Source organism: Hypomesus nipponensis, chromosome 14 (genome assembly GCF_054491055.1).
Source record: "Hypomesus nipponensis isolate SF chromosome 14, ASM5449105v1, whole genome shotgun sequence".
NCBI classification, from domain to species: Eukaryota; Metazoa; Chordata; class Actinopteri; order Osmeriformes; family Osmeridae; genus Hypomesus; species Hypomesus nipponensis.
In genome coordinates, this window is record NC_140374.1 from 6,009,991 (window position 1) to 6,061,766 (window position 51,776).

Here is a 51,776-nt window from a genome sequence, read left to right on the forward strand (position 1 = left end):
CTTGATATTAAATTGAGACATTGACATGGTAATATTTTGTCTTGATCGAGCGTTTATAATTACCATATGCCAACGCTAAATCCTTCAATTTCTCCCACATCATGAGCTTAAAAAAATGATGACACAGTGACACCTTTTTAACCTGTTTTACCCCTTCCTCAGGCATGAAAACTATTAAGTAAATCCTCTCACATGTTCAAGCAGGTTTCAAGGGAAAGTGGTGAATAGAAGCTTCATTGTTTTATTGTTTGAGGAGGAAGACACCTGTGCTTCGCCATTGTCGCTGGTGTGCCTCTGATATTCACCAGACTAAGATGCTTGGATCTTCTTTGAAGTCTGAGGTACTAACTGTAGAGTCACCAATGCTATCCTGCCAGGGATATTTCTTCAAGCACAGAATAGATATCCACCACCTTTCAAAGGGTTACAATTGAGGTGACATTGAGGTGAATTGCTTTTGAGAACAACTATTGAAAAAACGACTTCTAACAAAAGAAAACAATGTGTTACTTACATTACAAGGAACGACTTCAAGTCTTGACGTCTTTCTGGAAGGTCTCTGTGCCCACCTGAAAAAGATCAATCTGACTGAAGGAGACGTGAAGTCACTGTTTTTTCTGTCACACAAGGCTGCTAATATCTTGAACAAAGGCAATAAGACTCTGAATCATGAAAGAGCTGTCCACCTAAGTTTTTTTAGGGTTGGGATCTACCAGTTTTACAAAAATATCTTTACTCCTTATAGCTAGATATATATTATTATTATTATTACTATTGTTATTATATATAAGTATGGTAACTATATTAAACTATTTGAGCAACATAGGACCCTAAAGACCGAAATATACTCAATCCCTCGCAAAAGGCAGGTCAGCGACAAAACATTTTGTGACTAAATAAATTGACAACTAGTACAGATTTTGTACAGCAGCAATAACCATGGTGACACAGGAGAAGGTAGGCTATGTCTTTATGTTTACTTGTGAGCCAGCTCACATATTTGCTTTTTAAAATTCACTGTTGTGTAGGCTACTTAAACTTCTTCGCTGTTACCTTTTTAATTTTCTTGGTATACTGCCCACGACTTTTGTTGCTATTGCACCTTGCGTATGCGTATTTTAAGGGCCAGGGAGATGTGCACAAACTATGCACCGATCAAATGCTGGGAGCCTACGCGCGGCAACCATTCAGCACATCTAGCTGCCTTAAGTGAGTCCTGTACTGGTACAGCTAGAATATGGAGAGTCTCTTGTGTTTCCTTTGCATCTCAATCCCATCCTGAACTTCATCCAAACACACTTTGTAGAATTCAAAGATATAGAAACCAAACCAGATGTCACATACTTGACCTCTGCCCTGCCTCTTTCTCACAGTTCATTTGTAGCCAATTAGAGTAAACCCTTCTCATCAGGGAACTAGCAGTGATTTCTTTCCCAAGTTTTCTTTCTCTCTTGAACAAACAGTGTTGCAACTTCCTATTTGTGTTGTCACCATCCTCCTTATTGTCTGGCTGTGTTTACTCTCTTTCTACCTCCTAGCCGGCAGGGGTCTGTTGTGCTAGCAGTTAGCATGTTTGTTCCGGGTGTCTTTGTGGCTATGGAGATCAGGATTAGTATTGACAAGCGTTGGATTACAGGCCTCCTGTTGCCATGTCAAAGGTCCACCCTGGCTCCTTTCACCTCCGACCATGGAAGAGAAAAGCATCAATCGTGGGGGTTACCTACCGTCCATGATTCGCTTAAGATGATCATAAAGCTTTTTGAATGATCTGGGTCACTATTCACCCCCCTCCTTTCTCATGAATTATTTTATGGTTTGTGTCCAGTCCTTAGCATGGACGCACCCACAAAATGAGCCCTCAAGATGTTGGCTCTTCACATTGGTTGTTATAAACTAAACCTTCAGATCCATTTCCCTGGACTTAATCCTTGCTGGAGTGTGTGTGTGTGTGTGTGTGTGGGGAGGGGGGTACTTGTATTGTTCTCCTGACAATGGTAAAAAAACGTAATCTGCTGAATTCTTTTTTTTTTATCACTTTGTGTCTATATTGCAGACTTTCTGGCATTTTGAGGAGTTGATAGTGAACTGAGTCCTGAGTTAAAGGGATCTGCTTCATTGGGAAGATCATTTGGGATCCTGGCCATGTTTCTGTGGAAATCTGAGAGGCCAACTGCCTGCGACCATGCAGTGTTGGTCACCACTCTACTACATCCCACCAACGAGCTGCCAGTCAAACTGCGGCCAGACCATTCCTGGGACAGCTGCTCTGATGAGGTGTGTGTGGGTGCGTGTGTGTGTGCATGTGTGTGTGTGTTTGTGTGCATATGTGTGTGTGGTTGAGGGGAAGGGGGGCACAGGAGGAGGCACATCCACCGAAACAGCTGCTCCAGATGTTTCCTCTGGACATGCTCAAGAGAGAGGAATGGGCTGAGGCAAGGAGCATACTGGGCCTAGCCCTAACAGCAAGACTGGGCCCAGCCCAAACAGCAAGACTGGTCCTAACCTTAACAGCAAGACTGGGCGTAGCTGTAACAGCAAGACTGGGCCTAGCTGTAACAGCAAGACTGGTCCTAACCTTAACAGCAAGACTGGGCCTAACCTTAACAGCAAGACTGGGCCTAGCCGTAACAGCAAGACTGGTCCTAACCTTAACAGCAAGACTGGGCCTAGCCCTGACAGCAAGACTGTTCCTAACCTTAACAGCAAGACTGGGCCTAGCTGTAACAGCTAGACTGGTCCTAACCTTAACAGCCAGACTGGGCCTAGCTGTAACAGCAAGACTAGTCCTAACCTTAACAGCAAGACTGGGCCTAACCTTAACAGCAAGACTGGGCCTAGCCCTGACAGCAAGACTGTTCCTAACCTTAACAGCAAGACTGGGCCTAGACCTAACAGCAAGACTGGTCCAAACCTTAACAGCAAGACTGGGCCTAACCTTAACAGCAAAACTGGGCCTAGCTGTAACAGCAAGACTGTTCCTAACCTTAACAGCAAGACTGGGCTTAGCTGTAATAGCAGACTGTTCACTAACCTTAACAGCAAGACTGGGTCTAGCTGTAACAGCAGACTGGGCCTAACCTTAACAGCAAGACTGGTTCTAACCTTAACAGCAAGACTGGTCCTAACCCAAACAGCAAGACTAGGCCTAGCCCTAACTGCAAGACTGAGCCTAACCAAGACAGCACTGCCCTCTTCTGGGGTCACATGAGCCCAGTATTTGATGTCACAGGTCATCAACGAGTACTCAGTTCCAGAGGACAATGGTATAGTGAGCTGTTTAATTTCCAGCTCAGATAGTCTCACAGCAAGTTTATTTACTGAAGTTCTGAAGTGTGGGGCTGATTTACAGACTGTTTTGGTCACTGTCCTGGTAAAAAAAAAAAAACAGGACACTACTGCCCTCTATGTCTGTGCCTGGTAAGAACAATGCACTTGTCCAATTAAAATCCGCTCTATAAGGGTGTGTATGATGTTAGCACTCAATTCTGAAAACAACCCCTTTGAAATTTTTAATGAAACCATTTCTGAAAAACATTTGACGTCATTCGTGACTTTCCGGCACTACAATATTCAATAGTCATGGAGTTGAAACGCAAGACTAGGTATTACAGGTAGTTCATAGATGGGAGAGGGAACAACAGGGAGAGAAAACGTCTGAAAGCGAGAGACGAAGAAAGCAGAGAGATGGAAGACCCCCAACTGAGAGCCCACAATGCCCATCGGGACAGTGCTGCCAAGGCCCTGGTGTGGACCATGCTCTGTGGCTCCTATGGATCTGATGCCATGCTCAATCCCTCCCCCGGTGTTCCTTACTCTGTGCTAGTGGGTCATGCCATTCACAAGGCTAATTGTCATTCTGCCATAGAGGACCTCTAATCATTGGGCTGTTTAACAGTGTTGCGACCTGAGCAGACTACTGATGTTCTCATGGATGCTAGCCTCTAACATACTGTACGGCGCATGCATAGCTACATCATGCAGAAGTTGGCATGCACCTGTTCAAGCACTCAGGGACAACATGTACGGATTTAATCACAAATAAGTGATTGAAGAGTATAAATCCAACGAACTTGAAGTTCCTAGTTTTATGATCCAATGTGTTCTAGCTTTAATGGTCAACAACAAAAGGACTATCATAAGGCATGCAACGTTTGTTTCCTAAGATGAACTAAGATAGAGAACTCTCGGCCCCCCCATCCCCCCACACACACACACATGCCCCCAGACCCTCCTTGTTGCTTATGAAGGTCATGCCATCATCACATGACTTGTTACGACGACTTCCTCCGCCCACAGGGCCTCTCCTTGGTGATCTAACCTGCTCTGGCACTTCTTTACCCCGACCCTTGTTCCTGAGCAGCAGGGGGCTTCCTGGTCTCTCTTCTCTGCCCTCCCTCTCCCCCCCCCCCCCCGTGTCTCTCTCTCTCTGTTCTCTCCCTCTCCCCTTCTCCCTCTCCCTCGAGGGCTCAGACTCTGCCTCCCTTCTCTGGCACATGGTCACTGCAAATCAGAACCTGCCTGGAGTCTCTCTCTCTTTCTTTCTTTCTTTCTTTTTTTCTTTCACTCCCTCTCATTCCCTGACTCGATCTCTTTCTCTACTCTGACACTTTGCTCCGTGCGGAGCAGGAGACTGAAGCTGGCCTTGCTCCCTATCTGTGCGTGTGAACTGTGTGCAGTGCATGGGGGATCCTCCCGGCGTGGTTCAGGGAAGCACGCAGGAGACAATTAGGGACTTCAAAGGCACCCCTCGTGCAGGTGTGAGGGCAGTCTGACACTGCTCTAATCTGAGGGTGGCTTGTCAGTTGCACGCCCCCGTCAAACATGGAACTCCTTTGAAGGTTCTAAGGCACAATAGCAACATCTTCACATGACAAACATCACACCTCGCCCGTCGCAACCCCTGGGCATGTGTACACAGACACGAAGACAGCTACATGCCAACGCACACAACACACACACTTGCGAGAAGGCAAGCATGCAGCCATGCATGAACACACGCGTACTCGGAAACATACGGTGTTTCTACCAGCCAATGCAATAAGATCATAGATGTGCTGTATTTGTGGAGGCTTGCTAAACCCGGGGATTGTGAGAGGTCATGTTTGGCCAGCGTCATGCTGTTAGTGGTTTTAATTATGTTGTTTCATTCAAAACAAGTTTTAATTTTATCCTTATGCCTGTCATTTTCAGAAGTTGTAATTGTTGATTAAGTATTTGGATACAAATTGCCCCCCTGAGAAGATAACTCGTGTCTCATAGGTACACAAACATGGTTTGTGGAGTATTAGTCCCCTGAAGCAGGTGGTATAATGCTTTATTATAGTCTCATAGTAATTAATAATGTTCACCAAGTAATGTCTTACAGGACTGGAGCAACACACACTGTACACAAATTCTCTCTTTCTCTCTCTCTCTCTTTCAATCTCTCTCTCTTTCAATCTCTCTCTCTCTCTTACACGCAAACACACACGCACACACAGTGTGTCCTCATCCCTACAGCCAGACCACGCACAAGGAACTGATCATCCAAACTGAACACGCCCAGTACAAATAGCAACTAGAAGACCATAAACAGAGTGGGGTCTGTGCGGCTAATAAAGAAATGAAGAATGATTGATGAGTCTCGAATACTTCCAAAGAGCAATTAATTCCGGGCTGCTTGTACGTGTGCTGTGTTGAGCATTTACAACCCCCTATTTTACCAATTTAATCATAACAGCACACATTCCCTAAGCCAGACCGAATGATGCTTTTACTTTGTCTAAATATGTGTACTTCGACCAACTTTAGTTTTCGAAGTACTTAAAGGTCGGTTAGACCCTATTTTAAAATGTAGGTTGAACCAGAGCTAGATTTCTCGAGTCTCACAGCTCTGGGCTGAACAAGTTAGTTGTTGCTCTGCTCACATTGACCACCATAGGGCGATATTGAGAAAGAAAGCAACACGCAACACTGTGATGAATTTCCAATTGGGCTTCCCACTAAATTATTGGACAAGTGTACAGTTTGCATTGTTTATAAAGTTCTACTTGGTTGTTCTGCATAGGAATTATGAAATTATGTGGAATCAACGTTGAACACACACACAATGTGGGTCCAAAACTGAAAGCAGTTGAATCGAGGACCTTGAAAATGAAAGCGCACATCCGTGTTGTCGAGAAATTAAAGGGGACGCCAAACTGGGCTCCCATTAAAATATCTGAGCCGACAATTATTGTATGCGTAACTTTTAAGGAAGTTACTCAATCGGGGAAAACACGTTTTAAATGTGTACTTTCATGAAAAAATTAGACAACGAGCACTCCACGAGTCTTTTTCAGGTAAGATTTTGGAACTTATCGGTTGACCATTTCAAATTGACAAACTAATGTTTCGTGACAATCTTCATGAAACTGAACTTCATAATTAGTCTACATTTGACATTTTCAGAATGAATAACACGATGACATCTTCCACGTTAATCCGAAACCTGAACTACAGCATCCGCCGCTCTCTTTCCGACTTTTTGGATCCTCAAGACAGCTGGAAAGAGATACTTGTATCCATAGACAAACCCACAGGCGAACCTAGATACTCACAGCATCATGTAAGGTACAGTAGACTAGGCATGTAGACAGACCATCTCTAAATAGATCTGTTAAAAATGAAACCAAATCATGTTTCTCTCTCTCTCTCTCTCTCTCTCTCTCTCTCTCTCTCTCTCTCTCTCTCTCTCTCTCTCTCTCTCTCTCTCTCTCTGTCTGTCTGTCTGTCTGTCTGTCTGTCTGTCTGTCTTCACTGATCCTTCTTACAGGAGATTTGAAGCATTAATTGCACAGGGGAAAAGTCCAACGATGGAGCTACTGAACGACTGGGGCACATCCAACAGCACAGTTGGAGACCTTGTGGACATTTTACTTAGCCACAAGTTAATGGCTCCAGCCAGTATTCTGTTGCCGGGTAGGATATTAGAGAAAGATAATACGGTCTTCTTCAACTTCACTTTAATATTAGTGTGGGATTGAAGAGAAACGAAATCCCCATTCTCGTTATGTATAAAGTAGCATAACTAACCCAGAATTTTTTTTTTGATTACTTTCCAATATTTCTGTATTTTACACCTGTGTATTTATTATTTACTCTGTCTCTTTTTATTTTTCCTGGCTGGGTCACTAGACAGAGTACAAGCGCAGCCTTCAGCATCTGCTGTTCAGCCAGCCATCTTTGCCAGTGCTACAGAGGAGATCAACAACACTCCAACAACAGCCATGGGAGAGAGTACACAGGTGTCTTTCACCCGAAACACACCTGTGCAGGTTCAGGACGCTGGTGAGTGGAGACAGGTGGACTAACACACAGTTCAACCTTTGTACTCATAATAAGTGTTTGTTTAGCAGATGTTTTTATCCAAAGCAACTTGCAAGGGATATTTGAACCTACAAAGTTCAAATGCTCTATTACTCAGCCATACTTATCCCCCAAACATATACACACAGCACAGAGCATGGTCATTTATTACAAAATACATTTTTCTTTGTTGGTTAACATTCAAAAACCTGTGAAAGGTTTAAAAGTTTGAGACAAAATAGTTTTAGTATGTTCCAGTTTGTGTGAAGACAGCGGCACACAGCAGTCAGTAGATGGCAGTAGATGGTGTGAAATGAAACATTGTCTGAATGAGATGAAGAACAAGCCACAACTGTTAAATATGTCCACCTTTTAGGCTTTTTTAGGTTCTCATTCCATGAGCTGGAGAGGATAACTAAGAAGTTTGATAACCGGACAATGTCAGAAGGTGGTAGAAGGCTTGGTGAAGGCGGCTTCGGGACTGTGTACCAAGGGATCATTGATGAGAAACCTGTGGCAGTTAAGAAACTCCATTCAGTAAGCAGCACATATCTATTACAAAATGTATACACTGTCTGCTAGGTGAACATCCTATTAGCCAATGGCTATCAGGGAGTCAGATGGCTGAGCGGTGAGGGAGTTGGGCTAGTAATCAGAAGGTAGCCGGATCAATTCCCCGCCGTGCCAAATGTTATTGCAAGGCACTTCACCCTACTTGCCTTGCCTAGTCCCTGTACTTACTGTAAATTGCTCTAGAGCGTCTGCTAAATGACTAAATGGAAATGTATGAGACATTCAAGGTATTTTGTTTTAGATGGAGGACATCTCAATGGAAGAATTGAGAGTTCAGTTCAATCAGGAGGTCCAAACTCTGATGACGTGAGTGTCTCTTCTCTACCTGCTGTGTGTGTGACTGGTCTGCTCTGTGGAGACTCACAGGAAGTCCCCGCTTGCTGACTTCCTGCCTATTAATAACCATCACACCTTGTCATAATGCCCAACTGACAAATACATCTATTTAATGAAGCTCTTCCCTTATTCATTTGATTAGGCCGTGTCTCCACCAAAAATGGGTTTGACAAGTTGCTGCACTTAATAGGGAGCCTTCTGGTCATTCTATGGAATGCATAGAATGGTCGTTTTGAAAATGCATGTGTTTCACAACCTCACTGTTGTTTTGTGCAGAGGGTACTGACTGATGACATAATTCTTGTTGCATGCTGAGGGCACTGGTTGATGACATCATTGTTGTTTCCCAGGTTGAGGCACGAGAACTTGGTGGACATGGTTGGGTATTCCTGTGATGATCACTGCCCTTGTTTAGTGTATGCGTACATGTCTAACGGCTCGTTGCTGGACCGACTGGCTTGCTTGGTAAGCTTGGTGCACACATACCATCCCCCCATGCATGCTCTGTAGCACATACACATATATATATGTGTGTGTGTTGTGTTACTACTGTATGTGGTGTTGGAATGTCGTTGTAGGACGGGACCCCCTCTCTCTCCTGGCACAGGAGGTGTCTGATAGCTGTAGGAACAGCCAGGGGTTTGGATTACCTGCACAGAAACCACCATGTTCACAGGGATGTGAAAAGGTAGTATATCTCTACAGATGTTCAATTAGATGATCAATTATATCAACAACATCGAATACAATCGGTTAGCCTATTGACCCAAATCTTTTTTTTTTTTTCCAGTGGAAATATTTTGTTGGATGATAAACTGGTGGCGAAGATCTCCGACTTTGGGCTGACACGGGCTTCGACCACGCGGTCATCATCCACGATGATGACAGAGAGGATTGTGGGTACTACAGCGTACATGGCACCAGAGGCCCTCAGGGGTGAGATCACCCCCAAATCAGACGTCTTCAGCTTTGGAGTGGTGTGTCCTTTTCCCTCTATACATCTCTCAAAACCTAGTACAGTGAACAGATATTATACAGCAACATTTTAACACAAACATAACATAAAATGTAATCTACATACATTCAATCTGCAGTAGCTATAACAAACTACCACACTAAGCTAAAAACCAGTGTTTGCTTTTTAGACCATTACTTAACAATTTGAAGACATCTTAGAAAGACTATGGTAAGAATATTAATGGATACTGAACTGCTGCACAAGCAAAAAGTTGAAAACAAGTGTTAACTCAGCAATTTATCTCTCAGCCAGACTCTTCCAAAACTACTGACACAACATAATTGCTGGACCCTCAAATTGGGGAAAATCATATACACATGTTTAAATCCATGCATGTGGACCAGCCAGTGACATTATCTTCCCTATCTCATCAGTATTTAAAGGTTTAAAGAACGCATTGTGTGACACCACTATAAAGTAGACCAATATGGCGCTTGTCAGCTGTGAGAACCGTAGAGTGGCTGAAATGTGCAGCAGTACAGAACAGATAGATCAGTGGAGTAATAGAGGCCTGGTGTTGTGAAGACAGGTGATTAACCTCAGGTCTCTCTCTGTCATCTCCAGGTGCTTTTAGAAATACTGTCTGGACTCCCGCCAGTCGATGAAAACCGTGACCCGCAGTTTCTAGTAAGCGTCACAATAGCGGCATTCTCCATCGGTCCATGAAGTACATCGTCCTTATTTGCTAATGACGACAAGCGCACTAGTGTAAAAACACCAAAGACTGTTCAGTACCTCTGTCTGCCACTAAATGTTCTGCTGTTGACGACGTGGTTGTTCTTGGTCTCCGCCGTTCTAGATGGAGATGATGGCCGAGATTCAGGAGGAGGAACACACGCTTGAGGACTTTGTAGATAAAAAGATGAGCGACGTGGAGATGCCACAGGTGGAGTGGATCTTCACCCTCGCCGGCAACTGTCTCTGCGACAGGAAGAACAAACGGCCGGTGATCAAACAGGTGGGGGACTTTGCGTGTTCATAGAAAACACTAGTAGATTTCAGTCGGCGGTAATGTGGTTCGTTTACTGCAGAAGAAGCATGCACGACGCCCATCACTGCAAAGCGTAGATCCCTAAAAGCTATGCTGAGAACAGTGAAACAGACAATGCCTTTGATGTCAAGCAGCTATGAATAAACTAAGATATTTCTGGAGGGTTAGAATCCCCATCTGTATAGAGCACATGGATTCTGCTTGAATCTAGTCCTTGTGCTTCCTGTTTTCTAGAGTTAGAGTGCCCCCCCCCCCCCCCCACTGTGTGTAATAAGACACGAAGGCATGTCTGTGTGCATATGTGTCTGTACAAACACTTGATGTTATTTCCCTCCTTTCTGGACAGGTTATGGAAGAGCTTGAAGATCTCATCAAAGGCCTTTCCCCCGAGGAGCAGGAGGGTGAGGCTTAGCAGAAACTGCACAGCTGGGGAGGAGTTTCCCTGGTGCAGTCCCACCTGCAATATGCTGCGATTCTTCACGTGTCTTGTTAAGCTGAATGGTTTTAACAGGGCAATTGTGCTCATGAACTGTGACCAATAAGGTAGCGAAGAAAAATTTATTGAGTATGTATTTGAACTTAAACGTGATTGTTTGCAACAGCGTAATATTGTATAACTAGTGTGAAGGTGATCACAAAAGCGATTCAAGTCATGATTTAAATATTTTATTTACCTTTTAAAAAAATCAACCATTTGAATTAAGAAAAAAAAAAATTAAGACCAAACATGACAGATTTCACTACTATAACCATGACGTCATAGAGAGTGTAAAGGGAATTCCCTTGTCAATGAGGTGAGCGTTTTAACAAGAGTGGTTCATCTAATGTTCATCAGTAGACATGTGACCTTTGTGGCAAAGAAGTCAACATAGGAGCTGCCATCCCTGTTCTTTGACTTCCACATCACTAAAGCTGGATGGCACTGCAGTGCCTCAGTAACTGGAGATTGCTGCTGGAAACTGCTGGAAGCCTCTGTTCTCCAAGTCACATGACCCCAACGGACAACATAGACGGATAAGTACAGACAGACGAGACCTTTAATTACAGAGCACCACAGACATACAGCACTTGCATAGAAAAATAAGTTGTTTCTCAGCAGATGTGTTTTATATAAACCACAGTTTCATAAACAAAAAAAAAGTCACTTGTTTCCTATATATTTAAAAAAAACACTGTATTAAAATTATGAATGACAAGGAATTTCTTTTTTTCTATTTGGACCTCTTCAAAGCTGTGCAGAGACAATCTGTCTCAATTCCCAATGAAACACTTAATTTGACACTGACACAAGGAATGCAGGGACAGATTGCAAGCATGTGAACTGATGGATGGGTTTGGCACAAATTCACATTAGTCGCACTAACATTAACATACTTCTGAAGCCTTTTTTTGTATCTGCAACTACAGTGTAAAAACTCAGACCGTCTCAAATCTAGCCTCCATGACTTTGTCAAATATTTGCGAATGCAGTTAATACATATATACTCCTACAGCTTCCATTTGACAGGCTTACAAATGGAAGTTCTCAAGTGTGTGTTACTCTGCTCGGTTGTCCTTGATGTGCATAGTAGAGTCTCTGGGTGGTGGTGGTGGTGGTGGGTTGAAGGAGATTTCTGAAGGTTGTGTCAAATAAGATTTCTCTCCATCACTTGGTATGTTCCACTGTGGAACACGTGTGTGTTTTGGGGGGAGGGGGCGGTATTCAGTCATCCTCCTCTCCATCTCCAGGGTGTCTGGTTATGCGGCGTCCACCCCTCTTCCCAGCGGGGCCCTTGGGCTTGGCGAAGGCCTGTTTATGGGCATGCTGCTTGGGATGGACCTCTTCGTACAGGAAGTCACCAGTCAGCTCTTCCCCATTTTCTATCTCCAGCTGGGAAGCGACACAGAAACGGCAGTGATCACACCGAGGTCGACCCCCTTAGTGTGCAAAGCTACGGGACTCGGAACAGGAAAACGTCAAAACACGTGTATTGTTCTACTGCTGGAGTGTGTGTGTGTGCTGTGAAGGGCTCCTACCTTCTTTTCAATCTCCACCTGAAGATTGTTTTCCACCATGTCTACAAGGGGGTTCTTGCAACTGGAGTACAGCATCCTCTCCTTGATGCTGCACTTGTACCCAGGCATGGAGTAGATGAACACTGGCAACACGACACAGGCACATTTCCACAAAGCATGAAGAACAAGGGGGTTTGGAGAGTGGCCATCTCTGTCCACCTACTTCATAACCCCCAGACACCCCTGCCTTCACTTTCACCCAGGGTACCGACACTGGGATGTACTTTAATTGTTCTAGAGGTCGTTCGGCAAGTAGCCATGCTAGATTTGAGGCAAGTGTAAAAGCTCTGGGTTGAAAACCATGGCCAAACTTTACAATAAGGTGACACTAAATACCCTGTAACTAAAGGGAAATACATTTTGTAAAAAAGGAAGAGCTATGTAATGAAATGGCATAAACTGTTATCAGTATGTTATTAGAAAGGAAGGCGTAGTATGGGGGGGAGGTGTGAGGGCTGAGTGGATGTTGTGTTACCAAATCAAGATCAATGATAATACACTTGGTTGAGGTTGAGAAAGCCCAACCTCACCCAAACCAAGTTTCACTTGTGTAATAACTTTACGAAACTTTTCAAGTTTACCTGTAGATTCCAGGTAGTCCCCCTCGTGGGAATGTTTATACAGAAAGAAGTGGTAGCGGGCGGTGTCTTTGGGAATGCGCTTCGGCAAGTCTTTCAACTCTGTCGGGTCAGTGTTGGTCAGTCGAATTAGCTCCTTTTCAAAATCTATTTCCTGTTGACAAACAATATTATAATCATAATGTGTGAATGTAACACTTATGCCTGGAGAATATAATTTAGTCAAATGCAGAATCTTTGTTTTATTTTTGAGTCATGAAATACTAAGGGCCTTTTTATGTTCTGATAATTACATTATTCTGGTACAAAAAGGCTGATTGGACAGGGCAGTGCCGGCTGTCCGTCACAGTTATCCCTTTGTCACCAAAATCTGACCCTGTGACACAACCTCTTGAATTTCAATGAGAACAAATGACACAATGTCACACAGACAAAATGCACTGTTGTGTCTGCTAAATAACCCCTTGGCCGAAAATCTCAAGGGGGATTTGTCACGTCAGACAAAAGATGATAGAAAAAGGAAAAACCAACATGGCCGATTCAGCGGACTCGTCAGGCTGAAGCCGGGGGAATCGCACAAGAGATCAAAGAAAGACGAACTAAAGGGAGCTCACAAGTTGTACATAGTTGACTTTCTTGTCCCTGAATCGTTCCAGTGCCTCGACAGCATCTCCGTGCATGGGGAAGGCAACCCCCTGCAGTGTCTGCTGCTTGGTGTCAACGCTGATGTCTGTCTGCACCTGAACACACACACACAATACACACACCAAACACTTACAAAAATGGAATAACAAGACTTTGCAAATACCTTTAGTCGTGTTCATCACACGGGTTGTGCATTGTGGAGTGGAAACCGCTATTTCACTTGAGCACAACTCCCTTGAGATTGGCATTTAAACCTCTCGGTCCCGCAACACTGGAGATGTTACTGGCGCTCTTTTATTGAGCCTGATGAGGCGATGCTTACATCCCCAGCTCGGTTTGGAAAGGGAGGGAGATTATGCTGATAGATTGCACCTATTTTTAGAGCCTTGTTCCCCACTCAGAAGCCAGCCGTGCCTGTGCACACCTATGGCCCTCTGATGGGCCAACCGCATTCTACCAGAGGATTGTGTTTTTTTATTATTTAATTCTATCTACTTAGGAAGAAGACACAGTCTCTCTCACCCGCATGAATGACTGATAAATATTTCAAAGCCTCTTTTGTTCCCACTCACCGCTTAGTTTGTATTATCTTCATAAAACAGCTGGTCAACAGACAGGAATGCAATTCTGACTTCCTGATTTGCTTTCTGCTACTGATTGGCTGCTCTGGAGGGGAGAAGCCTCTAAAAAGACTTCCTTTTATGGTGTGTTAGCTGACAGATCTGGTTTACTTGATCGACTGGGCTCAGGAAGACAATGCAGTTTTCCCTGTAGCAAAGAGTCCTGTTTTGTTTTTTTCCGAAGCACGGCACTGCTTTTCAATGGAGACGGTGAAAGAGTAGAAGCACACTTCTTTGTTTGGTTAAGAAAACCCAAACAATGGAATATATCTAAACAAAAGTGAAATAGTATTGTATCCACTATACCCTGTTTAGCACAGGCCATCACTTTCCAGAGTTCCCTTAATCTTATCAGTGGAGTCAGGTACCAGACAAGGGTGTGACCTTTCCTAAACTTGCACACTCATGAAGAATCAATAGAAAGTATTGAATGACCACACCTCATCAGACTTGGAATAACGGGGCCTATATATGGGCTCATGAACACTTTAGAACAACATGTTTTTGTTCACCAAGCACAACATTCATAAAGCAAAGTTCTGTTACCTTTTCTGAGCTTGTTGTCGACAGGAAGAAACATTGCTAGCCCTCAGTAATAAAAATGTGTCTTCCGCAGTCGACACAAAATTCAAAGCAGATGTATTTTTGGACATCTTGCTGAAACAAACCACTATTATTTTAGTGCTGAAACGGCCCGCTACAACTACTGCGTCTGAGACCACATCTAAAGCCATTACCACACCCTCCACACAGGTTCACATGAATTCAAAACACAACGGAATGACCACTCAAAAAACACGAGCCCCCCCAAATAATAATCTGTGACAACAAATTCAACTACACAAAGAAAGGGCTGCAACTGGGCAAATTCTAAGAAACATCACTCGTATCCACAGGGGAGAGGGAACTACTTAATCTACCTCGCACAGGAAGTGATGATCAGTGTTGTCCTAAAGGTTCCCCTTTGTTCTTTTGGTGAGAAGTCTCAGGAGCTAGCTACTTACCCAGCGTTGTTTGTTGTTGATTTTGTGAAGGTGTGAATCATTTTGGATTCATATTTAATATAATAAAGTTCTGTGTAACGAATTATTGACAAAGGAATTATTTTGAACCCCCCCCCCCCCAAATAGCTTTCTAATCTGTGGGAAACACTGAAGATGGTAGGTGTCAGGAGGCGAGGTGTTTGTGTGTTTAGTACCTGATTTAGTTTAATCTTCCTCATTTCCTCCTCAGCGACCGTGAGGGGCAGAGGAGCCGCCTGGGACATCAGGTACTTCTGATAGCCTTTAAGACACACTTCATCCTAACAGAGAGCAATGCACAATATTAGCCACTCGTTAACCTCAGTCACTGTCACTGACTGAAAAGGTGTGAGAATGGGTTACCAAACATGGGTTTGTTGTATAGCCTCGACTAACCCTTGTGTTGCCAAAGATTTCATCCTTGATGTGTCCACCACCAAACTCTTTCTTCAGTGTGGCCCTGGTAGCAGCATATAACATTTTTGGTCGCACCTGTTTGGAACATAAAATGTGTTTTCTTAATTTACATCATTAGCTGTCTTCCTTTAAATATTGCACGACCATACAATCTGCGGTCTTAACAACTGCCTGCCTCGAATGGGTAGTATTAGTATGTGTAAAATAGTCCTAACCATTTTACGCACCAATTTAATAAGGAATATCTCAGCTCCAGCAGAAATGGGATATCACACAGCTACAGGACACGTGCAACAGTTTTGAAATCTCTGGGGCGTCCAGACAAGCCTGAACCGGTGTCCCTCTCTGCCTTGCATTCTGAGTAGGAATGCCTAATCCTGCCTGCCTGCCTGTCTGTCTGGTGAAGGAGCCTCTCCACCCATGCACACCTCTGCCACGCAACTCTCTCCCCTCTGCTGCTACAGTCTTCATTACTGCACACGCCTTGCACTCTCTTGTCACTTAATTCACTGTGAAGTGTGTTCTGAGATTCACTTTTGGCGAGAGCAGCGTTCGCCTCTGCACGGCGAACAACGCAGCACGCCACACAAGGAGTCGGAATCTGACAAGGGTCTGCATGTGGAGGAAGGAGGGCGTCGCTGACACAACTGTGCTACCTCATCTGCACGAAGAAGCTATGCTTAGAGAAACAGAGGTAGGTCTAGCTCAGTGGTTAGAGCACCAGACTGCAGATCAAGAGCTCACAGGTTCAAATCCTCTGTCACATTTGGATTAAAAACGGCTGCTAAAATGAACACATTGAAATGAACATTCTAGAAGCTGGGATGGGCAGCTTACAGGAGCGTGGTCAGGAGACCAGGCCAAGAAGATCCACTCGTAGCCCTGGTTGTTGGTGGAGTCGAGGCGGTATAAGATGTAACATGGCATATCATCCTCCAGCAGAGGCAGAACTAACGAGTCATACCCATGGTCCCATGTCGTTGATGCTTGCCTGGTTTCACCCAGCGCTAACTGCTCTGAAACATACAACATATTTGGATTTTTATGTAACAGACAGACATATGTTTTGTTGGTTTTTATTTTACAGGATAGGTTAGAATGAAGGATATTCTGTACCATTTTTTTAAAAGAACATTATATTTAATTGACTTACCATCCTCGATCACAATTTTGAGGACTCGATATTGGTCTCCACTTTTTGCATTAGCAAATATGTTCTTTACGTCCTCACCAGCTGTGCAACATAATTGAATGTGTTAGTGTATTTCAATCAATGGCAACCAATCAGCGCAAACATATGAACTAGTATCAACAGACTGCATCTACCATTTATTCTTCAATGTTCTGAATAATTTTATTGTCTAAGATTTTTACATTTGGTTGGTTTCACTCAAAATAATGCTTCCAAAATTGTGTTTGCAGTGTGGAGTTCATTTCAAACGCCAATTCAAATAAAATGTTAAACTTCACAAACCGTGCACTTATTTTGCCATTTAGCTGGTATACAAAGGCAATGTCTATCACTGTTTTTTTTCAGATTAATTCCTCAATCTAGTCAAGGTAGAGCATAGTCAAGGCAGAGCATATGAAGAAGTATTTAGGCCTTTCTCTGGCCACAGCCAAACGAAATACCTCTTTCATTCAATCATCCATAAATGTAATGTAATTAGTGACTTCAAACTTCTTTCTTTCCAATGGAAGTTAACTATAAAACGGTGAGTACTGTTGATCAAACAGTAACGACAACATGCAGTGAAGATCACTATGTTGATAAACAGATTAACTTGTTTCGCGCTCGGCATTCTAATTAGCAATCTCCTCGCGCAGCAACCTGTCAAAAGTCCCCTTCTCACACAATGCCACTACTTGCTAAGACATTGCACTGATCATGTATTTCACTTAACTCATTAATAATATTCAATGTATCTCACAATGCACGGCATTAGGGTTAGATGAAATAGCTAGGAAGCAGCAATATCCATGTACAGGTAACTCGTCCAGCTCTCGTGTTTAACATTTTCGATTTAGTGTGGGCCAACTCAGCTGTTTGAATGAAGGCGTTGCCCAACCATTTCTGTCAACGATACTTTTCACGCGTATAGCTAGCTACTAACATGAACTAGGAATACATTACAATAGCCAAATGTGTCAACCGAATACATTCGCTTTCAGGCAAACCAAGACAGTCCACTGAATCAATGCTAATCGAAATCACTGCTAACAGCAAGCTAGCTAGCAAGCTAGCTAGACATCGTCTGCAATAGGGTAAAATTGAATCCGTGCACACTCGTCCACACAGCTCAGTCGGTTGCAGTGAGCTGTCTGTTGCAGTTAATAGTACACCGACCATAAAGTTCAAATGTGCCAAGGAAACTATTATTAATATTCGTAACATAGCTACCTTGTATTCCCGTTTGATGTGACATAGTGCCTTTTGGTTTTTATCGAAAGAGTGGATGAAGCTGATGAGGAAAAGCAGAGTGAGGAAGTAGGAAATGGACTACAGTAACACGATCCGTACTCTAAATGTCGTCATCAGTCTTCTGGTCACATGGCGATGAAGCGTTTATGAATGATAGTTTCAAATGTCTTTAAATTAAAACCATATAAGTCATATTGGTCCTGCCAGTTTAGAGTGAGTTATTAATCATGTGTCATAAAATTTTTCTTGCTCTACACTATTGAATGCATTAAAATCACCTGCCGTATTCCCACTCTTGGCCCAAGACCCAATTACTCTTCGTTTTTATTCCTCGATTATGTAAAATTCATGAATGTCATATGATCTGATTTCTTTCTAAATATGCTGTATTGAATCAGATGCCGTGTTAACCTATTTGATTTGGTGTTGACTGATGGACAGTCTGTCATTTGGGTCAGAACTAATTTAGTAATCATTTGGGCCATAACTAAAATCCTATATTGAATATTTGACATTAAATGTAAAATTAATCCTGTTGTAGAATTGTGTTCACCCTAATAGACATGCCTATATTAACTCGACATTTGAGACGAAATATCTGTGGTAAAGATTAGGGAACAGGTTTATTTAATGCTTCCTGTTTCCTTCCTCTCCTCCACTCAATATAAATAAATATATCTGCCCTAACAAAATATCCCCGCTGCCCGTGGGAAGCTCCATGGATTTGTTACATTGCATTGAGCTGATGGTATGCAGTCGCCGCGGGAATAGCATCCATCAAGGGATCTCCAGCATCCTAGACACAGACCAGCGAGCCGCTCCAGCCGTGCTGACCAAGCACCTCGTCACTGCTCGTAGCTGCATGGCCGGCCAGCACAATAGAAGAGGATTTGGGGGTGTCACTGATTTAACAACAACAGGTCGTATGGATAATCCTGTCACAGTCGAGCCAGACGAGTTTCCCTCTGTCGTCGGTGAAGATGATTAGAGCGCCGCTGTCTGCTCACGGGGCTTGATGAAGATGCAAAGAGAGCCGTGTGGGAGCGGGGCTTCTCGTCCCAAAAACAACGATTGACAGGGAAGCGTTAACCAGCGCGGAGCAGGTAAGTGTATGTGGTTGTGTGTCAGTATTTGTATCTAGATCAAATACGGACGCTGACATTTTTCATGAAATCTACAGTAATTGTAGGCTAGTATACACCGCGGATTGGATTGTTCAGTTGTGTAATCACATAAATCTAGTCGGGTTTGAAAACCCCATGGATCAAGTGTTAGAGGAGAGCCAGATTTGCTGTGGTTTCACAAAACATAGTCTAGCCGTGGCAACAAAGGGGAGAATGATGCATGTCTTATTATTATTATTTTTTTTTTTGATTGAGCTTGTAAGGCACTGTGAAGGCAGACTTAAAAATAAGAGAGCTATAGCACAGTGTTTCCTGTAGTGTTTTGATTATCTTCTTTCTTATTGGTCACTACATGGCCAGATGCAATTCTTAAGGTGGTCCAGATAAAAACACTGTTAGAGCAAGGGCATGGAGTTTCAGTGAATGACCATATCCCACATTATTTCCATGCAGATGGGCAATGATGATGAATTGTCCCAATTTAAATGAAAAGGGGTCCTTGAGAATTACACTTAAACACGTGTGACAGCATGTTGGTGTGTATCTACTGGGAGCTATAACACCAACAACTAAGGTAGCACATTATACCAAGACTAACAGGATGCCTGTGGGATTCAATACCCCCAGAGAAGTTGGAAGAAGGTCTATTTCTAGGGCATGACATCATACCAAATTCACACTGTGGCTATTTTGGGAATCGGTGTCGGAGGAGGTAGCCGGAATGGGAAGGCCAGAGATGGTAGGGCCGTTTGTGGTGTTGAGGGAGGTGGACTTCTTGGATGAATACTTGTGGATTTAAAAATACTGAGGCCTGGCTGTTGGAAGTTATTTAAGACTGCACTGCCTGGCAGCCCCAGAACCCATAAACATCATGGCACCAGTCATTAGAGGAAGGAAAACAGGCAGGTACTTAATGCTAGCAGCAGCCATTTGGTACAAGGAGTCTTAGGCTACAAAAGGCTGCTTTGTTCAGGTAGGACAGTTTATCCCACTGTTTGATTGATTATATATAGCCTAACAGGCTACAAATATAAATAATTAGTAAGTATTTGATCTTTTGGATTTTGATAATTTAACTTTTGATAGGTTCTTCATAGTTAGTAAACTGAAAAAATATTGAACTTCCACATGTGGGCTACTACTGTGTTGATTGTTGGGTGCCTATGAACACTAAGTCTTATTGTGATTTCACTCTGAATACTTGTGTTAAAAACCCATGAACAGTATGAACAGTCTGCATTTAGAATAATCCTAGCCTGAACGGAACTCATGAAATTTGCACAGTAATCTGCTGCAGATTTGGTGATAATCTCTCTGCAAAAACCATTCTCCTCTCATGGCCTCTTCTCTGTCCTTCTCTTCTCTTCCCTCCTATCCTATCCTATCCCCTCCTCTTCTGTTCTGTTCTGTTCTCTCCTCTCTTCTCTGTCCTCTTCTCTCGTTCCCATCTCAGGTAGACTGTGGCTGGCTCCCTCAGGATGGAAATTGATGCACGTTTCCGCTACTATTTCCAGCACCCCTGGTCTCGTTTGTTCGTGGCGTACCTCGTGACGTTCTGCAACTTCCTCATCTTCGCAGAGGACCCCATCTCCCACAGTCAGACTGAGGCCCACATGGTCGTGGTGGGCCACTGTTTCTCCTTTGTGGTGAGCAAGTACCCAGGCGGAGGATGGAATGTCTTCAAAGTGCTGTTATGGATTCTGGCCATCATCACTGGCCTGTTTGCTGGAAAGTTTATATTCCACCGGCGGCTCTTTGGTAAGTCATGTGTGGCCCGATGTGGAATGCAGAGTCATACAGAAAGGTTCTCATAAGGGGTTCTGCTACTGTACTGTGAAAGGAAGCACTCTGGTAATGAAGGCAAAGCACAAACCCACGTACTCATTCCTTCAGCCTAATCATTTTGTTTCATTGCGATTTGCTTTCCCCTTCCATGATTCCCCTCATTGCACCCACATGCTACTGTGCCTACCTCACTCCTCTCCCTTCACCCTCCTGCCACCCCTCTCCGCCCAGCACAGCTCTCTCCTTCCACGTCCAACTCCACCCTTCTCCCCAGCTCATTCTCTCCAACTTGCCGCAACCCTGACAACCCTCACCCCACTCCCTGATGTCGGGAAGAGGCTTCCTTGACTTCTTGTGACTCACTCCTTCCATTATTTCAGCCTAGATATAAGCATGCTGAGCTATCTGCGCCCAGTCTGTTCCTCGGATGAGCTGTTAATGACTATAATTAGTTGGGGTCACAGAGTGAGGGATTTTTTTCCGTCATCTCTGAGTGACTGGCGGTCTCCACTGACCGTAAATAGAAGGTGGAGATCATGGCTCTCTGTAAATGTAAAATGGTGCAGTGTTGTGGCCCGGGTGTCAATGCTTTGGTAGATTGATGGGAAACTTGTAAAGTTTGTGCGCTTTTAGAAGGATTTTAATAGAACGTTCAACAAAACAGAGACTCTCGAGCCTTGTTGCATACTTACACTTTGCTTAGTAGAAGGACTCATGCACTGAGTATCATCTAAGATTCATTTTCCAAACAATGGCCACTTTGACAAACCTCTTTGACATAGATGTTTTTTTACAATTCTTCTGACCACGACATGGATTTCAGTGGAGCCAAGCTTTCAGTTTGGATGTGCTCCGAGGGCATAATGCTAGGGAGGAGAGAGGACAGAGAGCAGACCTCAGGCTGTAGCCAGGTAAAGACTAATGCAATTCGTGAGCCCTGGTATTGCAAAGGGTGGGGATTGAGAGCAGGAGGAACAGATGGTGTGTGTGTGTATGTGTGTGTGTGTGTGTGTGTGGATGTACATGCGTGTGTGTGTGAAAAAGAGAGTTTGTACAGGCACATTTGAGTGTTTGTATGAGTGCTTGTATGATTAAGCAAGGCTGTAAGAGAGTGAGGCATGGCAGCATGGACAGGGAGAGAGAGAGAGATGGACGGCACTGTTGGAAAAGAGCTTTTCAGTTCAACATTATTTCAAGGCTGTTACGTAATCCCTAAAATGCAAGATGAGCAGACCACAGGCCTCAGTGAGTGACTGTACTGTACATCGAGATACCATCCATTATGGATCATTGAAACAAGCAAAGAGCCACTCCCCAGACTACTGCACACCCCGGTGCTCCCACTTCCCAATAGCAAGCACTCTGCAGTCTTCCCTTCTTATCCATTGTGTAGGCACACTTAGCTATGTGTAATATCTCACTGACCAAAATGAAGAAATGTGAAAGATTCTAAATTGATGGTGGTTTAGGGTCATCATTCTTGCTGAAGTCAAGTTTCATATAGTGGGTATTTGTCGTGTTTGTGTGTTTTTGAACAAATGAAGGATTCTTGCGTAACGCCGAATGGATTAACCAAGCTGTTGTTTGCAGGCATGTTATTTAAACAATTTGTAACCAAACAGAGATCTACACATTGTTTGTTTCGCTGACACATTCACTGAATCATTTATCATTCATGTTGGCCTAGAAAAATCTGCATTTCATCCACTCATTTTACGGCAAATTACACCACCTCCTCCCACTGGCCATGTTGCTGTTTTCACAGAGCACTAAGCGCAATATGTGATTTCACCAGAGGGCACTCAAACATGAAGCTCATTTATGACAAAATGCATTCCAAATAAACACTCTTTTGTGGAATGAGCTGTGGCTCGGCTGGCTTCATCCTGAACAAGAACAGAAGGTGATGAATGCTAACTGACAGACTATGTGGGTTAAGACCAGCCCGAGGCACACGGACACCCTGGAATGCTTCTCAGAGACACCCCTGGCTGTGTGTCACTCTGTTGAGTGGCATGTCTCCTTGTATGTCTCCTTGTCCCCTTAGCAGGATGGCTGTGTCTGTCCCTTTGTCCTAACAAGAGCAGTACATTGGGGTTTGTTGGTTCTCGTAAACTGTAGCTTGTATGTTTTATGGAATCACCCTTCAGATGCCAAACTATGTATCTTAATTTATGTCTCGTTTTTTTGCTTCTCCCAATCAGAGGATTGCCTCTAAGTGAGTGTACTGTTTTGGTCCACAAAGCCAACTCATTGCTTCTAGTCTGTTATACTGGTCCATTACAGTTGGCCAACAAGATTTTTGGCCTGACATTACTTGCGCACTAGATAATGAAAAGCAGTCAATTTTATTTTGTGCTGCATTGACTTTAGCATAAACATAATGTTTGCATCTCCCTTTTTGCCAGGCTTTGTGCTTCTCTTCCAACATGACTAAATGTAAGTTGTTCATGAGCAAACATCAGCATTCGTTTTTTGAATTTTTTACGACGTTGATGAAAAAGTCTCCAGACATCTATTTCCCTCTGATCACTGAAGTGGTTCTCCTGATGAATCCAAACCCCTGGGACCTGTGATCCTCATGCAGGAGGTGACAGTAACCACGACCCCCCTGCCGCGTTCCAGTGTGCTGAGAACATGGAGCCTGTTGTGTCGTGCTGAACGCAGCTCTCCTCTGTGGAAGTCCGCTCCCCTTGATCCTTAACCGTAGCCCCAGGGATGCCATCTGGGCCCTGTCACATCACATGTCGTTACAGTGGTACGTTGTGGCTGAGAACACTATGTGGCATTATGACTGGGGGTTGGAGTGTGTGTGTGTGTGAAAGAGTGTTTGTGTGTGTGTGTGTGTATGTGCTATATGCACTTGGATGAGAGGAAGGTGTGTATTTGTTTGCACTGCATACATGGACATTGTCTGCATACAATATGCGTTCATTACATATTAATGTGCGTGGGGAAAGTCTGGTAACAGTGAATATCAGGCTTAACACAGTGACATGACCTTTTCACCACCCCTGTCATTAGCTTTCTTTAATAAAACGACCTCAGTGCAAGCCTCTGTTAGTTTGACTGGAGAGGTTTCCCTCTCACAGTAAATAATAGAGGGCTGCTGGTGCCAGGGAAAGACAGCGCCCCTGTGGCTTAATGCTTAATTTACACTGCTGCACTTTCACACATGCACCAGTAGACTGAGGCTGGATTTAGACTGATGTTTCTCAATGCAGTATTGATGTGTGCGCAGCGGAGCGTCAAACCTTCTGGAACCCACTCGAACCTGAGAAATGTGTACTCACCTCTGCCCACATTGCCATGTTGCCGTTCTGATGCTTTTCGCCCTCTCAACTATATATGTTAGGTTTGTAGAGAGCTTCAATTATATGTCGACTTCAAAATCGATGTCCTCAGTGTGTCCATTACCCTTAAAGTATCCTGCTTCCTGTTTTAGTCATGTCTCCTCCAGTCAATGGCAGAAGCTGAGGAGGTTTGTCTTCATCGCTCGTCTACTCAAACCCCTTTTCTCCCCGTGGACAATAGTCTCTTTGGTAGCTTTCATCATCTTTCATCATCATCTTGGGATCCCTTCTTTGTTTATCTTATGTTGAAGCAATCAATGTCATTGTTAAATTGAATACTTCATTCCAAAAGTAAACATACTGAACTGTCATTCAGCTTTGAATGATTAAAGAAAAGAAAAAAAAAATGATTAAAGGCTGAAGCAAACATGTAGCTGTTTGCCAAAAGTAAAGATGGAGAGAGTGGGCGAGAGGGAAAGATAAGAGAGGGGAGAAAAGAGAGATGACACTGAATGGATTTGGCAAAGGAAATTAAGCTTGTTTGCTTAAGATGAAAAGAATCCTGAGTATACAGCTCTTGTCCTTGCCCTAAAGAACTGAGGCTCATAATTGAACAGGGGAAGTGCCTGTGGATGGTCCCAGTCATCCCTGTGTAAACACCCCCAGTACTAGAAGCTTCCATCCTCTCCCAGAGGATGCAGGCCTGTTATCACTTCTCAGGTGATTTATTGGCCAGACTCAAAGTCACCGTCGGCTATAGCTTTTGGGACCCCGGAGACCGTTGTCATGGTTATTCCCATGCCGACTGTAATGCTGTAGCTCGGCAACACAGCTGGCGATGTGATGGATGACGGACTTCAGTTTTAGTAGGCTGATATTCAGATTAAGGGGCTCCCTAGAAAATATGTCTCTGTGTATGCCTGTGTGTGTGTGTGTGTGTGTGTGGGTGCGTGTGCATGTGTGTGTGTGTATGTGTGGATCCCATAAGGGAATGGGAGTCTTGGTCTGCTGCAAGTGTGTTTGTGGGCTAACACATTTGATGGCGCTCTAATAAAAATAAGGGACCCACATATCTAGACGCATGGAAAGTGGGTCATGCACAGCTTCGGATCAAATCCCATTTTATTTGGATCGCATTTTTATAAGCAATGTCACACAGGTCTCCACATGTGCCCATAGAACTGCACCTAAAACCCTCCAAGAGAACAAGGAAAGAGTGTGGGATTACAGAATGCGGAGGGTCAAAAAACAGAAATAGTAAGGGTGAGGTACCCACCGGCTAAGCTTAAACTAGAGCATCAGCTCAATCGTAAGGCTGATGAAAAAAGGATATTGCCTCCAAACACAAGACAATGTCAGCCTCCCTGATTGGGCCAGAAAGTCTGTTCCAGAGGAGAGACGCTCTACATAGAAAGGCCCTCCCACCGTTTCCGTCTTCCAACGCACAGTAACTCACCTTAACATCCATGCTGCACACACGGTCCCACACAAGTTGAGGTCCACTTTATTTGTCATTTCAAATCATTTCATCATTGTCATTTCATTTCAAAGTGCTACAATACAGACATACGGTGCAATGACATGTCATACCCCACAGGCACTCGATGCTACCCAATTATGGGTTTGCTACATTTCCACCTCTTAACAGAGGTAAAGTAACTGTTGGTGATGATGTCAGGTGACATCATCCCCAACAGTTACTTTACCTCTGTTAAGCCTCAGTATATTCAATGCTGTTATGGTTTGATTACCGTTTCCATATCCATGTTTGTCGTATGGATGGTATGGCTTGTAACATGTCAGTACAGTAGGTGATAGTTAGTCTATGATGGTGTATTCACAGTTGGGGGGCTGGGGTTACCCCTCCAATGCTCTACCACTGGGCTACACCCATCCCTCACCCTCATCCATCCACCCCCACTCTCCGTCTGGCTCTGCAGCACAGCCCTTTATAGCAGCCTCTCTTGCAGTCCAGCAGCCTGCTCAGGAACTTCTCACTGGCCAGGATATAGAGCACAGGGTCCAGACAGCAGCCCACAACACTCAGGGCCTCCGAAAACTGAAAGGAGGCGTACAGCTCGCTGATGTTAGCTGCTGTGATTAGGTCGTGGGTCCTCATGTAGACCAGGGTCATGATCATGATGTGGTACGGTGCGTAGGACACCATGAACACCAGCAGGGCGCCGGTGAGGAGCAGCATGGGTTTGCCTACACCCTGCTTGCCCATGCCCCTGCGTTTCCCCCTGGCGAGACCCCGTAGCACCCTCAGCATCAGCACGTAGAGCACGACCATGACGACCAATGGCAAGGCGAAGCCCAGCAAGGTCCTGAGGACGGAGGCAGTTGCGACGTAGACGAAGGGACCCTGGAGGTGGTCCATGCACACCGTCACATTCCCCGGACGTTTGATGGCGAAGGTCACCAACAAGTCCGGGACGGAGGTGAGGATGATGGCCACCCAGGTGCAAGCAGAGCAGAGCTTGGCTTTACCCACTCCCCACCACCGGAGGGAGCCGACGGGGTGGGCAGTGCGGGCGTAGCGGTCGAAGCTTGTGAAGGTGAGGAAGAAGACGCTCCCGTAGATGTTGACGTTGAAGAGGATCTTTTTGAGCTGGCAGAAGATGTGGATGTCCCTCCGGTAGGGCTTTTCCAGGTGGAAGTACAGGGTGAACGGCAGCATGAGGATCCAGGCCAGGTCACACAAGGCCAGGTTGAGCAGGAAGATGTTACTGGTACTGCTGGTCCTCCAGAAGCAGGTGTAGTGGAACAGTGCTGCTATATTACCCACAATCCCCACGGGCAGGGCGAAGGAGAACAGTACCAGGAGGATGTAGCAGTACCACCTGCCGTTCTCCAACTGGCTGCAAAACTCTGTGGACTGGTTGAGGTACTGCAGGACCGGCACTGTGGTTTGTGATGGAAACAAAGCAGATGAGTCAGTTACCGTCTGAGTAATACTGTTTACTGGTTCTGGCTGTGGAACAGACACATTGAATTCAAATTGCACAGCTTGTATTTACTCAGAAATGACCACAAGATATGGTATTTCTCAAGATCACATGACAGTGCAGCTCATACGAAGTGCTTAAGGTATTTCTTACCATATGCCGCAATCTGGAACAAACTTATATCAACATCCAAGCGCCAGTTTCATACAGAGTGCAAGACATAGTTGGCTGAATTGATTTATGTAAATAATCTTAACGTAAGAACATTCTTTTGATCCAATGAAGATGGATCATTTGAATAAAATATGATGTGCGGCCTAGTTCTGGAACAATCTCAGTTTCCAGGTGTCCCAGCTATGTCAACAGGGGGTGACAGCTTGACGATTTGCTTAGAATAATACAACTGAGACTTCACTGTTGATCTATTGCCTTCAATATGGACACCCTTTTTTCACAGGCGGATCAAGGAACAGAAGGTACCACATTAAAACATGACACTATGAAACACTGACAGGATCTGCTGACTTGTTAACAGAGAACAGTTTTAGACTTTTGCTCCAGAATGTCGAGTGCGTTTTCGATTGATTAATATTCTTGTTTATATTTTTCATCTTGGGGTTATTTTTTTGTTCAGAATAGTGTTTTACAGTAAGCACACTGAATATATGTGACCAAGACCAGATTCAATTTCTTTCCACAGTACATTTGATTTGAATACACATAGTGTGTCAATTAAATGTTCATTACAACAACTTGACATTATATGTAACCTGCACAGCAAATTTCAGGAATGTTCTATTTACATATAGATCCACCCTTACAATCAAGAGCACTCCTGATGTTTAATGTACACCTTCAAATGTGCTGTGTATATCAAGTGTTCCAAGCGAGCGGGCCTTACCCTGTGTGTCGATAACGAGCGTGCTGTTCAAGAGCAGGAGTGGGATCATGATGACAGGAAACGTCTCCCTCCATCTGCTGCCCTTGCGTCTCTCCCTCCGTCCACCCCTGGTGTGTGTCTCTCCTCCGTCTGGAGCCGTCTGCCCCTCTGGGCTGATGACGTGGTGTTTCCTGTTTGTTTGTTTGTTGGTGTGTGTCTGTGGGTGTGTTTGCGTGTGTTTTTCGAGGTGTTTCTTTGTGCGGACGCCTCTCTGTGTGTGTGTGTCCCTGTTTGGGTTTCTGTGTGTTTGACCTTTGACCTTTGTGCTGCTCCAGTTTGTCAGGATCTGTTTGTTTTGCTGTGTGGCACCGAAGCCTCCTGTCTGTCTGTGAGAAGGACTCAGGTGTTTCATTGTCCTTGAGATAAAAGACGTGTTCCTTTTTAGACTCGGTTGTATGAAAAACCCACTGGCAACCTGTAATCACCAAAGACCTGGTGCTGTTGACTCACATTACATTATAATGTTACCATGAAGTGGCAGTAGCATGCCTCGGGCCTGTGGTACTTATCTATCCAGTTAGAACGTACTTACATTGTACTACCACTAGATGGAGACTAGGCTGCATGTTTGAGTTCAAATTGTTGCCTCATGAGTCATGATGACAGGGAAAATCGAAGATATTATCAGTTAATATATCAACATTTACATTTTATTCATTCAGCAGACAATTTAATCAAAAGGGACATATAAATAGTGCATATATCTACTTATGCAAGTATAGATATATTATATAATAATAACTGAACCGAAACGCTGCCACGGATATACCTGGCACTTTAGTCTCCTTACGCAACTGACTGTAAAATTGTAGTTAAAACGTTTTGTGTTTGTTTGCGTGCCGTGTGTGCGCGTGGTGAATGTGATTCTGTTTGAGTGTGTGTGTGTGTGTCCCATCGGGTGAAGGGCGCTCATGAATCACTCCTTATCTGAGCTCAGTGCTTGGTGGGTATGATGACTCAAACTGTTTGGCTGAAGAATCTTGAATCACCTCTTAGTTAAATCTAATTTCAGATTGGCTGTGAGAAGTCCACCATGCTCACTGGCGGGGCTAGCCGCTTTAAAAGTCAGATCTGCTGATACACACAGCGCGCCTGCATCAGAGCTGTGGCTTCATCTGCACTGAAGGCAATTAAGTTCACTCATGCAGACCAATTCAATTATGCAGCCGAGGTGAACCCCGAAATACCACAAACCGAGCAAGACGTACAGTTCTCCTCCAGGCATCTGCACAACAAATCACACCTTCAGGAGCGTTTGAAGTGTAATCTCCGCATGTGGATACAGTAATGTCGCTGTTTACTGTATCTCTGCAAGGATATTCATGTGTATGTGTGGGCATTTATTAGGGGTGGGAATCTTTTGGTACCTCACGATTCAATTTACATTTTGATTCAATATATGCTTACATTTGATTCCAGTTTGCTGTTTAGTGTTACTTGTTTCTATTTGACTGTGTTAGGCAGTTAAGTGTTGAAGAAAACATTTAAAAATGAAATAATAAAAATTAATATTGTTTTTTGAAATTTGTGAATCGATGTGAATCGCTAAAAGACTGAATCGCGATTCATATGTCAATCAATCTTTTCCCCCACCCCTAGCATTCATGCGAACGGGTGTGTGCGTGTGTTTGTTTGTATGGGTGCATCCTCCTCATTGGGGTTTGTTTGTCAAATATGTATTTGACTTCTTGAATTCCGAACTAAAACGGGGTGTCACTAAAATGACGGTTTGTTCCTGCTAATCTGAATATCCCCATGCTACCGTATCAGTGTAGGATCATGTAGGAGCCTGGAGAGGAATAGTATTTTCAGTGGTCATCATTTTGCCCTGGACTGTGACCCTCTGAGGGAAGGTCAGTAGATTTTATTTACAGAAATTAGATTTACAGTGTGCAGCGAGGATGGGGAGGTGACTGGGGTGAACCAGCATGCAAACCAACCACCCAAGCAGCCAGCCTTGTGGTTAAAGTGACTGGAGCATAATGTCATAATTAGGGTTTGTGCAGCAGATGCTTTCATCCAAAATGATACGGCGGGGTGGGGGGTGAACCCACAACCTCTCGCTCTGCGGTTAATCGCTCCGCCACTGAACCCTGCCCATCCCAATCTGAGCATTGTGTGTCGGCATGGAGACACAACGATGTTGTCTCTCCCAGGAGCTGTCTGTCACAGTGAGGCCTCTCTGGCTGGGGGACGTCTGGTCTTTGCAGCATGATCCTGCTGTGGGTTCTCGGCTCGGGATTTACAGGAAGGAAGAGAGAAAACTGTCTTGTTTTGCTGGGATGGGGAATGCACTGTAGGAGAGGGCGAGTTGCCTGTGGTGTCGTGAGAGACTGGATATTTCCAGGTTTGCATCAACAGTAATACTAATATGACAGTGCTGTTACAGTTTTTGATAATGACACAAGTAGTTCTGTTAATACTGTATCTAGTAGCATACTAATACTGCAACCATTTTAATGTGTTGTGCCTCTCTTCCTGGCCTTAATTCAGGCCAGAAGAGATGTTTTTATTATTACATGTACTAGAGATATTTTGCTATATTGGATACATCAACTGATATATCACTGCTGAACCCAAGAATAATATCACTGCTGAACCCAAGAATAGAGCTTCATGTCTTCATGAACATTCCTCTGGCTGTTCGGGGAGGGTTATAATTTACTATTCAGAGCAGAGGGCCGAGTTTCTGAATCAATCTCATGCTCTACCAGAGATATTTCCCCGTAATTTGATTCTCAGCCAAAAAGCTTGGAAAAAAACAGCACAGGTCACAAATGTTTGAATAATCTGCCTAATCATGCTGATCCTACCTCATCAGAACACACGCCAACATCAATGCCTGCAGCGGCATCCCCCCCATGATTGCCGAAGATCATCCACTTCATTTTCTTTTCTTTCTTAATTGCTTCAGACCAAATAGCATTTCAATATATATGTTGACCTTAAGCTTCAACTAAAACGTTTATTTCACACAGTCTGGTCTATACACTCAGTCAGTTCACCCACCAAAGAAAATGACTTCAGGGTAGGGAAGCAGTGCTTCAAAAACGATCTTTAATCATCGTTCCACTGTTCAAAGGACAAATGTCAGACATGGCGGGGACGTGATTGATGTGTGCGAGCATAAACATTATCATTCATACTTCTCTCTTTCATTTGTGTCCATGAGTGGTATGTAGGGTGACAAGACTGAGCAACACAATGCCCTTTGAGCAGAGCCACTGAACGGCTGTCTTCCCCCTCATCTAGGTCGATATCTGCGTCTGAAAATGTTTCGCGAGGATCACGGCTCCTGGATGACCATGTTCTTCAGCACCATCCTCTTCCTCTTCATCTTCTCACACATCTACAACCTGGTCCTGCTGGTGGCGGGCAGCATGGGGTAAGACACCACTCCATCCCAGGGCTCCTCCTTCTGCCCTCCCACCCTCTCGTTTGTTAGAGTCCCGCTGCGCCCTCTCTCTCCCTCCCTCTTTTCCAGGCTGAGGGAGACATTGATCCGCACGTTTCGCCCGAGCTGCGGCTCAATCGCACTCCGGTCGATCGGAATCCCGACATTGCAAGTCAGGGTTAAAGGGGGAGGGGGATGAACGGATGGGCAGGGGGGGATACCTGAGAGATCACCTTCCACGACCTCCATAACTCTTCATCATGACGTACAGGGTAGCCATCTTGTCTTCCTGGCTTCCTCACCTGGTTGCTTGAAACTAAGATGGCTTAGCCTATCCAGATGTCCGCCACCATCTCCCCATTTATCCTCCACCAGCTGAAGGGTCGGATCTGAAATACACACACATCAATCCAGTGACAGGAATCCATTTGTGCGTTAGTGATCTGTCAGTCTCAGGGGAAAACATGCCCTTGTATCCAGACAGCTGTGAGGTCACGAGGTGGTGATATACCACTTGTTTGTTTTTCTTGTAAAACATCAAAGTGACAAGAGTCAGTTCGAGCGCAAGTTGGCATTGAACGGGAGTGGGCAGTAACAAGATTTTTCATCTTGTGGATTCTTCTCAAGCAACAGATCTTCTCAGACTAAGAACAAGAGGCAACAGGAAGGCTATTAGATGGAAGGAAAGGTGTTGTTGTCTTTTGCGGGCAGAGGGATGTGCTTGTATAATCAGCCCATCCGTCACACCGGCCGGAGCTGTGACAGTGACATCCATCACGCCTGCTCTCTCTGGTTGGCTGAGGAGCAGCAACGCATCGCTGAGCAGAGGGGCCGGTCCGCAGAGACGATAAATGTTGCCCGCGCAGGAAAAAGTTCCATTTGCAGTCCCTCTGAGGGTGTCTGTCACCGAGAGGATTTCTCTCGCCCTCCATTTCTGCCTTTTAGATCAACAGCGAGAAAAGGAGAGAAAGACAGAAAGAGACTTGTACGTCAGAGCTGAAGGAGGTGTTGTGGAGGTAGGCCGGTACGAGTTGGACCACCATCACTGCATCTCTGTGCCATCCAGACTGTATGAGGGTGTAGGACCTATCACTTCCACAAAACGATGATTCATCTATTTATGGCTCTGAGAGATGTCTGCGCTCACACCAGCAATGAGTCAGACATTTTCAATTGGTCTACTTCAGCTACTGTTCAGATAAAGCAAGTTCAGGTGTCGCAAAAAGGACTCTGTCCTGTAAATTGAACAAATTATAATGCAAGCAGAACAAACAAGGTTTTTTCAAATACCTTTCAAAACAACCATTACCGAAGATTGAACTATTTACAACCTGGCCAAAAAAGCAGGCTTTGATGTGAGATTTCCAATGACGTCAGAGTCATGTAAAGCTTTCCTAAGAAAGATAGATGGCGCTGTTGCAGAACAAGTCAAATCCACCTGCCACACAGCTGCAGCAGAGCAAACCCTGTATTCCTGTTACCCCTCTCTATCCCATAACGCCTTACCTTATCCTGCAGCTCCTCCTGCCCCTCTATCCCATACCGCCTTACCCTATCCTGCCGCTCCCCACGCCCCTCCTGTGGTTCCTCTCCAGACTTGGGACCTGTCAGCTACCATTAGTGTTTACATCTCTGTTTGAGACAGACCTGTAAGAGCAGTGTTCACATTCTGCCGGGACGTTCCTCTAAAGACCCTGGACTGCAATGGAGGGGAGGCAGAGGAGAGGGTGGGGAAAGGGGGGAGAGGAGGATGGGAGAGTGGAGGAGAGGCGGGATGGAGAGGAGGGGGGGGGGGGTAATGAGGGAAGGGAGAGGAAAGTGAAGGAGAAGAGGAAGGGAGAGGAAAGGGAAGGAGAGGAGGAAGGGAGAGGAAAGGAAAGGAGGGAGAAGAGGAAAGAGGGAAAAAAAAGGAGGTGGAGGGAGGGAGGGAGGGAGGGAGGGAGGGAGGGAGGGAGGGAGGGAGGGAGGGAGGGAGGGAGGGAGGGAGGGAGGGAGGGAGGGAGGGAGGGAGGGAGGGAGGGAGGGAGGGAGGGAGGGAGGGAGGGAGGGGGGGGGAGGGAGGGAGGGTTGGCAAATGGAAGTAGTCCAGCTCTGATGATGCAGTGAAACTTAAGTCTTTTGATCCGTGTCCAACCAAGCCTTTTCTGCATCCCCCCTGTTCCCTCCCTCGCTGTGAGGCTGTTGTAGTTTTTACTGAGACGAGGCACAAAGGAGTACAACGTTCCCAGTGGAAGCTGCCCCTGGGTGGGAAGGAACAAGATTTTCTCTATAAATCTGTGCAGAAAGAACTAGCTGCAGTGAGGTATTATTGCCTGGGCTTTTAAAATGGTATCTTTGGTATTAGTTCAGAATAATACTGGCTTTAAAGGAACACACCATGATGCCCTGATCTCTGCATCCAACCAAATGTGCTATGCTGTGGGAGAGGTCCTATTGCTGGACTCCCACATAACGCAGACCACATATCGTTTCTGTCTCACTTCCCTCTAAAGAGGTCTTGATTTAAAATGTCTGTGTGTGTGTGTGTGTGTGTTTCATTGATATGCTTTCATCTTCTTTGACCTTTCAAACCACTCTGACTGAGCTGGTTTAATTAAAAGAACAGGTATACTCTCAAATATTGATCAATATAATATGTGTTTATCAATATATATATATATATATATATATATATATATATATATATATATATTAGCGACATCTTCTTTCAATATTGCCTCACAATATTTCCTCCTTCCTTTATAAGTGTGCAAATTATCATTGTTAGGGAAAGTGACGCTTGCTGTTTCCTGCAGGCTAGGTATTTACTCACCATTAGCACAAGATTGATTCAATCCAAACCTTGTAGGTTCTCAAACATTGGCCAGACCTCGGTGGGACATTAGTCAAACATGCAGCCGTGACATATAAGCCGATATTCAAGCCGATGACCTGGGGTCAACAGCTATCAAACAGTTGCCTACCTAGCCTATGTTATTACTGGTAAGGCTTGTCCATTGTGGGTCCCAGTGTGCAGTAATCCACACTTGTTACCAGCTCCACATCTGGTCCATTTGCATTTTAATGTAACTGTCAGATTAGAGGGCTGTTTGTGTGAAACCAGTGGAGTATGACCGCCCAGGGAGTTTGACGTCCTTCACCGGCACTCTGTCACGCCACGCAATCCCATTCTGACATCTTACGGCGCCATTACAGCCAGAAATCAGCTCCTAATTAGACACTGTTATTTAATTAAGACGGTCCAATGTGTGGCGGGCACATTAATCATATCATGCTTAATTTAGCTAAGGGGCTAGGGGGGGGGGGGGGGTTCTCCTCCTTACCTGGTAGAATGAGGGGAGAAGGGAGTGAGATGTGAAAGTAAGGAGGGAAGGAGGTAGGGATGAAAGGAGGAGGAGGGAAGCAGAGGGAGACAGGGAGGTAACAGACAGAGAGGTAGCTCCCCTCTGAGCTGGATTATAGCACACATAATAGCATTTTCTCTGTTTACTACCGTCCCTCTGTTTCGCCTGTTAGCTCCTTTTCTCCCTGGTCATCCCTCCCTCTATCCTTTCATCCTTCCATGTCCATCCAATCATCCCTCCCTCCCTCCCTTTTTGTTTGTCTTTCTGTCTGTCTGTTAGTAAACTGGGGTAATGCCACGGACTAGCAGGGATTCCAAAAGCAGAATAAATGGCATGTTGTGGTATTTAGGTTCCTCCTGTGGAGCACAGGGAGTAGTGTAAGTCCCTGCCTGCTTGGCTGTATGGTTGTCTGCCTGCCTGCCTGCCTGCCTGCCTGCCTGTCTGCCTGCCTGCCTGCCTGCCTGCCTGCCTGCCTGCCTGCCTGCCTGCCTGCCTGCCTGCCTGCCTGCCTGCCTGCCTGCCTGTCTGCCTGCCTGTCTGCCTGCCCGTCTGCCTACCTGGCTGTCTACCTCGGCTGTCTGTCTCTTTGATTGTCTGTCTGACAGTCTGGGAGGGAGGGATGGTTGGAGAGAGGAAGGAAGAAAGGAAGGAAAGAGAGATTGAAGGAGGGTGTGTGGGAAAGCAGGAGGATTGAAGGCTTGTAGAGCCCCCTCCTAAGGTCATCCTCATGCACAGAAAGATACTAGAAAGAAACTGTCAACAGTACACACACACACACACACACACACACAGTTACCTTGGCAACTGCTTGAGTCTACCGAGAATTGCAAAAATGAATAAACCTTATACATTTATGCCAGTGTTAGATTGATATGGATGTGTGTGTGTGTCTGTTTTGTTTGTGTATGTGTGCATACCATGTTTGTGTTTTCTTAAATGTCTCAAATTCTTTATTACATTTCTTATCAGTCATTTATGTCCACAAGAGAGAGGAAATCATTATTTTATAGCTTGACGTTTCGCAAGCAGTGTACCATGGATCCTAATTGTGTCCGCAACCAATTTACCATAAAATATGATTTATAAAACTTGTCCTGACATTTCCAAATACCACACAGTGCAGAACCAATTTTCACCTCCAGGGACATTAATAAAACTTTTTTAATTAGCATTTGAACCGTTTCAATGTTTTCTTGGGATTTTTTTTTTTTCAGCAAATAGTTGATTTTTATGTGCGTGTGCTATATCAGTTGTGACCTTGAAAAGGAAAAGTGGATTTAGAAGCTACTAGGACCAGAAGTCCTAAAGGTTTTTAGCTGCAGTTTAATGGAAAACTGATATGGTGGATAGATAGTGTTGCAGTTTCCAGGGAGTTAGTCTGTTTGCCAACTCCCACTCCCCAGCTAAATAACCAAGTGGAGTGAAAGGGACTTAAATTCTGCAGGAAGTTTAATCTGATACTCTGGCAAATACCGTACATAGCTGACTTAGATAGAGACGTTTAGTTGCCTGAGATGGTGTGATGCTTGTTGTGTGTCAGGGTAACAGTTCTCTGGAACAATTATGCAGTGTTGGTCTTCTAAAATGGGATTTGATGTACAATCTACATAGAACACAAGCAGCACATCTCAATGTGGAGGTGGGGGTGGCAGAGAATATTTTAAATATTTCATTATATTTCCTGTGACCGACTTGAGACAACTTTTGGGCAAAACATCAGTAAATCACCCTCCAGAAAAGCGAACAAGTATAAGAGTATACTTGCTTCCAAGTGGACAGACGGGGATGAGGAGGGGGGGAGGGGGGCTGTCGGTATTTGATGAGTCAGCCCAGTCCAAGCTCTCACCATGCTGTTTTCTAAAAGCCTAATTACAGTCCTTGGGGCTGGCTGGGTCTTGCAGCCCCTGGCCCGTTAGGGAGCTGATTAGTCACTCAGTGACTGTGGTGGTGTTCCCCTGGCCATGAACTCTCTCATTAACCCACCTAGCCCATTACATTTTTAAGTCAAAAAGGGATGTTTCTTATCATTCTAGGACAGTCTCATAACCCAGTTCATGGTTGAAATAGCAGGGTTTTTTTTGTTTGATGTTGGTCTGATTCTTGGAGGGAGGGAGAGAACGTCGAGGGTTTGTCCTGGTGCGAGGGGAATCTACCGGGGCCGATTTTAAGCCCGGTGTGTGGTGTTATACTGCATTTCGTCAAATATCGATTGGGAAATTTCGCCCTGACTCCCAGTGGGATCTCCTTGGCAACTGGCCTGTGGCCAAATCCCTGAGTGTCTGTCTGACTTAATGCAGATATAAATCTCCGTTCTAATCAAGTGCTTTGATTTGCCAACCAAGGGAATGTGATAAGTCACCTTCAGACCGCACGTTTTCACTAATGCAGCTCTGTCACAACCAGTCTGAAAATGACACATTGATGATGTATGATTTGCACTGCACCTTTAATTCATCTGACCCAACTGTTTTTCTGTTTTCATGAAGGGAGAGGGAGAATACAGGTGCCATCTGGGGTCACTTGTTTGGCCTAGACAGTCATGTCTGTTCTGGACTGGCTTGATGAGTCTATTATGAATTAATGAGAAAAGGGAGGGACAATTGGCGTCAATTAAAAGGAGCGCCTTTTAAACCTACCTAAGCTTTCTAATAGGATAAAGGGATTATTCTCTTCTGCTTTGAAAGATTTGTCGGCTGTCGTTTTACAATACAATATTTTTTTTTACAATAATTCCCACACCTGAAAGCTTATTAGAAACACTTCAAAAATGACAGGAACGAGGAAAAAGGGGCGCGGTCGACAATTTCTCTCTTTCCACTGTCTGCTGTCTCATATAAAAAATGTCTATTGTGCAGAAGTCGAAAACAGAGAACCAGAACAGAGGCGAGGGGAGCTATTGACTTCAATTCATTGACCCTGCCGCAGCCCTGCTACCGAGCCTGTGTCTGCGGCCATCTATTATATTCATGAGGCTGGCCTGTGGGGGCCACGAGCCCACCTGCTCCACTCAGCCTTTGAGATGCTGTGACGAGATCAAACGAGCTCCCTCACGCCTCTCTCCTCTTTCTCCTCTCCTCTATCGGGGGGTGGCAGTCGCACGCAGGAGGGGAATGACCTAGTTTCCCTCCGTGCCATTACCTAGATAGAATGGAGGAGAAGTGGAAGACCCCGAACAAAAGCCTCTTGTCGTCTCCGGCTCCTGGAGAGGAGGGACTAACTAGAATGCGTGTGATCTTTTATCAAAGATAAAGTCATTTATGGAGCACCTTCATGTAGTGCGAGGCGTCGGGTCTCTTTCCCAACGACAGCAGTCAAGTTTGCGCCCCGAGCCTGGCAAGCAAAGCTAGGGGGTGGAAACCAGAGCTCATCCTTCTAGAGACGACAAGGGGGTTCGAGATACGTCAAATGAGAATACTTTCGAGCGGCGCCTCTTTGCAAATTGAAGACAACCGTCAGGGCTTGACGTCGGTAGATGCTACAAAACATCTTGAAATGTATTATGTCTGACAGAAAGCATCATGACACTTAGCAACACCCAACAATTTGGTTTTCTCTCCCTCTGTTGACTCTCCGTTACTTCACTCCCCCCTCCTGCCGTTCACCACCCCCTCACCAACACACACACACACACACCCTCTTTCTCTCCCTCTCTTTCTGTCCATCATTTTCTCTCTCTTCCTCCCTGATTTTCTCTGTACATTTTCCTTTCTCTCGACCTCTCTCTATCTCTCTTGTGTGCTTTCTCTATCTCCCTTCCTCGCTCTTCTCTCTCCACCCTCTCTTTCTCTCTCCCCTTTCTCTCTGTCTGTTTTTTCCTCGCACCCTCTTTTTCTCTCTTCCCCTCTGTCTCTCTATCTCTCTCTCTCTCTCTCTCAGGCCATACATGGTGACCGAGTACATGGGGATCAGAAACGAGAGCTTCATGAAGATCGCCGCCGTCGGAACGTGGATGGGAGACTTTGTCACGGCTTGGATGGTGAGAAAACGGAGATCCCACTTCTTATCGTCCGTCAACCCTGAAATCGGAGCAGGCAGAGTACAGTACACAGGTGGACGGGGACAGGAGTGGAGAGGGAGCACGTCTCCTCCTCCCCTTTCCCAGCCATCTCTTTTCATTTGTCAACATAAAGAGAGGAGGGTTCTCCAGTGGGAGTGGACTGCCTATGGTGGAGAGGAGTCTGACACGAGGCGGGCCGGAGAGACGACTTGACACGCTCCCTCGCCGTCCGCATTAGTATTCCACAGTACAAACAGTAATGAAGGGGGGGGCGGGGGGGGGGGCGTGGTGGAGGAGAGAAGGAAGGGTGGGGGAGCGCAAGACAGGTGAGGGGGGGAAAGGAGGGAGAAAATGAGGAGCAATGGGGAGATGGATGGGAGAGTGTGTGTGAGAGAAAGCGAGGAGAGAGGGGAAAGAGAAAGAGAGAGACAGAGAGAAAAAGAGACAGAGAGAGAGAGATAGAGAGAGAGAGAGAGAGAGAGAGAGAGAGAGAGAGAGAGGGAGAGGGAGAGGGAGAGGGAGAGGGAGAGGGAGAGATAGAGAAAGAGAGAGGGAGAGGGAGAGGGAGAGGGAGAGGGAGAGAGAGAGAGAGAGAGAGAGAGAGAGAGAGAGAGAGAGAGAATAACTAGAACAAGAGGATGAGGGAAGCCAAAGTGCTGAATCCAGACTTTTTTTCGTACATTCGATTAATTCAACGAGGCACTTCCAAGATGACCTCTGTGTTTCCTAGACAGAGCAGATTTGGGATGTGTCATCGGTAGATGTGTGGACAGGATATGGCTGCTTTATGCAACACTGCTCATGCCAGAAAGATTTCACTGATTTCCAGAACCAAATCCTTTTCCACACTACAGAATGTCTGCCAGAGTTAACACTGCCCTGTTGACAAATTTCCCTTGTCTTGATGAAGCATGCCCAAGGCATTTGCATAGTTGAGCATTAAAATCCTCTCAAATAGATGTTGATGCAGATCAGAGAAAATCTACTCAGCTTGATTACATTTAATGATTGACTATAAATTGCATTGAACCTAAACACAACAGAAATACATTATAAGGAAAGCTATGTCACTGAAATGGATTGTGCTATTCAATCCCCCATACAGTGCCGTAGGCAAATGACAAGAAGGGGAGATTCAAACCATCCATTATCAAACCATGTTACTCTTAATGAATACTGCCCTTGATTATGCTCATAATGAACTATATTCAGTGTTACATTTGTAATGTGTTTATCAAGCTTAAATCAAAACTCAGTGTACTTCTGCATTGTTGATAAAATAACTGGTTTCTGATTCTGTATTGGTCTCTCAGCCCTGGGCAAAACATGTTCTTTTTTATAGTTATTTTGTCTGGTCAAGTACTACAATAGGTCCCTGTCTCTTTCCCAGGTAACTGACATGATGCTGCAGGATCAGCACTACCCAGACTGGGGCAAAGCTGCCAGAAGGTTCTGGAAACAAGGAAACAACAGGATTGTCCTCTTCTGGTGTGTTACCCATGGGGCTCATTATAAGACATGTAATAATTCATACTGCCTCCGACACACATATGTGTGTGTGCGGGTCTGTGCGCGTTTGTGTGTATGTGTGTACATATGTGTGTGTTTGTGTGTGTGTGTGGGGGGGGGGGGGGTGCAGGTGAGCGTTGTCCAGAAAACCTATATTTATTCATGTATTCCACAAAAAAATGGAGTCGACATTGTGTAGGCCCGTCTTTGGTGTGTGTATGTGTTGTGTGTACTGTATTTCAGCATGGCTACACACAGGGTCACCCACAGTCAATAGCTCTGTTAATCTTCCTCCACTCAGCCTCATCACCTTTAATTAGATGAACAGACGGTAGAATCAATAGACATAGGCAGGTCACTGGGCCAGGTGCCTCTCTGCTTACCTTACACATCATGGGACTTGACCCATGCACACCTGCAACTACCACGGCCAACTTCATGATCACCACTAGACAATGCAGTTCAGTCCGCCTCAAAATCTATTAGGCAGTTTAGTCCGGCTTGCGGACCCAGCGATGCGCATTACAGCGAATCGAAATTGAGCTTGCAAGTGTGGACCAGTGAAATGCGTTTGTGTTTAATACAGCAGCTGTGACAAAGGTGACCACTGCTTCAGAACTCCAAAACTCCTCCAGGGATGTTTCCTCCATTGTGTAATGTCTCCCCATCAAATTGATTGCTTCTCTGTTGGGAGGCAGGGAGGAAAAGTATGGCTTTTGTCCGTCCCCCGGAAATCTTTGTCTTATTGATGGATACCCCTGGTCTGACTGTCACAATCAATTTTAGCATTTGACAAGCTATCATCTAAAATACGGGGCTCCAAAGTGGGATTGATAAATGTGCGGAGGAATATATTTTGACAATAAACGTCAAAGAGTCTTGGGGAATCACAGAGGCAGTGGTGAAAATCAGTCATCTGGAGGGAAGAAGAATCCACTTTCGAATGTTAAGAACCAAACAGCGTCTCATTACCGAGCACACAGGATATGATGCGGGCTGGCAGGAAATGATGACGGCTGGCAGTCTCTATGTGCAATCCAACCAGATGCATAGGGATGCATTAATACCCCAAAGGTGTACTCGTTTTGATAAAATTCTACATCAAAAATAAATATCCAATGATATTTGATAGCTCTATCAAGATTTCTTTCCACTCAAGGCTACTGTTGCCGGAGGGTATATCTGACCTGTGTGAAGTTGGGTTTAGCTAGTATTATGGATAGGTGTCCCACAGGGGAGTCCATTGAGTTCATTCTTCTCCTCTCTCCTTTCTCCAGGACAGTGTTGATCTCCCTGACATCTGTGGTGGTGTTGGTCATCAGCACGGACTGGATCAGCTGGGACAACCTGAACCGGGGCTTCCTGCCTAGCGACGAGGTCTCCAGGGCCTTCCTGGCCTCCTTCATCCTGGTGTTTGACCTACTCATTGTCATGCAGGTGGGATGCTCCCCGGTGGCCAATTAAAAACAGAGAGCGGCACTTTCTCACTCACACTCCCTCCTCTATCTCCAGCCTATCCCCTCACGTCTCCCTCCCTCCCACTCCCCCCCTCGCTCCCTCCCTCCCACTTTCCTCCCTCCCTTCTCCCTCATTTTCTTCAGTCACAGGGGCACTGCGGCACTGGGTCGAGGGATACGTTTGATCGTTTTCTGAGCCAGCATGGCTACAGACCCTTCCTCTGCTGTTTGCTGCATCTCTCCCTCCCCTCCATCCCTCCATGCAGCCAGATAACCCCAGACTTTAGCCAGAGAGTTGGCCACTTTCCTCTCCCCAGTGAGCGCCAGTGTTTTTTTTCATGATGACTCATAAGATTCGAGTTTGCTTTTTCTCCCTCCCCTCTACCCAATGTCATCCATTCCGCAGGAGAATATACATCAATAAAGCTCGTGTCAGTGGCTCATGAATATGCAAATGTGTTTGTCTGGGTGGAAAAAATGGTTTCAAGGAGAGAGAGAATGTGTTCAAGCCAGTTGCTCCCAGCCAAATACAGACCCAGAGTGTGGTTTGAATGTAGGCCTAATTCAACATGGCTTCTCCAAATGTTTAATGAACATATTTCAGTGGCTTTGTTAGCACGCATCAAAGGACATGTGGCAACCTAATGTTTAGTGTCCATTTAACGGTTGTTTCTACTTTGTTAACTCTAATTACCAAGTAGCTGCTAATGTGTAAATCACCAGCTTTTTTATGTAACAAATATCTCAGTGCGCCCCTCCCCTACAAACTCAGTTGTGTGTAGATGACTCAATTAGTTTGTTTTACAACAAAAACCAGCACAATAACTGGAAGAAAATAATGATATGCCTTTCAAAAGCAGAGTTTTGATGACCCACTCTCCTAAGATGGGCTTGATTGAATTATAAAACGAGGATATGCCTTTGTCTGTTCCTGTGAGATCCATTTCTCTGACACAGATGTGCCCGTCTATCGACGGATCCTCCCCAGAGACTAATGCCTCGTGACCAGTGTATAAAGCTTCCTGTCAACCTTAACTTCCATATCCTGTTTCAGACCTGACCTGACACTACAGCACTCTACATATTGTGACTAGTCCCCAGCTTATGACAGCCTCCGCTTGACATCCCGGCCCCATCGTCAGCCACAACTCACTCCTCCTGCGGCCGGACCCTATATCACCCTCATTCTCCTGCCATTGTTTATGATCTGCCCCTCTTATTTTCCTCCCTGTGTACAGCAAGCGTGTTTACAACTGTTATTTATGATTTCAATTAGTCTCTGCCGTTAGTGCTACCGTGCGTTAGTGGCTGTCCATACATTCGTGCACAGTCAATAAACCCTCCTCCTTCACCGGGCAGACCGACAGAGCTCTCCAAATAGCATTATTCACCTTCTTTTCTGGGTGTTCCCGTGAGCTAGCTACTTTCTCACCTCCATGAGAAAAGACTCAATCAAGTTCTCAATCTAATGCAACTACCCAATTACTGATCCAGCTCTGTTTTTGATAGTATTGCTTTTGTATTGTTTATTTTCTCCATGTTATACTTATGCAACAATATATATATATATATATATATATATATATATATTATATTAGTTTCACAGCAAAGACTTGAATAACATGTGTGTGTAGTACACACACACACACGCACACACACTGTGTGTGGAATATCCCGTATTTAATATATTACCTAGAGACTCGTTATTTCTTCTGACTGAGGCACATGGCTTAAATGTCATGCTTATTACTCCTACTGCTTCAGCAGCAGCTAAGTACTGCAGAGCAGTGGGAGGGATTCATTAACATCAAGGGGGAAAGCCCCTTTTTCATCTGCATTCATGCCCATTGATATGGATAGTTCACAGTTTTCACACTTCAGGATATATATTGAATTATGAAACATGGTAATTCAATTCAATGTACTCACAGAATGGCACTGTGGAGATGAGGGTTAATCCACTTAGATAAAAAGATACTTAAAGATACTACTAAGATACTTAAGAGAAGTTAACTCTTACCTAAACGCAAGAGTTATATCAGTATATTTCAACATTGATGCAACAGCCAGGTCCTAGCGATCATTACGTTGGTATTGACTTTCTCACTTCCCCCCGCAAGACTGCACAGAGAAAAGTGTGTGTGTGTGTGTTTCTTGAGTTTTTATGTCATGTGCTGATGTCATAGGACCAGACACAAGAGTATGATCCCACTGTAAAAAAAAAGCATTTACAGCACGGCGTCTTCCGGTCTGACTTCAGACTGGAAATCTATAGAAAAGGTTATCAAATCCCTTGAAAGCATCTCACTACTAGCCATTTACAAGTATCTTCACACACTTGAAGCATTTCAGCCAACTCTAAACTTTAAAAAAGTATTTCACCGGAGCGATGACGCTTGATGTAGCATTTGATGGGTTATCTCACTTCAGCAGAATAGCTGAGACCGTGACTCGTCATCACCTGATTGGAGTAAAAGTCTGTATGTGGCTGTTTCTTTCAGGATTGGGAGTTCCCTCAATTCATGGGTGACCTGGACATGAACCTGCCAGGAATGTCCACCACCCAGCTGAAGTTCAAGCTGCCAGTCTGCAAGAGCATCTTCAAAGAGGAGTACCACATCCACATCACAGGTACACTGCATCAGGCACGCGTGCCTCTCTGCTTGTGTGTGTTTGTGTACTTGTGTGCGTGTGTTAAAGTTGACGTGTGCGTGTGTTTATGCACGTGTCTTGTATGCATGTGTGTGCATTTATGCATGTGTATGCATTTAGCAGACTTACAGTAAGTACAGGGACATTCTCCCCGAGGCAAGTAGGGTGAAGTGCCTTGCCCAAGAACACAATATCATGTGGCACGGCGGGGAATCGAACGAAAAACCCTTAATAGCCCGACTCCCTAATCGCTCAGCCATCTGACCCCCGTATTGGTGTGAAAGCGAGTCACATAATCGTCACGCAGAACACATCAGTCCACTTCAGTGGTGCAGAGGTCAGGGGCGTGGCCTAACCCTAACCCTGGCAGAGGTCCTCAGGAGCAACTCTGCTGCTGGAGCTTCCATGGAGACGTCTTCTTGGGGCAGCCTTCGCAGCCTAACCAGCACCGCGCGCAAAGGTCGTCAACACTAGAGTGGGAAATGGAGCTTAACAGTACAGAGGAACCCAGGGACGAGGTGTGCTGGGCCTGACAGATTCTGTTACCTCATACTGTCAGACAGGATCTGCCTTCTCTCCATAGAGGTTTTGAAGCTAGCGCCAAATAACGCTCCCCCTTTAAGAACATAGATGTATTTGTTGTGACATGTGGAAGTCTTCAGTGTGGTATGAACCCTACTCCTTACTGACATCTCCCCACCTAGAGCTCAGAGCCCCTGCTGTGCAACGCATATCCACACCCCGGTGTGGACACATATATTCTCCTGGCGTAGATATCCCATTTAAAACCATCATACAGGTTCTCATTTCGTTCCACGGGGTGCACGCTGCGACAACCATCAAGGGGCAAGGAAAACGAATGTTCCCCTACTAAATGGTAAACTGTTCAAACGGTGGCTGATTCGTGCTAGGTTGTTAACCCTAATGCATTGCACATCCATTCAGCATTAGGGAAATGGCCTGCAGACTACGTGATTGGTTTAAGTAAAAGCTTATTAAGTGCACGTCTCGGGAGGAGGTTGTCATGTCACGTAAAGTACATACCTAAGGAGCCATCTGCCTTCATATCAGTAAGCCTGGGGGAGGGGGAGGGGGGGGGTTCATTAGGGCGGAGGGTCTCATTTGAAGGAGAAAGAACCATGATCGATCTCGCATTGTGGTACTCACAAGTACGCACATCCTTTCCCTGCCCCTTTTTCCCCCCCACCCCGTCTCCCCCACGTCCCAGAGCGGGGAGGTGCAGTGGGCAGACACCTTCGCTCCGCCAGGGGCCCCGGCCCAGGCCTGGGGTCATGGAGAGAAAAATCTGTTCCGCATGTTTTCCTACTGGATAGTTTGTGGGGAGACCTGGGAGATATATCCCACCGTAGCACTGACAGGCCCGAACGGGGCTCGAGCCCAGGTGGTGGAAGGTGCAAGGCAGTACTCTGCTGTGCCGCATTTGGAGATGTGACCTGGGGCCGAGCAGTGTTCAGAGGCCTTCACTCAGAAGCAGCACAGCTTAGGGATGCTCGGATTCTGGATGTCTTCAATCAGTCAGTTTGCGGTCGTATTTACATTTTGAGTCATTTAGCAGACGCTCTTATCCAGGGTGACTTACAATAAGTACAGGGACATTCCCCGAGGCAAGTAGGGTGAAGTGCCTTGCCCAAGGACACAACGTCATTTGTCACGGCCGGGAATCGATCCGGCAACGTTCTGATTACCAGCCCGATTCTCCCTACCTATTCTTTTAGGTTTCCCTTTGTTACCACTGAGCTAAGTTACTTTGTATAAAGGTTTTCTTAAATGAAGACGTTATTATTGGAGTGTTCAGTGACTGTATCATTCTCCTATTCGACAGGTAAATGGTTTAACTACGGTATCATCTTCCTCGTCCTGGTCCTCGACCTGAACATGTGGAAGAACCAGATCTTCTACAAGCCCTACGAGTACGGCCAGTACGTGGGCCCTGGCGAGAAGATCTACACCGTGGAGGAGCCTGACACACTGAGCACCTTCAACCGGAGCACGCTCACCTACAGGTGGCGCTCCACTCACGTGGACCCCCTCACCAACCTCACCTACGTCCAGCGGGACATGTTCCTCCACAGCCGCTACGTAGGAGCCAGCCTGGACATCAAGTGTCTGGCCTTCATCCCCAGCCTGGCCGCCTTCGTGCTGTTTGGCTTCTTCATCTGGCTGCTGGGGCGCTTCCAGGACAGCGAGACGTTCCCGGAGAGCCAGGACAAGACGTACGAGCGGATCAAGAGGAAGTCGCCGTCGGAATACAGCAAGGAGATGGGCTTCTCGCCCGAGGAGGTGAACATATCCATGAGCAACACGCGGAGGCGCTCGGCCACGCCCATGCTGCTCTCGGTAGACGGGGCCCAGTTCGGGACGAGCCCGTCCACTAACTCCACCTCCCTGGTCTCCATGGAGACGCAGGAGACCCAACCCAGTGTCGGTATCGACAATGCGGCGCAGGGCGAGCCAGCCGCGTCTTTTGATGTCAGCGGACAGTCACCGTGACCTTATGACCTTTTAGATAAATAACCACTATCAAGGACCAGTAAAGAGAGGGGAGGGAGAGACAAGATGAACTGTTTTCGCTCCCAGACCCTCGTCTGAGGGATTATTGAAGCCAGCTCTGACCGAGCAGAGAGGCCACTAAGAGGAGGTTTGATTAGAAGGGAGACCTTGTGAACTACACTCTTAGCCTGTGTTTGCTCGTGAAAATGGCCACTCGGACACTTGGGAAGTAAACCACGACCCAGATAGCTTTTGTTTTGTCGTTTTTTACATTTTGTAAAGGTCTCTTAACTTTGCACCACAATGGCAAACCACTCTTTTAATTCTGGACTTCAAAGCCTTTTTGTCAACATGGTGCTCACGCTATATTCTTATGTTTTTCTATTGTAAGGTGTATTTATCATTGTAAACTATTTTTGTGCCTATATGGGAAACGTATTTGTAGATAGTGGATCCCTGACTGTGGTCATGGCTACTATATTGTATTCCAGTATTGCTACAGTATTACAGCAACAGCGTGCCTTGATATCTCATGCCCAGAAATGGACAGCAACATATTTAAACAGTCTATAACTTTGGAAAGCAAGCGGACGATGTCGATATTTCGATAAATATCTCGTCTTATTTCAATGTTTTTACACAAGGACAATGTTTACCCAGTGTTATATCCAGATAATAGGTCTGATTTTAGCAATTCAATCGTTATTTTTCTTGAAGCTTCTCACTTTCCTTAATTGTGTGTGTTTCTTCTCCTTCTTCACTTGAAAGAAGTGGCTGCATTGTGAAGCGTCAACATACAACAGACCAATTTTATATTATAAACGATATAATCAATTGTTACCGGCACAACCATTTTGGATCAAGTAACAATCTGTTCATTTATTTATTACATGTCATTTCACAGGGATTGAACTCAGATATGGGCAAATAGTTTTGCCCTGAATACAAATCAGTTTTTGTTGTACAGGTAAAAGAAGTACGCCAAAACAAACTTCAACACCTCAACCATAGCTCCAAGTTTTAGCTTCACTGCCGGCCCCTATTTGTTGCAAGGATTAGGTTCTTAGTTTTAGAGAGACATGTGAGAAGATTGTGACATGACTGCATGTTTACATACAGCTGACACACAAAACTAAGATTTTTCTATTTTTTTTATGAGTATTACGATATACTGATATACTATATATATATATATATATATATATATATATATATATATATATATATATATATATATATATATATATATATATATATATATATATATATATATATATATATATATACATATCAGTATTTATATCACATAAACTGTAAAGATAAAGAAGTGTAACCGTGGTTTGTCACTAAAGTGTTCTGAGAGATGATTCTGCAAAGATCGCTCAACTGTGCACAATGCCTTGGATGTGTGTGTGTTTGTGCATATGTGTATTGTGTGTTTTGACAGACAGATAGAGACCCATTCTGTGAAGAGGTCAATCTATTTAGCATACCTGGCTTGTGCTCCTTGGTTCAGTAAACTAATCCCTCTTGATTTATAACAGGTCAAAGATCTCATTACTGCTGTTGTTCCTTCAGTGTGGAGATATGTTTGTGCAACAGGGCAACACATTGCTCTATGGGGCAGTGTTGGAACAAGATACAGAACCACATTTCACTGGAGTGATCTTATGATATGTTTATAATGTATTGTGCTTGGGTTGAAAATGAATGTTCCCTCTCCTCACACTGTTGAATTGCATACCCAATGGAGGATTTGCATCTTTATGTTAGTTTTTTTTCTTCTAAATGAAATGATAGCTCTTTTCATCGTGTCTGCCTTGTGTTGTATGCTTGTCTGATAACATGAAACTAAAATAAAAATGTTTTGATACATGCTACTGTGCATTACAATCATCTGTGGGATTGAATGAGATCTGTGTGAGATGGAAAGAGGTTTCTGGTGTGTTGCTCGTGTGTTATGTAACTCCCAGCGAGGAAAGTTCTAGTTTACTATGTTCCACACTGCAGATACTGTCGTGACACTGTTGCCAAGCAACACCCCAGGTCAACTCCTCGGCTGACCTAATTAATATGCCAGGTGTGTGATGATACAATACTTATTCAAGGACACTTAAACCTGCTCCTACACGTGGCGTAAGCTTTAGCTTAACAGGGCTCTCCAGGGACATGTCCCAAGTTTTATTAACCATCACTAAGCGCAGCTACAGAAGAAACAGAGTTTTCGGATCTTCATGCATGAGCGTGGTCCTCTGCTGCGTGGGTTGGGGAGGATGTATTCCTCACTGCCAGAGTGCCCGAGCTGAGGCTCCAGCCTTCGCACGCCTGTCGCTGGAGTAAGAAATGAGATATTGATCTCTGGAGGGTGCTGTAAGCAAGGGACCGCGGCAAAGCTCCCGTTTCAATGTTTGGGAAAGAGCCCTGTGTCTTGTTGTGTAACCATTGTATTGACTTGCTACGGTATGAGATGGATGGCGCCACGGGTAAATGTATCGTGATCATGTTGTCATGGGCTGCGAAGCTTAGAGAACCATGGGAGTTCAACAACGGCAGGCAGGCATGCATGCATGCAGACGGCCAGGCATGCAGGTGGAACCACTGGAGTAACGTGGTCCATCAGTTGAGCTTCCTCGAGATCTTTCCCTAAACCGGGCTTCGAACTCGGGCCCTTCTGACCTACGAGCGTGACTACTACCCAGCTTCGATACCGAAAAAGCGAATTTACCAATTCACCTCACAGGCAACCAGCAAGGCAGTTTCTCTCTTAGACTGGTATCGAGATGCTTCCTGTGTGCCAGACTGATGTAGGAATCAGAGCTCATCCCTACTGTGCCTTCAACATTGTTATCTATTCATAACGCTGTTCAGACAAATCCCATGGCGCAGACTGTGACTTGGTTACCAGCTCAGGGAAGACACTCCCAGACAATATGAGGTGTCATTTTCTGCATTTACATCTGCCATGGCGATTAATAGTTCAAGTTGTCAGACAGTTCTGGAGATTCTGAACTATTTCACTAAAGGGACTGGGGTGATTTAGGAAGGATACTTGACAGCAATCATCGATTTGAACAGTACTAGGATATGGTCAAGATGATACGTGTGCTAGGTGATTTACAATATCAGTCAGTATGTGACGTTGCTGAGACTCATCAGTATCCGTGACAACAGCTGTGGAGGTTTCACAAGTTAAGCTTCTAGCGTATTCATTCGGGTAAAACGGAAGCCTATTTTCCAGGACATATTAGTGATAATTGGTGGATTTGCTACACATTGTCAAGTCAGCAGTCTTCTGGATTTACATATTAACAAATATTCCTATGAATAATCAAAAACCTGGGGGGCAGCTTTGACTCTGACACCGAATGAATATTAACGAAGCCTCCAACAGTCAAAGTTTAATAGTAAAACACTGCACACATCAAAGATTTATGGCCACTTTGAATAACTATTGGACGCCAATTGGTACTGATCTTTCCTAAATGTGCCAGCCAACTGACACACTGGGTGATGCTACAGTCAAATCTGTCCCCAGCTTTTACAGATGTCTGGCTAAACTATAGTTCCTCTCTCCTCTCCTCCTGCCTTGACCAAACACAAGGATATGAGTGTCCATTTATCATGACCACAGGACAGGCAGTAGTGGACTCCTGAAGACTAGGACATCTGTTGCGAAGGGTCTTGCTCCACCATGGAAAATTGGACATTTAGGAGCCAGCTGGACAACCACTCTGCCCCGCTGTGGCACTACCCTCATGCCCACTGGCAGAGTGCCACCACCAGCTAGGAGTCACTGGAGCAAAGCCTGCCAGATGGTGCCCTTGCCAAGGTACTAGCAGCCTCTCTGGACAGCTTACTCTCTCCTAGTCTCATTAAGGCCAGTCCTGAGTTCAGAGCCCATCCTACAACATGAGAGGTATAAAACCAGGAAGAGGCAAAGGTAGACGCAGCCGATGTGCTGGAAAATGTGGACGGCAAAAGTGCTAGAATATAAATGGGCTCAGTTACGCCTTCTGTTTGTCAGTGCAAGCAGCTAGGAGGGATACCCAGGGAATGGACTGCTTAGAGACAACTCCGCGGGGAAATGAAGTCATCTCCGGCCTGGACTCATTTCTTCCTGGTTGTAAATTGATTTGATAATTATATTTGGGCTGCATGATGTTATACAAGTCGTACTGCTACCTCCATGGAGATGGGGGAAGACCCTGGTGTGCAAGGACAGAAATAAATTGTGCTTAGCGCAAGAGATCTCAATCACATCCGAGTGCGCAGTGCATGATGGCGGATCACGGAAACCTCAGAGAGATTATCAATATCTTTCCAACGTGCATCGAACGTCTTTCAAAGCCAGTCAGTAGTAAGACAAAGAATCTAATGGGTCTGGAGTGCTCTGGATAGTACCAGTTAATCTGTCAATAATGGGAGGGAGGTGGCTGAGCAGTTAGGGAATCGGGCTAATAATCAGAAGGTTGCTGGATCGATTCCTGGCCGTGCCAAATGACGTTGTGTCCTTGGGCAAGGCACTTCACCCGACTTGCCTCAGGGGAATGTCCCTGTACTTACTGTAAGACGCAGTGGATAAGAGCGTCTGCTAAATAACTAAATGAAATAATCTGCTCCAACGGACAGAGAAGTAAAGCCATCTAGTTCGTTCAGAGTGCTTCACAGAAAGAGCAGACCATCCAGATCTGTCTGTCCGTCTGCGAGCACAACAGCCAGTGTGTAGGTGAGGTGAGCCTGGCTACGCTCACCCAGGGAGGACTGTTTGTTTCACGACTGGGAGGTCTACATCAGTACAATGAATTATAGATGAGAGAGG

The 51,776-nt window shown here is 45.1% G+C and overlaps 4 protein-coding genes across 7 annotated transcripts; 2 read left to right on the plus strand and 2 right to left on the minus strand.

The window, feature by feature from the left end:
- Positions 1 to 6,226: 6,226 nt before the first annotated feature.
- irak4 (interleukin-1 receptor-associated kinase 4) lies at positions 6,227 to 11,440 on the plus strand. Of its 3 annotated transcripts, XM_084671739.1 has the most exons (12): positions 6,227 to 6,320; positions 6,430 to 6,591; positions 6,794 to 6,939; positions 7,156 to 7,308; positions 7,703 to 7,863; positions 8,141 to 8,205; positions 8,586 to 8,700; positions 8,814 to 8,923; positions 9,026 to 9,212; positions 9,818 to 9,880; positions 10,053 to 10,211; positions 10,591 to 11,440. In XM_084671739.1, exons 2-12 carry the CDS (start codon positions 6,431 to 6,433, stop codon positions 10,654 to 10,656), a joined length of 1,386 nt encoding a protein of 461 aa, XP_084527865.1. In that variant the 5' UTR covers positions 6,227 to 6,320; position 6,430; the 3' UTR covers positions 10,657 to 11,440. The 3 variants fall into 3 exon arrangements, with proteins under 3 accessions (XP_084527865.1, XP_084527867.1, XP_084527866.1); XM_084671741.1 differs by lacking the exon at positions 10,591 to 11,440 and having other exon boundaries at positions 9,026 to 9,171; positions 10,053 to 10,192; XM_084671740.1 differs by lacking the exon at positions 6,227 to 6,320 and having other exon boundaries at positions 6,464 to 6,586.
- On the minus strand, positions 10,895 to 18,097 carry twf1a (twinfilin actin-binding protein 1a). The gene is made up of 9 exons (XM_084671742.1): positions 17,983 to 18,097; positions 16,735 to 16,815; positions 16,419 to 16,597; positions 15,561 to 15,656; positions 15,341 to 15,445; positions 13,492 to 13,617; positions 12,881 to 13,031; positions 12,261 to 12,382; positions 10,895 to 12,114 (listed from the first exon to the last, which is right to left on the minus strand). The coding sequence occupies exons 1-9, from the start codon at positions 18,005 to 18,007 to the stop codon at positions 11,947 to 11,949; spliced, it is 1,053 nt and encodes a 350-aa protein (XP_084527868.1). The 5' UTR covers positions 18,008 to 18,097; the 3' UTR covers positions 10,895 to 11,946.
- Positions 18,098 to 18,777: 680 nt separating this feature from the next.
- Positions 18,778 to 48,837, plus strand: tmem117 (transmembrane protein 117). Of its 2 annotated transcripts, none has more exons than XM_084672980.1 (8): positions 18,778 to 19,106; positions 20,581 to 20,885; positions 31,346 to 31,478; positions 38,708 to 38,807; positions 40,219 to 40,316; positions 41,615 to 41,774; positions 44,296 to 44,425; positions 46,290 to 48,837. In XM_084672980.1, exons 2-8 carry the CDS (start codon positions 20,606 to 20,608, stop codon positions 46,955 to 46,957), a joined length of 1,569 nt encoding a protein of 522 aa, XP_084529106.1. In that variant the 5' UTR covers positions 18,778 to 19,106; positions 20,581 to 20,605; the 3' UTR covers positions 46,958 to 48,837. The 2 variants fall into 2 exon arrangements, with proteins under 2 accessions (XP_084529106.1, XP_084529105.1); XM_084672979.1 differs by lacking the exon at positions 18,778 to 19,106 and adding an exon at positions 19,995 to 20,100.
- Positions 25,917 to 30,981, minus strand: LOC146258418 (P2Y purinoceptor 1-like). The gene is made up of 2 exons (XM_084671689.1): positions 30,907 to 30,981; positions 25,917 to 27,179 (listed from the first exon to the last, which is right to left on the minus strand). Exons 1-2 carry the CDS (start codon positions 30,979 to 30,981, stop codon positions 26,109 to 26,111), a joined length of 1,146 nt encoding a protein of 381 aa, XP_084527815.1. The 3' UTR covers positions 25,917 to 26,108.
- Positions 48,838 to 51,776: the final 2,939 nt, after the last annotated feature.

Bases quoted from the DNA above. Each gene is read 5' to 3' on its own strand.
- irak4 (XM_084671739.1), top strand. From the start codon at position 6,431: ATGAATAACACGATGACATCTTCCACGTTAATCCGAAACCTGAACTAC. The intron at 8,206-8,585 runs GTGAGTGTCTCT...GTTGTTTCCCAG, and splicing joins GAGGTCCAAACTCTGATGAC to GTTGAGGCACGAGAACTTGG. The intron at 8,924-9,025 runs GTAGTATATCTC...TTTTTTTTCCAG, and splicing joins GTTCACAGGGATGTGAAAAG to TGGAAATATTTTGTTGGATG.
- twf1a (XM_084671742.1), bottom strand. From the start codon at position 18,007: ATGTCACATCAAACGGGAATACAAG. The intron at 16,816-17,982 runs GTAGCTATGTTA...TATGTTGCACAG, and splicing joins ACATCAAACGGGAATACAAG to CTGGTGAGGACGTAAAGAAC. The intron at 12,383-12,880 runs GTAAACTTGAAA...TCGTGTTGCCAG, and splicing joins GGACTACCTGGAATCTACAG to TGTTCATCTACTCCATGCCT.
- tmem117 (XM_084672980.1), top strand. From the start codon at position 20,606: ATGGAAATTGATGCACGTTTCCGCTACTATTTCCAGCACCCCTGGTCT. The intron at 38,808-40,218 runs GTGAGAAAACGG...TCTCTTTCCCAG, and splicing joins ACTTTGTCACGGCTTGGATG to GTAACTGACATGATGCTGCA. The intron at 41,775-44,295 runs GTGGGATGCTCC...TGTTTCTTTCAG, and splicing joins ACCTACTCATTGTCATGCAG to GATTGGGAGTTCCCTCAATT.
- LOC146258418 (XM_084671689.1), bottom strand. From the start codon at position 30,981: ATGAAGTGGATGATCTTCGGCAATCATGGGGGGGATGCCGCTGCAGGC. The intron at 27,180-30,906 runs GTAGGATCAGCA...TCTGTTCCACAG, and splicing joins TTGGCGTGTGTTCTGATGAG to CCAGAACCAGTAAACAGTAT.